Consider the following 72,089-nt stretch of genomic DNA (forward strand, 5'->3'; position numbering starts at 1 on the left):
TCCTCAGTGATGCCGAGGGCAGGAGTGCTCACTTCCCCCTGCGGCTGAGGTTCACCGGGTGTCTTCTAAAATTTGCTTTGTAGAATTAATTCATTTCTGAATTTAACCATGTAGTATGTGTCTTTCCTACTGCCTTTCTGCCTTTTTCCCTCCCACATTGGCTTGTAGATTTTGTAAAAGATAGACATTTTAGGCAAAATGGTAGCAGTTTGATTAAGAGTTATGGCTATAATCAGAGAACTTTGCTTCCTTCCTCTGTCCTGGAGCTCTCTCTGACCCTCATCCAGCTATTAGGGATCTGCAGGCATCACCCCGGGGGTGCCCTGTGGCTCATTTTCTAAGAAAGAGGGAAGCTGAATCTAGCCTTTAGGGAAATTGATTTGAGAAGTTTGCATGTGAAGCTTCCCTAAACAGCACTGCCAAAGCTTTGAAATTGTCACATGAGGCTGCCCAGACTCCCCAGCCTGAGTTCACATTGCCAATAGCCCCACGGTGCCAAATTTTGGGATGGTTTTACAGTCTTTTAGAAATGAACTTGGGAATGAATGACCGTCCACATGCTTGCGAACCCCCAGCAAGATGCCAAGCCCAGATCCTCATTAATGCACTGCTCTGCTGCTGCCCCACTGGTCATTTGTACTCTTAACAATGGGTTGGGATTGGGGGTGGGGGGTAGGACAAGATAGGGAAAATTTTTAAAAAATTCATTGTATCTGCAGTTCTCTAATCAAAGGAATAAATACTTACATTGAAAACTCCAAAGCAGTTCCCAAGACCTGCATTCATTTTATGTGACCAACTTGCCCAAGACACTGAACTCTAAAGTCACTATTCTAATATAACTTGACTGTGCACATGTGTACACATTACTTGTAATCAGTGGCTACATTCTATTCCTTTCCTTAGACAGAAGGTATTGGCCTCTTGTCTATGTAATAAGAGCGTAACAGAGAGTGTTTTATGGAGTGAAGGAGCATATGCAATCTAGGTCGTTTAAAACAGGGCTTATTTCATACAACTGTAATGATTTGAACCCACATACATTCTGTGCAAACAGGACTGCATGAGAATGATGGCATCATTTCAATCCTATGTGAAGTAATTCTGGGATATTGATTACATTATTTGCTTGGATCACTGGGATATCCAGCAATACATGAAGGATACACAAGGGAGTGATCACTTTTTCCTTTACCAGGTATATCTTGATTTTCCAGATCTTTTCCCCTGAGTTATGCCATACCTAATATTCTTAGAACCTCGTCAAGGAAGAAGGGTTAGAAAGGGCAACATTTCACTGTACATTTGAAAATATAAGAATACATGCTCTGGATGAAGTTTTATTCTTCAATGATTCAGAAATGATATTTTCTCCTTTGACCCATCATCATTAGACTGATCTTCCCTTAATATTCTCCTAAAATTGCCTTAGCTGGTCACACCAACATTCCTGAATCAGCTTTGCAGAAATGACTTGACTGTTAGATACCATGCTGGGGCCTACTTAATTGCCTCTAGATTAAATCATTGGTATCTAGACTTCTGGGCTACTTAGTGGAACACTGCAGGAGTAAAAGAATCTGCTGTTCCCCAAAGTGTGTTCCAAGAACACAAGTTTCAAAGATGATCTAACTATAGGGTTCCATGGTTAAGTGAGTTTGGGAAAATATCTTAAAAGTTAGTGCATATAAGCACATAGAAGGTTTTAATATAAATTTCCTATGGGGGAGTGGCAAGGGGGGTGCGGCGGGGGGACATGACAAACCACAACTGTAATTTCAGGTAGCTTATTGTTTGTTTTCCAGATTAATTTGGCCAGAGAAACTTTTCTGAGTGACACCTAATAACATTCCAAGGAGCTCATGTTCCATAGGGCCCACATTGGGAAATTCTGGTGTATGGAAATATTAGTATCTTCTCATTCACTGTGACTCTTAGCAGCACAATTTGCAATTTTGAAACACTAGTCCTTTCCGTATGAGGCTGATTTGTTAATGAAAGCAGTGTTAAACAGTATGACCTAATAAGACCCTTAGCAGCCTCCCATTGATAACAGAAGCCCAGCAATGCTACCTGAAGCTCTAAACTTCTCTCTTCTTGTCTATGAATAATAAGCAGGAGCCTTGCCCTATAGCTAGGAATTTCTCAAATTCATTCCAAGAACTTTCAGTTGGGTTTTTGAAGTTATCTTTGCTTTCCAGATTGAATCAAAATAAATATTTTTACATTTTATCACCATGTGAAAGTTTTAAAATACATATTTAATAGAAAAGGAGGGAAAGGGGCAGCCTAGGTGGCTCAGCGGTTTAGCGCCGCCTTCAGCCCAGAGCATGATCCTGGAGACCCGGGATCAAGTCCAGCATCGGGCTCCCTGCATGAAGCCTGCTTCTCCCCTGACCTGTGTCTCTGCCTCTGTGTGTGTGTGTGTGTCTCTCATGAATAAATAAATAAAATATTAAAAAAAAAAAAGAAAACGGGGGAAAGACATTTAGTTATATAATTCATTTTAAAATTTTAACTAGATTTTTAAATTATTTATCCATTGTATAATAATGGAAATGTAAACTATTAACACTTAATTTACTCTTTCCTCCATCATTCTTTCCAGATTCAGTGAAATAATCAAAAATCAATCAAAGCTCATTCATTCTAAAATCCCTATTCCATGTTGTCCCACCTTTCACATTTTATGTGTAGGATTAAGTTTGGTGAGTTATCTTTTGCCTAAAATGTAGGGCTTGACTATAGCTCCATACTCATCACTCTTAGCCTGGGCAAGGCTGGGAAGCTCTGGGTAATCCCAAAATAATGGATGAAATCAATTTTGTCCAAAACACAGTGCACAGTGAGTTTAGGGTAAAGTCATTAACTCAGAATTACCTCCAGTGTGTAGGAATATATCTATCCTGTGGACATTATCCAAAATAGTAAGCAACCCAAAGTAAAATTGATTAAGCTGGGTGGCAGATTTCCGAGGACAAGTGACAGTTGACACTATAAGGCTTCCCATGAGATATGTGCTTCTAAACATGTTTGGTAGTATGTAAATTTTTTGCTAATTCTCAATGCTTTATTATTTTTTCTTTTTACCACTGTTCAGCTCAGGCTGTTTAAGTAATGGTGGATTATGATAATTTTGATGTGTTTAGTAATGACCACACCCTCATTTGTACAAACACTCTAATAAATTCCAGTTAAGGACTTTGAAGAAAGCACATAGTAGCTGTTCATTTTAACAAATCATCATAGGTAGGCATTTTCACAGTTTGAAACTCTGCCAATAAGCAAGCAAACAGCAAAGGTGTAGTTTATATTTAGAGATGTGGTTCCATTAATTCTAGAAGTCCTATAATCTGGCATTATTTAAACACAAAATCCCCTCTGACATTTGCCAAATCCAAATTAATCTTAAAATCTCCAAGGACCTGAGTCCTTTGCTCTGAGCACAAGAGGATTGCTATGAAGGTTCTGGTGGCAGATTGTGATGGGGAGGGTGGGGGTAGGACAGTGTGCCTGGCTCACTCACTGTCTCTGTAGGAGAGGGACTATCAGCCACCCTCTCTCTTCACCTTTTGTCATGAGGAAATTCAGACGTTAAAGATGAATATCATGCATTATCTCAACATGGTTCTATATAAATCTGACAATGCATAATTTAAAACGTGTTTACACAGATGCAAAGGTAGAAGTAATAATCAAGGAATTGGAGAAGAAAACCTTTAGCGGGGATCCCTGGGTGGCTCAGCGGTTTAGCGCCTGCCTTTGGCCCAGGGCGTGATGCTGGAGACCCGGGATCGAGTCCCACGTCAGGCTCCCCACATGGAGCCTGCTTCTCCCTCTGCCTGTGTCTCTGCCTCTCTCTCTCTCTATCATGAATAAATAAATAAATAAACTTAAACAAAATAAATAAATCTTTAAAAAAAAAAAAAAGAAAGAAAACCTTTAGGGCACCCAGATATTAAAAATGTAAAAAGTAGGTTTCCCAAAATTTGGATTATCAGACTTCTGTCATAGCAATTGCGAACACCTGCACACAGATCAGTAGAAGGCACTTGTCCCCACATGGTACCTATTCAAACAGGAGGCTTCCTACTTAGCATATTGGCTAATGCCTTTTTTACATGTTAATAAAGACAGAATTCTAAAGCTTTTATAGGACTGTTAGTACAGACAGTCACATCTAAGAAAAATAGTTTGGAACATTTTTTAATTTGAAAAAAGGCAAAATTAATTTCAGTATGTTCCAAGTTGGAACGTAAAGAAAAGCATTTTAAAGAAAATATAAAAGACAAAAGTAAAAGAGTGATATAAAAGGAAATATTTTAAATTAAGAAAAGGAGGCATATTTTATGACTTTATGAATCATGCTTTCTGATATTTATGTTTTTTTCTGAAGTTAAGGACACAACACTGAAATAAGAAAATGAACATTGAGTTATTTGTAAAGTTAGTAAAATTAGAGCCCCTATTCCATTCTTTCCCTGTGAAAATGAAAATGTGTGGTCTTATTTATTGCTGTCCTAAACCACCTTCATTGTCCCAGGTCTCTTTGCAAATCTTAGACTTAGACGTAGTTTTACTCTGCATCCTTAGAATTTTTCCATTTTGCAGGAGGAAATACCCCTTTTTTAGAATTTTTTAAATAGTGAGCTAGAGTAATAAGCCTTTCATTTTAGAGTGCTCAGATAAAACTGAAGTCAGATCAATGCAGTGAGCTACAAGTGCGAGTTGTAGACATAATTTTCTACATAAATTATGTAGACATAATTTTCAAATGCCAACATGAATACCAGTGAGTATTCAATTTATTTACTTTTTTTAGAAGATCTTATTTATTTATTTGAAAGAGAACACAAACAGGGGGAGGGGCAGAAGGAGAGGGAAAAGCAGACCCCCGACTGAGCAGGGAGCTTGATATGGGGCTCCATCCCAGGACCCCTAGATCACCACCCCAGCCTAAGGTAGACGCCTAACCGACTGAGCCAGAGTACTAATTTAAAACAGACAAACTACAAAAACAACAGGAAGATTCAATGTTCTTGCTCCGGGGGGTTTTCTAACCCATATAACACAAAGGATCATATTTACTCATATAATTTTTTAAAATGCCAATCACAGAGAAATGATGCCCAACAGAATGTTATCTCTTGTGCAAATTTTAAATTTCTGTCCTTATCAGTACATGTAAGAACAATGCTTAGTGTACTAATGAAGAGATAGATCTACATCCCGATGTTTGAGAAAAAACTAAAGCCATGGGATGTTAAGTGAGACTACTGCCCCACCATTTAGGCTTTAAGACTACAACCAAACAGTCTTCATGTGTTGATAATTTTGATTGTCTTTTTACCTCAGATATACATTCAGAAAATAGAGTAATAAATATAAAAATGGAGAAAATCCACTAACTTTTCCTTCTCTTTTAGAAAGCAGGGGCACCTGGCTGGCTCAGTCTGGGGAGCATGCAACTCTTGATCTTGGGGTCATGAGTTCAAGCTTCATGTTGAGCATAGAGATTAAAAAAAATTAGAAAGCAGTGTTAGCCCTCTTTAATTTGTCTGAAATACCTGTTCATATTGAAACATTAACACCTCCAACTTTGTCTTCAGTTTACCCTTTAATTACTAATGCAAATAGATTTGATTTATAGCACTTATGCACTTCAATTCAGGCTGTCTAGTTAAAATCTATTTTGCAATGCCTCAGTGTTCCTATGGCGAGCCAGGAAAAAGAAAACAAAGACAAAAAGAAAACATTTTAGTAAGGTCAGAGAATGGTTATTCTGACAAACCTGGAAAATAGTAAAGTTAATTCCAAAACACTTCAAGATGAACTATGTTCATGTACATAATTTCTATTTTTAACTATAAGCGTCACTGCATTTATAACAGATTGATCTACCTTGTGATCAGATTTAATTAGAAAAGTCATTATTGGGACCCCTGGGTGGCTCAGCAGTTGAGTGAGTTGAGTGCCTGCCTACAGCCCAGGGCGTGATCCTGGAGTCCCAGGATCAAGTCCTATGTCGGGCTCCCTGCATGGAGCCTGCTTCTCCCTCTGCCTGTGTCTCTGTCTCTCTCTGTGTGTGTCTCTTGTGAATAAATAAAATCTTAAAAAAAAAAGTTATTATTTTTGCTGTAAGTATATCTGCTTGTATGTTTTGTTCTTCCCTTTCCTTTTTTTTTTTTTTTTTCTGAGCATCTGCCATGTGCCAAGCAGAGACAGTCTGAGTAGATCTAGGGGTGAGCACTCAGGCATCATCTCTGCCTTCTTGGCGTTTACAGCCCAGCAGAGGCTTCATAGATATTATAACACTCATTATCGGCTGAATGGGGTGAAAATTGGCATCTTTCATGATTTCTTCCAATAGCCTTGGGTTTGTGAGAACAGTGCAGAATTAGACATTCTTTCCTACGCATAGGAGAGTGCATGACTCTTTCCCCAAAAGACTAGGGATATCTTGCAAATTCCATCAGATAATTACTCCATGTTAGATCACCTAAGTTTCCCAAGGATACAGTGAGAAAGTGAGACAGGGAGCCCCTGGGGACCAGGGAAGGGGTAAGGCTGTCCCAGCGGGAGGCCATCACTGAGGCCTCCACCCAAGTAGGATAGGTGCTATACAAGGACTCAGCAATAGCATGGTCGAAGCCAAGGTGTCCCTCCTTCCAGGATCCTTTCCTGGAGGAAAAAGAGAATTATTGGAAAAGAGAATAGGGAATAATAAGAACATCTCTCCATGGCCCATCTTAATTTTTGTTCCCAAGAAGCTATGTAGCGTAACAACCTTATACCCCCAAAACAGAACCGAGAACTGTGTTTATCAGCAGTGTTCCTGAATCTATAAATTAGCGAATTCATTACACAGAAAATTGACGTGTCTCAGGAAGATAATAATTTCTTGGTTTTAAATATGAACAGAAAACTAAATGCCAGATTTTTAAAAAAAATCATAAAGTTGGTATCCATAGTAACTTTAGACATTCCAGAGTCTAGGCATGGAATTTAAGTTTTATATTTTGAAGAAAATTGCAACATCTATTTTCAGTATGGCAAAGCAAAACTAAATACCAGACTTTTATTTTTAACCACATAGGGCACCACTTCTCTCTAAGTTCTTTGCCTGGTCATTCTCCCTGGACATCTCTTTCTGTTTATGCCAACTGCTTCTTTATCCAAGTAATAGTAGCTACTGCCAAATTACATTAGAATCATATTGAATTAGAATAATAGAAAGTGAAAGATAAGAGACTGGGAATATCTCATAGTGATTAGAAGTGGGAGGATTTTGTTGCCATTTTGTTTTTAAGCATGAGAACATATAAAAGAAAATTCAAATTAAGTCAAAACAAATTGTGATTTGGTAAGATTAAAACCAGAGATGGAGCCCCATTATTCAGGGAGGGAAAGAAGGAAAGGAGAGTTGGAGAGCGGAAGAGAAAAAAACCCCACATAATTGAGAGGTGTTTTTTTATGAATGGTATATCCCCCAAGTTCTGATCTCATCCCCCCCCCGCTGGATTTTGAAACAGTGACTTTGTATATAAGCTTTTACTAAGCAATTTTACCACCATGAAAGTTTTTCCATCAGCTTTTTCTTGATATTTTAAAAATTATAAGAGGTTGTATATAAAAAGATTCTAGGATCCATAATTTATTAGATAATGGTTTCTTTTAGGAATCTTCAGATTGTATTTAATAATTAAGTTGCAGGTCAAAATGACTGCTCAAATCAATCAGGCTTTCCGATAAGTTGGTCCCTGGAAACTATCCATAATAAATACAACAAAACCTTGGCAAAACCTCATTACTCTTGGTACTCCTCAAAGGTTTTTATACCTACAATTCTATATTTGTCTCTAAGAGACATTTGAAACAATGTTAAAATGTCAGTTTGGTGTAGAGCTCAGAGGATATGGCGGTGCAGTCCCTCAAGATGCATGGCGTGTCATTCAGGTCCTTTGATGTGTGCTAGGGGTAGATTTAGCCTTGTAGAGACTAATGTGTTCATGCAATCACTGATTCTGTGTTGTTGTATACAAAATGAACAGCTAAAAATTCACCCTTGATGACAAGATTAAAGCAAAAATAAACACATTAAAGTTATTGGACTTTATACATGGGATTGCTGCTCTTCTTTTCCTTTGGTTCAACTCATTTTCCACTCTAATATCTGCTCTGGAGTTTTTCCATTTCCCAGTGCTTTTCAGTGAGAGTAGCTGTGGAGTTGAGATGCCAGGTAGAAAACAGAAGAACAATTCACGAGCCAAGACCAAAGCACAACAGAAGCAAGAGACAGGAGATGTTGAAACTTTGGGTGTTTTCCTTTAGAACAGGAATAAGCCTGGCTCTGGCTCAAAACAAGGTAACTTTTAAAAGCGAATGCAACTAAAATGGTTTGTTGTTGACACAACACAACTTTTACCCAGCTTTATGCCCCGTCAACCAAGTTTGTATAGTATATAATCAGCATTAGGTGATAAGGGTTAGAGAAGCTGTACATACATGCCAACTCTCGCAACATGATATTACACACCTCTGAGAAGAGTGTTCAGAAGAGAACGACCATCTGCAAAGTTTCTCACAGATGCAGAAATGAACACTGTGGAGTCTGGACACAGAGAAAGAGCTATACATCTATACACGTGCACACATGTAAGATACTACTTTTAAGTATTCTAAAGGCAAAATGCTCAAGTGTGAATAGTACCTGGAACCTAGATGAAGAACAATAAAAGTGACTCTGCAGATTGCTGAATTTGGAATTGTGTGTAACAAAGCAGAAAAATATGGCTTTGGATTATTTTTCTCCTTTTCATTAAAATAATATATGATAGCCAGAGTAGAAGACGCCGCCCACAAATTCTAGTCTTCTATTCCTTTCTCTAGGTAGAAAATTTCTTTTCTTCTTTAAATATTTTTTAGAGGGGTGGAGTGGGGGGAGAAGGAAAGAGAGAATCTCAAGCAGGCTCCACACAGGGCCCAATACAGAGTTCAACTCCACCTCCAAGATCATGACTCAAGCTGAAATCAAGAGTCTGATGCTCAAGCAACTGAGTCACCCAGGTGCTCCAGAAAATCTCTAATATAGAATGAGGGATATGATTCAAAATTTCAAGATGAATATTTGTCATCTGGGGTAGAATAAGAAGTATAGACTTTTCCTTTTTTTTTTTTTTTTCCAAGACTTTTCCAATATCAGCCACAGACCAAAGAAACAGGAATCAAAAGCCACAAACACTCCAATTTCACTTACAGAGATGGGTTATATTCTCTCTTTCTTTCCCTCCTTTTGTTTTGTTTTAAAAATATAGTAGTGGCAATCTCTATAGTTTTTTGAGGTAACAACAAAAGATTCTGGTAGCTTAAGCAGAAAGAGGACTTTAAGGATTTTAATATAAGTGGTGCCTTGTGCAATTCAAGGTCCGTCAGTATTTAAGGGTAGTCTTGGGAACAATTCACACCTAAGACTCAAAAGCTGTGAAGGAGTCTACAGGGCTTCCTCTTCCAGCTCGAACAGATTAACTGGTATTGAACTAGGCCACCTACCATAAACAACTCTAAAACTGGACACTCTATATTAAGCAACTGTTTTCAGGCTTTAGACAACAGACAGTGCAAGACAGCAATCCTTTAGAGAAGGGATCACAAATTGTTCCATGATCAACTCAGCTGTGTAAGGGGACAGGTTTCTTTTTTTTTAAGATTTTTATTTATTTGAGAGAGAGAGAGAGAAAGAGAGAGTGCACAAGCAGCGGGGGAGGGGCAGAGGGAGAGGGAGAAGCAGACTCTCCGCTGAGCAGGGAGCCCAGTGGCCAGGCTTGACCCCAGGACCTGAGACGAAGGCAGAAACTTAACCAACTGAGCTACCCAGGTGCCCCAAGAGGACAGTTTTCTGATTGTAGCACAGCAAGCTAAAGTCCAAGCTGGACTGAAATGAAGATACAGAAATCAGAGTTTGGGGCAAGTGATGTGACTGGAATCTGTGGGGAGCTGTACAGAGGGGGAGCTTCAGGAGTTATGGGTGGGCCCCTTGGGAGCCCTTAGCTGAGGGATTTTACTGAGTGTGCCCAGGATGAAACACTGAAGCTTAACAGAAAGTGGCCACTGCTACATTGAGACTGGGAGAGAAATACTGGATACTGAGCATTGCTGGGGAATACCAAGTTCTGGCCCAAGAAGAGTGGAGACCTCCTTAACACTGTGAACAACCCTGGGGTGCCTGGGTGGCTCAGTCGGTTAGGCATATGCCTTTGGCTCAGGTCATGATCTTAGGGCCCTGGGACCAAATCCCCATGCCAGGGCTCCCTGCACAGTGGGGAGTCTGCTCCTCCCTCTGCCCCTCCCCCACACTCATGTGCTCTTGCTCACTCTCTTAAATAAACAAAACAAAAATCTTAAAAACAAAACAACAACAAAACAAAACAAAACAAAAAACCCCTACTATTAACAATCCTCACATCCAACCTGAGACACTTAGAGTATGCCTTAAGAGTAAAAACTACTATCTAGATTAAGGCTTACATCGGATCTAACCTAACTGAGCCTAAAACCAAGTTCTGGCAAGATCTACAAGGGAGGCTGAGGTAGGAAGTTGAGTTCCAACAAGTTAGAGGGGCTTGAGAACACCTTACGGTTTTATAGACTGGCTGAAACAGACCCTAACATGTACTCCCTTCCTTCGTCCAACCCTCCCCAAGCCTACCCCCAAAACAAAATCAAGATGATCAGCTAATAACTGAACTACTTATTAGAACAAAACACAAAAGTTAAAACTCTTTAGAGGAAGATAATAGAATCCAGAATATTTATATATTTATAATGTATCACTCACATTGTCTAGTATAATATAAAACCAAGAATCACCAGACAACAAAGCAACAGGAAGATGTGACCAATAGTCATGGCGAAACAGCAGTCAATAGCAACCACCTCTGAGAGGCCTAGTTACTTGATCTTAGCATATTGTACAGCAGTCATAATAAGTATATTCAAGGAACTAAAGGCAACTATGGTCTTAATGGAAAAAAAAAGGTAAGGAATATCAACAGAGAAATGGAATATTACAAGTGAAAATTCTATAACAGAAAGTAACTGGAATGAAAAATTCACTAGATTGGCATCATAGAACTTGGAGATGACAAAAGGAGTCAGTGAACTCGATTAATACAAATTATCCAATTTGAAGAAAAGGTGAAAAAAAAGTTGAAGGAAAAGTAATGGAAACTCAGGGATTCATAGGACATTGTAAAACAGTGTAAGATACATGTTACTCAAATGTCAGAAAAAGACAAGAGTGAGAATGGGGCAAAAGAATATTTGAAGAAACAATGGCCATGAATTTCTCAAATAGCAGGAAAAATATCGATATATGGAGCCAGGAAGATGAGCAAACCATAGGGAAGTTAAATACAAAGAAAGCACACCTCACAAAGAATGATCCAACCTAAAGTTCCTATGGTTGAAAGGTCCTGCTCTGAAACAATCAATTCAAAAAATAATTTTAAATAAGAGAAGTAGCTAAGAAGGCAATTGAGGAAATTACATGGAATATTTGTGCTTAATTAACTCAAAAGAGGGGAGGGAAGGAGACACAGAGGTACAAAATGAAAAGTAGATAATGGGATGGTATACATAAATCCAATCATATCAATAATTACATTAAATATTAATGGACTAAGCACTTCTTAATGAGGCAAGTCTCTCTCTCTCTCTCTCTCTCTCTCTCTCTCTCTCTCTCTCTTTTTGGATGTTGCTGAGACAACTGGGTATTTGTATGGGAAAAATGAACTTCAATCCCTTTCTCACTCTGATTAAAAATTTAAATTAGAGATGGATTATAGACCTAAATCTAAAACTTAAAACTCATAAAACTTCTAGAAGAAAATATAAGAGAAAATCTCACTGACCTTGGTGTAGGTAAAGATTTCCTAGGTGGGGCACAAAAAGCATGAACTATAAAAGAAAAAATGTGTAGGAATGTACAGTGATACAGTTTTGAGAACTATTTGGCATTTTATTTTTTTTCTTATTCTTATTCTTTTTTTATTTTTTATGATAAATTTATTTTTTATTGGTGTTCAATTTGCCAATATATAGAATAACATCCAGTGTTCATCCCATCAAGTGCCCCCCTCAGTGCCCATCACTCAGTCACCCCCACCCCCCGCCCACCTCCCCTTCCACCACCCCTAGTTCGTTTCCCTTAGTTAGGAGTCTCTCATGTTCTGTCTCCCTTTCTGATATTTCCCACTCATTTTTTCTCCTTTCCCCTTTATTCCCTTTCACTATTTTTTATATTCCCCAAATGAATGAGACCATATAATGTTTGTCCTTCTCTGATTGACTTATTTCTCTCAGCATAATACCCTCCAGTTCCAACCACATCGAAGCAAATGGTGGGTATTTGTCGTTTCTAATGGCTGAGGAATATTCCATGGTATACATAGACCACAGCTTCTTTATCCATTCATCTTTCGATGGACACCGAAGCTCCTTCCACAGTTTGGCTATCGTGGCCATTGCTGCTATAAACATCGGGGTGCAGGTGTCCCGGCGTTTCATTGCATCTGTATCTTTGGGGTAAATGCCCAGCAGTGCAATTGCTGGGTCGTAGGGCAGGTCTATTTTTCACTCTTTGAGGAACCTCCACACAGTTTTCCAGAGTGGCTGCACCAGTTCACATTCCCAGCAACAGTGCAAGAGGGTTCCCCTTTTCTCCACATCCTCTCCAACATTTGTGGTTTCCTGTCATGTTAATTTCCCCCATTCTCACTGGTGTGAGGTGGTATCTCATTGGGGTTTTGATTTGTATTTCCCTGATGGCAAGTGATGCGGAGCATTTTCTCATGTGCATGTTGGCCATGTCTATGTCTTCCTCTGTGAGATTTCTGTTCATGTCTTTTGCCCATTTCATGATTGGATTGTTTGTTTCTTTGGTGTTGAGTTTGATAAGTTCTTTATAGATCTTGGATACTAGCCCTCTATCTGATACGTCATTTGCAAATATCTTCTCCCATTCTGTAGGTTGTCTTTGAGTTTTGTTGACTGTATCCTTTGCTGTGCAAAAGCTTCTTATCTTGAGGAAGTCCCAATAGTTCATTTTTGCTTTTGTTTCTCTTGCCTTCATAGATGTATCTTGCAAGAAGTTACTGTGGCCAAGTTCAAAAAGGGTGTTGCCTGTGTTCTCCTCTAGGATTTTGATGGACTCTTGTCTCACATTTAGATCTTTCATCCATTTTGAGTTTATCTTTGTGTATGGTGAAAGAGAGTGGTCTAGTTTCATTCTTCTGCATGTGGATGTCCAATTTTCCCAGCACCATTTATTGAAGAGACTGTCTTTCTCCCAGTGGATAGTCTTTCCTCCTTTATTGAATATTAGTTGACCATAAAGTTGAGGGTCCACTTCTGGGTTCTCTATTCTGTTCCATTGATCTATGTGTCTGTTTTTGTGTATTTGGCATTTTATAATAAAGTCATACACACACCTACTCAACACCCCAGGATTCTGTTCCTCCGTGTTTACACAAGAGAAACAAAAACTAGCAACACACAGAAAAAAATGGTACAAGGCTTCTTGTCGCAGACTTATTCATGGTAGCCCCAAACTGGAAACCACCAAAATGGCTATGTTGCTTACTCATATAACAGAATAATTTTCAGCAATAAGAAGAATAACACATTTGTGATCTGGAACCAGAAACCTCCTGAAGCGCTAGATCCCCCTGAAGACCTTTTGACCCCAGATGTCAACCCTTTATCTGCTTGGCCTCTATCTGGCCTGCCCAGTGGGAGGCCAATCTGGGGTTGGCATCCCTGGTAATCCTTGCTGGGTCTTGCAAGATCCGAATGGCGGAGAAGCCTATAGAGTCTTGGGTCTACCAGCCAGGCTGCAGACCAGCCATGGAGAAAAGGTACTGGCCCTGGTTAAGGGTCTGTCTGAATGTGGGCATTTCTCTGCCCTTCCATGAGTTCTGGACTCAATTTCTGAAACTCTCCCCAGAGATTACAATGTTAGCCTCACTGAGGGTCCACCAAGAGTCCAATGTGTTCGAACTATGAACTTTGGGGGATCGTGTTGTGTCCCTGTGGTGTTGGCCACCCTAATAAATGCAACACGCAGGTGAGGAAGGCGTGTTGGTAGTAGGACAGGCTGTGCACGTGCGGGGGTCAAGGAACCATAGGGAAAGTTGCTATACCTTCCTCTTCACGTTGCTGTGAATTTAAAACTTCTCTAAAAAATGAAATCTAATTTTAGAAGAAAAAAAAAGCTAACACCAAAATTTGCCAGATTCACATCTCCTTAGTTGGAGACAATGCTTAGACGTAGCTTGGGTTGCTTAGCTCTCATTGTAAACCTGAGAGCGGCTGCTGTCGCCCAGAGAGTGTCAAGTAGACCAACCGACTGCCTCCGGGGGCTGGGGTCTTAGGAGGCGCGAATCCTCATGGCTCGGGTGTTCGAAAGTGGTGACTTGCATGACCCTGTAGGCGGAGTTAGCTGAGGACACATTTCTCAGAAAGTTCTACAAGTTTCTAGAAAAGAGGTTATCTGGCCGGGAAAGCAACAATGCCCACTCTGTTTTCATATTTAAGGCTGAGAAATATGAAACAAACATCCTTTCGAACAAGGATGAATTACTTCCCTAAATGTTTTAACAAATTTAGGTAAACAGCAGGGACAGACACTGTCCTGGGGAGGCCGGTGGGTGATAGGATCTAGTGCGGTGCTCGCACTGGGTGCCCTCCCACCCCTGCCCACATGGAGGCCTGGTGTGCAAGCCAGTCCCCGCCGGCAGGGCGGGAGTGTCTGCTGGTGCTCTTCTGGGAGGGTCCTCCCTAATAAAATAATAATAATAATAATAATAATAATAATAATAATAATAATAAGGCAGCCTCTGTGCAAACCAGTCCCTGCCAGCGGGGCCGGGAGTGTCTGCTGGTGCTCTTCTGGGAGGTCTCCATCATCATCATCATCATCATCATCATCATCATCATCATCGGACAGCCCCGGTGGACCAGCAGTTTAGTGCCGCCTTCAGCCCGGGCGTGATCCTGGAGACCCAGGATCGAGTCCCACGTCGGGCTCCCTGCATGGAGCCTGCTTCTCCCTCTGCCTGTGTCTCTGCCTCTCTCTGTGTGTCATGAATGAATAAAAAAAGTCTTTAAAACTAATAATAATAAAATAATAAAATGACATGGGAGAAAAGCTCTCTTCTTTGCTCAGGTGTTCTGTCTGTGATGCTGGCATCCCGGCTGCGCCCAAGGACAAACAAGCCTCCATATCAGGGCAGCGGACTGAGGTATGAGCCTGGGCCACCCCGAAACTGCTTCCTTCTAGAAACCTTTCTGTTTGTTTTGGTTTAAGATTTTATTTATTTATTCGTAAGAGACAACAGGCAGAGACAGGGGCAGGGGGGAAGCAGGCGCCCTGCGGGGGCCCATGCGGGACTCGAACCCGGGAGCCGGGATGGGGAGGCGGCCGCTCAGGCGCTGAGCCCCCGGGGGTGTGGTCGTCCCGGCCGCGGGGCCCTGGGACGTGCCCCCGGGCAGCCCGAGGTGGGGGGGGGTGGCCCAGGGCAACCGCGGAGAGGCCCGGAGGAAGCCGGCCTGGGTCCGGGAGCCTCGGGCGGGGGCGGCCGCGGGGGGCGGGGGCGGGGGCTGCTCCGGGGCCACCTGCGGGCCCGTCAGGCTCGCCCGGACTACGGGCAGCGAAGGGCTGTGCCAGGAGCTGGGCACCTGGGCACCTGGGCACCAAGGCGGCTGTGCGCGGGGCCAGCTGCGCAACCTCCGGCAGGTGCGGACTTGGCGGTGAAAGGTCGGGCCCAGGCCCCAGGCCTCCGTGCTTCCCGCCGCGGGGCTGCTGCAACCCCAAGGTTTAGGGTAGTGGAAACCTAGGAACAGTGATGAGTCTGAGGGCCTGGGTCAAGGGATAATCAACCCCATCTCTCCACTTTTTTTTTTTAAATATTCCACTTATTTATGAGAGACACAGAGAAACAGAGACACAGAGAGAGAGGCAAAGACCCAGGCAGAGGGAGAAGCAGGCCCCATGCAGGGAGCCGGACGTGGGACTGGATCCCGGGTCTCCAGGATCACGCCCTGGGCTGAAGGCAGGTGCTAAACCGCTGAGCCCCCCGGGCCGCCCTATCTCTTCCCTTAATGAGTAGCAGGAAAGTAACTGAATCTCACTTTTGTTATCGGAACTCCTTTGGTATGTACCCAAAGTAAAAATTTAAAAAGCATTGTATTTGTGGAAATTAAATTTCGTATTTCTCAGCCTTAAATATGAAAACAGAGTGGGCATTGTTGCTTTCCCGGCCAGATAACCTCTTTTCTAGAAACTTGTAGAACTTTCTGAGAAATGTGTCCTCAGCTAACTCAGCCTACAGGGTCATACAAGTCACCACTTTCGAACAAGTGAAGTAATAAAAGGTACTTTAAACAGGAAAAAGTCGTTGAGGGGCAATTCTTGTTAACATTTCAGTACATCCTCATCCTGCCTGTTTCCGTACAATTCCTACATCTGTAGCTGTAGCTGGGGAGGCGGCATTTAAAAATCGTCCCTGCAGCTGCTGCAAACTTTCAAGAGAATGCCATAATTTATCTTGAGGGAAGTTGATTTCTTAACTGGGAAATGTGTTGAAAGGCCTTCCTCGAGGGGGAAACAAGTGGCACTCATCTGCACCCTGCCTGCCACCCAGTCTAAAAGGCAACAGTGAGACATAAAGAGGACTAAATTGAAAGACATTTTTAGGGGGCACCTGGGTGGCTCAGTGGTTGAGCATCTGCCTTCCGCTCAGGTCCCGATCGCGGGATCCTGGGATCAAGTCCTGTATTAGGATCCCTGCAGGGAGCCTGCTTCTCTCTCTGCTTGTGTCTCTGCCTCTGTGTCTCTCATTAACAAAGTCTTTAAAAAAAAAAAAAAAAAAAAAAAGACATCTTAAAAATCATTCGTTGATGACCTATAAACAGGCTTGAGGGCTGGTGACTATAGCGAAAGGGCCGGATGCGGGGAGAGAAGGCTTGGCCCGGGCCCAGGGAGGGGCTGCGAGGGCCGCTCTGACGAAGTCCCACAGACTGGGTGGCTGAGGAACCGCAGGAAGGTATTTGTCACCGCTGGGGAGGCTGCAAGTCCGAGCTGAGGGCAGCCGCACGGGGGTCTGTGGGGCCCCCTCCCGGGTTCAGATGGCGAAGCTGTTGCATCCTCCGATGGTGGAAAAAAGAGAGGCCAGCCCCCCGCCCCCCGACCGCTCCTTCTAGGGCGCTACTGGCATTCAGGAAGGCTCTACCCTCATGACCCGGTCACCGCCCCAACTCCGCCTCCTAACACACCACCGTGGGGATTAGACTCCCACATGGGAATTTGGGGGGGACACAGTCCGTACCCGGGGGGCACCGGGCCTGACTGCAAATCCGAGTCCCCGCGCCGGCGTGGTCCTCCCTCCCGGGGACCCAGGCCTCTTCCCTGCACTTGTAAGAAAGCGGCGGAAGCCTGTGGCACAAAGCCCCGGGTCCCCTGTAACCACCTCCCTGGTCGCGGCCCTCGCCCGCCTCTCCTGCTACCCAGCCCAAGGCGTGGGACACGTACTTACTTGGAAACGCCCGAGCGGCAAGCTCTGCGTGATGTTATCAGGGACCCGGGCTCCCCTCCTGCGGCCCGCGACAGGCACCTGCCACAGTGCCGGGGCAGCGGGCGCTGCGCCCCTCCGGCCACCCCCGCTGGCCTCTGCCCGGCAGCCCGCATACCTTCCCAGGACGCCTGGCGGCCACACGGGTCCATAATTCCTTTGGAGGCCGTGGCCCGGCTCCTCCAGGTTCCCCTCACCCCCGAGTCAGGGGTATTCATATAAATTTCTCCACTTCCACTGTGGGGTGTGCCCGAACCCAGCTCGCTGTTAGCACGGGAAGAGCAGGGGAGCAGGGCCTGGAACATCCTAGTTCTGGCTTGACAATGGCCTTGGACAAGTTACAAGCCTTCCTATCCGAGAACAAGAGTTCGGAAGTCTTTTTGGCAAAGGCCCCCTTGCCCTCGATGAGCTGCACATCCATGACTCTGCGCTTACTAAATTATAGTTTCTCTATTTTATTAAACAAACCAACCAACCTCCAATTACTTTCTGTGTAGTATAAGCTGATCATGGCTGTCTGTTGTCTTAGCGGAGTAGATTCTAGCCAACGGAGACGTTTTCCTTAGCTTGGGCAACCTTATCTTACTTAAATGTATGCATTCCCTTCAGCTTTTGGAATTTTGAGAATTGTGCAGACTCCACTAACCACCACCCCTGGCTGTGTGGACCATACCGGGGACTCAAAGACGAAGCCCAAGTTTGGTGCCTCCATCACTTATCTTAAATACGGAGTGAGGTTTCTGTCCTTTTGGGCCCTTTGTCCTTACAAGACCCATCACGTGGCCCTTCCCTTGGGCACAAACTCTGTCAAGGGAGTGACCACTCAAACCTCCCCTTTGCTTTCAGGGTCTTGCTCACTTTCATCGCCTACCAACACCATCAACATGTGCCATCGATTTTGATGGCTTCCTGGAGGGCTTACTCCCATATCAACCACACTGGGACAATCAGGGAGCTGGTGGAGAGTGTGAGGAGATGCCCAATTAGTGTTAGTTCAGCTCACACAAGATCCAGAGGAGTTGGCTTAATATTGATTAATTCCCAGCGGATTAAAGGATGGAACAACCCCAAAGATGGCAGGATGGACCTGGCACATATTCACCCTCCCTGCCACTTAAGTCTGGACCCCCCTTCCGATGCCTCCTGCTCTCCCTCCATCCTGCAGTAACTGCCTGCGGTAATTGCAAGGGAGCAGGCCTTTGTCCTGAACCTAATGCTCAGAAAATACTATTGTCATAAATAGCTCAGCTCTGACCATTCTGCATTTACCGAGTTGTTCCGAACACGGTAATGCCCAGCATATTAGGGTGGAGCTAGGGAAAGATTAACAGGGGTGCAAGGGTAGCCAGCTCGGGGAAGGGATCAAAGCACCAGCTCCAAGTGAGCCAGAAAACTTCTGATCCACTCAGGCCAGCCGCAGACCTGCAGATCCCTGGGCTTCCTCTCTCTTCCACATACCAGGTGTGGCAGATTGTAGGACTGTACCCTGTCCTATACAACACATGCCTTCTGCCACCACATGACTTGCACTATTTCCTGTGAGAATACACCACCCCCACCCGCACTGGCCCTGGACTTGGCATGAGATTTGCCTTGAGTATCCTGAGATGAGATGATTCAAGCCAATGCCCGCCACCAGTGGCATGCCATGTGGGTGAAAAGAAAACGTGACTATGTCACCCTGAGACTTGAGAGTTATTCCTGCAGCATAATCTGGCAAAAGTTAATGTGCTGGGGTCAAACTCAATGCAATGGAGAAGCAAAGCAAACGAGTGAGGGAGAGTGCGCAAGGCCATGGTGGTGGCGGGGCTGTGGCAGATGGGAGAGGATCAGCTTAAGGTCAGCCTCCAGCATTAAGCTGTGTTAAGAGAATAAAAAATGCTATTTGGTTAAACATCTGAGGCTAAGATTTTAATAACGCTGCTGACTGGTATTTACTACTAAAAGTTTAGACTATTAAGAAGCATGTAATTAAAAACAAAAAGCATAAAAAAAAACAAAAAAAACAAAAAGCATAATGACCCAACCTCTTGTTTTTCATAATCATTTAACTTCTTAGAGATCTTTTTTTTTTTTTCTTCTTAGAGATCTTTTAGGCACCAATTTCTAGTTGAAAGAAACAACCTTCTGAAATTGGTAATTATTTGCATTTCATTGTGATTTCTTTTGTTTTAAAGGGAAATTATTTTTTTATTTTAAAAGTTTTAAGAAATTCTTTGATGTAGCTCCCCCAACATCAATATAAACTTCTACAAAACCAAACTAATCATAACACAAAAATAACCACCATCTGTCTTAAAGAAAGTGACTCTTATATGAATGGGGATTAGCAAGGGCATAGATTGATTCCACAGGATATTTCATTTAATTGATTTTATTATAAGTGATCTCAGACCAGGAAAATGGAAATAACTGTCTTATAGAGAATCACACATTAAAATAGTTCTATTTGGGTGGTTCAGTCAGTTAAGCATCCAACTCTTAAATTCAGTTCAGATCATGATCTCAGTCCTTGGGATCAAGCCCCGAGTCAGGCCTCTGAGCTCAGTGGGGAGTCTCTGCTTAAGATTCTTTCTTCCAGGGGCAGCCCCGGTGGCTCAGTGGTTTACCACCACCTTTGGCCCAGGGCGTGATCCTGGAGACCTGGGATCGAGTCCCACGTCGGGCTCCCTGCATGGAGCCTGCTTCTCCCTCTGCCTGGGTCTCTGCCTCTCTCTCTCTCGCTGTCTCTCTCTCTCTGTGTCTCATGAATAAATAAAATCTTGAAAAAAAAAAAGTTTAAAAAAAAAGATTCTTTCTTCCCCTCTGCCCCACCCCCTCCCTCTCTCTAAATCTTTAAGAAATTAAAATAGGTCTAATTGAAATTAAGCACATCTTATAGGAGAATTATAAATACTTGAGTATTACTAGAGCTAACTACATATTTTCAAGTTTGTATTTTTTGCCAATGGATTTGATCTTTTGCCAACCTGTCATCCAGAAAAAAGCAATCACTTGTCCCATATGGGCCACAATGGGAAACTGCACAATCTCAAGGTTATGGACAAGGAGTCTTCCTCTTTGACCTACCAGTAGTCAGAGGTGACCTCCATCGCCACTCCTATGAAGAAACATGCTTCTACATCACATGGAACTCAGTTATGATCTTTGACCGCAGATTAGGGTTTTCCTTTTGATGTGAAACTAGTAATAATAGCAGCACCATTTCCCCCCCTCTTTATTCTCAAACTGATTGTTAATGAGAACACACAGATCAATAATATTCATAATACTCTGGCCAAGGGGTTTTCTCTTTCCTTTTCTGTCTTCAGAGTCCTTTCCAAAAGGAAAAGGTGCTGCCTGGCATTGTTTTATTCCTAATTTCTCAGTGAAAAAAATGAGACAGATGGAGTGACATAAAAACACTGGGAATATATTTTTAAAAACAAGACAATAGGGATCCCTGGGTGGCACAGCGGTTTGGCGCCTGCCTTTGGCCCAGAGCGCGATCCTGGAGACCTGGGATCAAATCCCACATTGGGCTCCCGGTGCATGGAGCCTGCTTCTCCCTCTGCCTGTGTCTCTGCCTCTCTCTCTCTGTGTGACTATCATAAATAAATAAATAATTTAAAAAAATAAAAAATAAATAAAAACAAGACAATAATTCAGATCTTGTTTTAATTCTTCTCTACATTACCATGGTAAAACATTTATCAAAGTCCAAGAGATTACCGATATGCTATAATGACCAATGACTTTACATTAAATAAACTCATCAGTGAAGTAACTGGAAAAAAGTTCAAATGTAAAGGGTGATTTACTATTATCTTTATACAGTATTGAAATGACCATAACACTCAAACACCAGAAAGTCCTAAGTAATATTAAACAGTAATTCATAACAGTTCATAACTGTGAAATGCTGTAACATCTTAAAGTACTTTCTGAATGACCAGAATGGATGAAATTTTGCTTAGTATAATTTTAGTTTTTTTACACAGAACTATATATTTTGAAAAACTGGTAATCCACGTAAGATATACACAAAACCCTTACCTGACTAGACTGTTCGATGAATAGAACTCCACGTTGCTCTTTGTTATGGACTAATGAGCTTATAATTCAATGAAACCCTTTTCACAAGTTCTAGTTTCTAGAATGGCATGTTCAGATAGTTTGGTCCTATTAATTTTATTAACAAAAATCTCCGCTTCCTTTATAAGACATGTAATTCCTCTTATTATCACCTTCTAAGGGCCAGACTTGATTTCTGTCTAAATAAACCACGAGTGTAACCCTCCAGTCCCTAGTCCGTGGGCACTTCATGAGCCTCAGTTCAGTGTTAAGTCAACACAGTGACCTTCCCATGAGTTTGCCATTGGAGATTTTAGTCATTTTAATACTTTCCACAGAATACCCTGTCTTTCTCTAGGCTTTAGTCAAATTAATAATGGCATGTGGTATTCCTTAGCATAACCTGCCAAAATGTGATAATTTCCTTCGAAGAAAAGCCATGGGCTGCAATCACACGTCTGAGTTGACAGACATCCAAATGGATCCTATACAAAAAGAAAAGGTTGGTGTCTTCTGGAATATGGATGTCTACTTTTAATAAGTTCAAACAGATCCCAACATAAACATCTTCAAACTTGATGGGTTTTACATGACTCATCATTTCATAGATTCTTGGCACCAAATCTATGGACATTATATAACCCAACCCACTGCAGTATGGAGGAAACACCTTGAAGGGATACTCCTGGTATGAAATATGGGCTTTTTGATAAAATCCTCTATAGGAATAGTTATCAATCAAAGGATAACCTGTGAAAAACTTCTCTGAGTGGTTTACATTTAAAAGATACTTCACTAAATTGCCAGTATTGATGAAAACATCAGTGTCTGTCTTCATGATGTACTTGGCATTGGGGCAAAACTCAGTTACCCACCTGAATGCCATAATTGTTTTCAAGGTCAGATTATTATATGTGTCTAAAAAATCCTGTCGTATTATGTCACCATAAAGAAGGTGTTCATCCTCTAAGGACAATGCTAACATTTTGTCTTCCTTTTCAGCCTGTTGGCCTAATAAGAAAAATGTAAGAACTTCATATCCCCACCAAGACTTTTTTTCACCCCAAGTAACTCTAATGGCCTGTCTGGCTTTCACATCTGAAGGGTGTGAGGTCACCAGGATGACAAGAAATGGGTTCTGATGAGAGCAGTTTGAATGCTCTCGAAGTGTGAAGCGAAAGTCTTGTCTGTAAATTGGCTCATACTCATAGAAGTACATCCAGTTTACACGTTCTATTACATTGTAGTGGGGCAGGCTGAGGTACCACATCACAAGGAAACTCAGGAGTGACAGCAGGAGGAGGCTCCATTTGAGGGATCTCAGTGACATCCTACTCGGAAGGGTGGTCAAGAGAGAGAGGGCCATCCACAGCAGCTCAGAAGCACGTGAGCCTCAGGTCCTGCAAGATTTATCAGAGAGCTGGTTAGTACTCCAGTACCCAAGATTCATTATTAAATGATAATTGATTCATCTACTTAAAGTGAAAGAGTTGGGACGAAAGCTCCCAAACAAAACCCAGCATCCTGATCTGAACCTACTTAATTTCATTTAACTCTAAGCAAATGTATACCAACAACCAAGAGTGCATTTTAGCTTTTTACATTAAGACCGAGGTTAAAAACATATCCTTCTTTGCTTTGGGAAAATAATTTTTGTTTGGTTTAAATAACTGTTGAAATAGGATTTTGTCCTGAATGTCCAGAGGGACAGGGAGAGATGTGTAATGGAGGTTAAAAAATAAACCTGCAACAAAAACAAAAGCAAAAAAAGCCACATTTCTTCTTCACTGCTATGGAAAAGAAGTAAAGAAATTAATGCAAAGAGCTATTACCAGCAACATGTCCCATTAAACCAAAGGTCTTTCTCCTATGTGTGATCTGATGTGCATTCTAGCAAATCTGGAATAAGGAAAACCCAGTAGCTACAATTAATTATTCATGTGAAATGAGATGAAAGCAGAGACTCTTCACCTGAGAGGCAAAGCCCTCTAGACATAAGCAGGATAACCATCTCCATAGCTTTTTAAATGCTCAAGACTGAAATAGCTTTTATTTGCCCAAAACACATCCCAGCTCCCCTTTTACCTCACTGGCTGAACTCAGTGCTCAGTCTGAATAGCAAGGGCTTAATATTAAAGGCCTGTCCCTAGTACTGAGTGTTCATGTGTTTCCCATTCTAGTCTATTTCAGAAACCCTGTGCCAGATCAGAATCATGGGATGGAACCTCCAAGAACACGTGCTTTTATACTCAATCCCCCCCACCTAGCTGAGATGAGAACAGAGTTAGGAGACACAGAGCACTCAGCCCGCAGTGACAGTGCAGCCCCTGCTCTGCGCTAGATCCCAAGGACAAGGCTGGTTTACAATTCAGGACCTTGCACAGCTTTCCTGGGATCAAGATATAAAGACAAACACATACTAAGTGGTTCCTAGATCTTCACAGACTATACGAGGCACCAAGACCAAAGGAAGATGGGAGAAGAAGAAAATCCCAAGGCAACAGAGGAAACATGGCAGGACGGTGTAGCACAACCTGCTTATATCAAATGTTATGGGACCTCAAAATAAGGGACAAATCAACAACATGAGGGGCAGGCGGAGTAGGCTCTGACAGTGTCCTTTCATCCACAATCAGCTGTGGGGAGGGCTCCTCGGAAGCCAGAATTTGTTATGGAAAGTATACATTAATGTCATTATATGGAATGGCTGGCCTCCCAAGGGTTCCACCCTGGGTCAATCTTAGGTCTTTGGACACACAGCTCTTCTTACTCTTAATACTATGAAGATGACAGGATCCCAAGACTCCGTGTCCTCTCTATCTGGCCATATCTTACCTGCCCTGATTAGTTCTGGCCACAGTAATCTTTCCTTTCTATGGTGCATGATACAATGGAATGTTCTGACAAACTCTCCAGTTTCACATATATGCGTCTTGCCTCTTGGTTTATAGTCTATGACTTTGTTGGCAAAGTTTTTCTCACATAATGAAAGTGCAAGACAGAGAAAGACCTACAGCAGGAGTGCAATGAACACAGACTTTTGTGTTATGCTATTTCTAGTTGTATATGAATAAAAGGTAGGTCTGTGTATTCCACTTCATTTTCCTTTCTCCACCTTACTAGGCTACACAGCCAGCTCGGAAAAACATGAAACAGAGAGACCTAGAGAAAGGATTAGAGAAATAATTAACCTCTTACATTTTCTCCTCATCTGGCTACTAGACACTGCACAGCCTTACGATGCTCAATTTACACCTTAGCCAACGACGATTTGTAAATTTATGACAATAGTTGTCAGATGACAGTTTTACGTCTTATCTAACAAATCAGCCCATTATAATACACTTCAGACAAACAGGAAGAAAGTATCCTGTTGAGGAGCAGCATTTATAATTGCACATAGGCAACGAAGGCCCTGTTCCCCTTCAGTAATGGGAAGAACTCAAAACAGCAAATCTTTTTTTTTTTTTAATTTTTTATTTATTTATGATAGTCACACACAGAGAGAGAGGCAGAGACATAGGCAGAGGGAGAAGCAGGCTCCATGCACCGGGAGCCCGACGTGGGATTCGATCCTGGGTCTCCAGGATCACGTCCCAGGCCAAAGGCAGGCGCTAAACCGCTGCGCCACTCAGGGATCCCTAAAACAGCAAATCTTATGACAAAAGTTATCTTACGTGCATCCTATAAGCCACAGTTTCTAAATGTGAAAATGGGACTATGGTTGTGACATCTACTCCTTGTGGGTCCACAAAGATAATAAAGTGCCAGCGAGGAGAAGAGGAGCTTTCTGGTCCAAAAAAGGGGAAAGGTCTTTAAAGGACTGGCCAGACAGACTGTAGATTACCCACAGCACAGGTGGTTCTAAAGGGAGAGACCAGAGTCACTCCCCAGCTCTGTCCCTCAACAAACAAGGTGAGCAGGCGGGTTCTTATTCTCTTATAACCTCAGTTTCTGTATCTCTACACTAAAGATGTCAGGACAGTGTAAATGGGGGATAACGTGTACAAAACACATCGCTGGCCGTTAAGTGTTCAATAAATAGAGTCTGTCATCACCAGCTGTGTTCCTCTCTTGGCAGCTATTCTATCCTGTTTGTGTTCTCTACATTGATATTTATTGTCAAAGGAGTTATCCTACAAAAATAATCTTTATGAACTCTTACTACTTTAAGAAAAATGTTTCAGAGCCATGAATATATTTCCATTTCTTACCTACTTCTTGATTTATTTCTTCTGGGTAAAAGACCTTCAATTTCATCAACTGGATATTCAGTAGTCTGCAGCAGTCAAAAATAATGTTTGAAATTTCTGTAAGATAGATAAGAAACTTAACAGCATTTACTTATGAGTCAGGAGATCAGAGGTCAAAGAGGAGAAAAGAAGCCAGCCCACCTCCTCTAATTTCTTTCTGAACTAGCAACAGATACTGAAATAAAAAGTTAAGTCACTACCAGTCCACAGAACTCAGAGAGTTCATGGCTTCATCATGGGAAAAGAGCACTTGGTATTCAAGGCTTAAAACATACATCCAAGTTCTTACCTTAACCACTGTCCTAGGGCACGCTACCAGTTTCATTTCCCTGATTAAGAACTTGAGGGTCACTAAAATAAGTGATACACAAAACTTCTAAGAGATACTGTCTGGTATCCTCTCTTTAATTGTCTGTTCCACAGATGCATTCACAGGAGGCAACCCCGACATGCGACTGTCAACTACTACTTCCCAACCCACCCTTCTCCTTTGAACCTACATCTCTATTCACAAATACCCCAGGAGCATTAATAAACTGTGAGAAGAGAAACAGTGAGGCAAATCCCACTTCCTCCCATGATTCAGTATGTTCGTATCTTGGTTTCTACTAGTCAGTTTGAAAACCAGAGCAAGACACAAAAAGCAGGGAGGCACTGACATATATCAGATACCTCTCATACAAAAAATTTTCCCAATGGATTAAAGATTCAAGCGAGAAAAAAATGAACCTTTCATAGCACTAAAAGAAAATATGAATATTTTAATAGTTTTGAAGTTGGGAAGATCTTTTAATTACTCAACTGTAAGGAAACAGCATAGAACCCATAAATGAAATTTTGATCAAAATTTCAAAAATTTCTTAACAAGACTGAAAAGCAAAAATATAAAAACAAAAAACTGAAAAAATAAACAACAATATAAAGCACAAACAAGGTTAAAGATAAAAAGCCACCTGGGGGGAAAAAAAAACACCTGAAATTTCATGACAAAGATTTGTAAGCCCAATAAAAATAGAGACTTAACATAAATTAAGAACAAGATGAATTATACTATAAGAGAATAAATGGTCAAAAGAGAAGTTCTCAAAAGAACTACTGATCCCTCAAAAGTGATCAATAAAACAGGAAAAGATGTTCAAATGCACAAGTAGAAATATTGACAAAAATCGCAAACCAGCAAATTCAAGGAAAAAATATAACAATACTCAGTATGTGTGAGGAAAAAGACATTCTCGTGCACTTGGGGGGGGGGAATTTGAAAACATATAGAAAAATTTTAAATATGTACACCCTTTGACCAAGCAATACTACTGCTAGCAATTTATCCTACAGAAATAAACAGGTGACTATGCCCAATTTATAATACGAAAAATATCTGATTTAAATGCCTCCCACTAGGGAACTGGTTCAACAAAATTATGATACATCCATACAGGAACATATGTTTATTCATTATATAAAATGAAGCTTACTTATATTCCCTTGATATGTTACTAAATGAAAAATGCAGTTGCAAAACTGCTTATGGGCTATGAGTCCTTTTGAAATATGAAAAGATAATGATCTATAAACACACAGAGTCACATATGCTGAGCAAGATTTCTAGAATCATGTGTTCCAATATGTCAATGGTTTTTATTCTGTGGGATTTCTGGCAGATTTCTTCTTTCTTTCATTTTTCTTTCTGTATCATATGGATTTTTCCATGCTATGATGCATAGTCTTCGTAAATACATAAAAACAAAGCCAAAAAATTTAATTTTATCCTTGTGTATCTCAAAGTTCCACTGAGCATCAGCAACCCTAAGCTTGTAGTCAGGATCTGAGTTTCATCTTATCCTAGTTCTTCTCTCAAAGTGTGACCAATTCATGATATTTCTATTTGGTATTATTCTCTCTTATTCCAGTGAATATTATCTCAATATAGTAAGGAATGATTTTAAAAATCTACTCAAGGGATGCCTGGGCGGCTCAGTGGTTAAGTGTCTGACTTCGGCTCAGGGTGTGATCCCAGAGTCCCAGGATCGAGTCCCACATCAGGCTCCCTGAGTGGAGCCTGCTTCTCCCTCTGCTTGTGTCTCTGCCTCTCTCTCTCTCTCTCTCTCTGCGTCTCTCAAATAAATAAATAAAATCTTTAAAATAAAAAATAAAAAAATAAAAAATAAAAATCTCAAAACATAGTAATTGGATTTATATTAGGTTATATTTATATAATTATAATATAATATTATAATTATGTAATTATAATATTTATATGTAATTATATTATATAATTTTTATGTGATTATATTAAATTATATTTATATATTAATATAAATATATTTATATTAATATAAATCTAATAGAATTTATATTAGCTAATAATATTAGCACTTTATATATGTGTATATACACACACACACACTCACATATATCTAAAATAGTTTATGAAGTATTCACAACAAATATTATTAGTTCCCCTCAATAACTCTATATACTAGGTCAGTTGATTTTACTGTACCTTTTTTATAGCTAAATTTTAGAGATTTCAAGTGAAATAAAGACACTTTCAAACAGAGCAGGACTTATAAAGTCCACAAACTCTAGCTGAAAGTACCAAAGGACTATACTTCAGAATGTAGAAAAATGAACTCAGGAGGATGGAATGGCATCAAAGAAACAAACAGAAGCAAGGAGATAATTAAAAGATAGTAAAAACTAATACAGATAGTAAAACAAAGAGAGAGAGAATAATAAGAACAAAAATGATTTTTTTTAATGTGGTCAGAAAAAGTGAAACTAAAATAACATATAAAAATGACAGCGTTGCTGTAAATAGATTTTTACAAAATTAAAATGTTAATATTCTTACCTAATTCAGAAGGCACAAGGAAAGAGTGATAAACTTTAACACTATACAAAAAAATTCATTTAAGAATATATATTAACCTTCAGAAGGACCATTGATATAACAGATAGGTGGAATATATATCTTCCACACTGAGAAATAAAAGGAACAAAGCAAGCTATCAATTCAATAGAGAGTAGAAGAAGAGAGAAAAAAAAAAAAAAAAAGGCAGAGAAAATGCATGGCAAATAGAAAACACAAAATATGTCAGAACTAAATACAAATGGTGGCCCCAGGTGGCTTAGTTGGTTGGGCATTCATGGTTTAAGCTCAGGTCATGATTTCAGGGTCACAAGATCAAGTCCCATGTCTGGCTCTGCCCTGGGCATGGAGTCTGCTCAAGATTCTCTCTCCCTCTCCCTCTGCCCCACCCCTTCTAAAAAAAAGTAAAATGAGAAGTTTAAAAAAATAAAAGAAGTAAATATAAATATATTGTCAGAGTGAATATAAACTCACCTACTAAAAGATAAGAGACTCTCAAATTGGCTTAAAATTCTGCCATTATACTGCTTATAAGACACATGCCTAAAACAACAAAAATTTTAAAATTAGTAAATAAGAAAACATATCAGGAAAATGCCAATCAGAAGGCTGCTACAATTAAATATTAATGTCACATATTTTAAATAAACAGCAATTAAAAGGGACAAGAAAATTGTGCTACCAATAAAGGAGCCATCCAATAAGATAATTTAACAATCATGAAGCTACATAAACATAAAAACAAAGCCTCAAAAATATATAAAGCAAACTCTGAAAAGTATCAGTACAAATGGAAAAATCTATAATCCTAATGGGAGGTTTTTAACAAATCCCTCTAAATAACTAATACATCAAGCAGGCCAAAAATAAGGATATGAGTATTTCAAATAATATTAACAAATGTAATTTAATAGAATAGTAATATTTGTTTCAAAATCACATGAGACATTTATTTAAAAATTGATGTTAGGTTATATAAGCCATTTTAAGAATCTTTAAAATTCAATTTAACAAGGATGCCTGGCTGGCTCAGCTGATAGAGCATGTGACTCCTGATCCCAGGGTCAGGAGTTCAAGCCCCATGTTAGATGTAGAGATTACTTAAATAAAACAAAAACAAACCTTAATTTAACAGAGACCACATTATTTGACCGCAATAGAACAAAAATGTAACTTGAAAAACTCTTAACAAAAGAAACTTGTTTGGAAACTCAACATCCTTATACACACACAATTTCTGTTTAATCCATAAATTTAAAGAGAATACCATACTGGAAAGTGTAAAATATGTGCAACTGAATAAGATGAATTTATTACATTTCAGTGAAGGCATTATTACATCAACTCCTTAATTTAAAACTATTGGTTTGGGGCAAGGGGTTGGAAAGAAGACAAGGCTTTGTGGGGTTTGTTTTTGTTTTTTGTTTTAAAGAATGCTCTGTAGTTCAGGGAAGACAAACAGCTCTAACCAAAGAGGAAAAACTCCTCTCTAAAGAAAAATGCCAATTATAAATGTAGGTAGAATGACAAAACAAGAAAAGTATCATTTTGCAACCTCTCGTGAAATTATGGATTCAGGCAATGATTTTTTATTTTACTTTATTTATTTTTCATGAGAGACACAGAGCAAGAGGTAGAGACACAGGCAGAAGGAGAAGCAGGCTCCCTTTGGGGGGTGTGATGTGGGACTTGATCCCAGGACTCCGGGATCACGACCTGAGCCAAAAGCAGATGCTCAACCACTGAGCCACGTAGATGCTTCCAGGCAATGATTATTAATCAGTGTTTTAGTCATCAAAGTAAAGATTAATAAGGAATCGGACATCTGTGTGGTGCTAAAGTAACACCACAAAGATGACCCTTTACCTACAAGGACTGAAACAATATAAATTTTATACTGGCAGAATTAGAGTGCTAATAATCACAGTTAGCATTATAAATGGTAGAACAAACACATACTATTTATCTCCCACCGAGATACAGTATGGAATGACAATATTATCTCTGATGAATCCTAGCCAAAACTGTTCAATTGGAACCAAATCAAAATTTATACAAAATACCGAGAACACAACAAGCTAAGGAACACCATAGGCAACATTCAAAGAAATCTAAGAGCTGGGATTGTCAATTAGCATGAAATCTTCAGCTAGTTATTACCAAGAGGAAAAAGGGATAGCTATAGATTTAAAATGATTTAAGGACACACAAATTGCTATGTATGGTCCTGGACTGGGTCCTGGAGAAATATGAATACAATCTATGTATTAGCTGATGCCAAAAAGATTATTAATCTATTTATGTGCAAAAATGTTAACCAGCTACAAAAGAAAATGTTCCAGTAAATAAATGTGGTATATCTATACAACAGAATACTATACAGTTACAAAAAGAAACAAAGTACTAATACAAGCTATAATAAATATCAGTTTTAAGAACTCAGAACATGGGGGCACCTGGATGGCTCAGTTGGATGAGTGTCTGATTCTTGATTTCAGCTCTGGTCATGATCTTGGGGTTTTGGGATCAAGCCTTGCATTGAGCTCTGTGCTCGGTGTGGAGTCTGACTGGAATTCTCTCTCCCTCTGACTCTGCCCCTCCACTGTTTGCATGCACCCTCTCTCTCTTTCAAAATAAATAAAAACAAACACCTTTAAAAAAAAAAACTCAAAACATGGATGAATCTAAAAAACATTAAGCTAAGTAAAAGAGGCCTGAAACAAAAGACCGTGTGTGTGTGTGTGTGTGTGTGTGTGTGTGTGTGTGTATGACTCCAGAAAAGGCAAATTTATGGACAGGTTAGTGGTTGCTTAGGGGTAGCATCAACAACTGGCTGCAAATGGAGATAAAGAATCATTTTGGAGTAATGGAAATATTTAAAATTTGATTTAGTGATGGCTGCAGAACTGTAAATTTAGTAAAAGTCACTGAATTGTATGATTAAGATGAAATAATTTTATGGTATGTAAGTCATACCTCAATAAAGCTGTTAAAAATAAAATTCAAAAAATTTGTCCTATTATTAAGAGTATATAATAGAAAGTCAAGATATCTGTATTTATTTTTAAAAATTTCAGTAATAAAAACTAAAGAGAATTAAGGAAACAAATTCCCTCTCTCATTCGTTTATGGTGGAATAGAAAATGGTTAACACTTCTCTGGAGGGTAATAAATTTGTACAAATTACTTATACATTTACTCTTTTCTCAGTAATTTTGTTCCTGAATTTACTTTAGGCACAGTCATTTATGTCTAAAATGATAAGACATTTTATTGTTATTAGATACAACATTATAATAGCAAGTAATTAGAAATAACCCAAGGAATCATTAACAAGGTATTACTTACATAAACAATGATACATCCAAAACAATGGAATACTATACAGATGTTTTAAAAAAAAGAATGAAGATATTTTCTAAGTACTGACATGAAAGATTTTTGGAAAGTATTAAGTGGAGAAGGAAGATGTAGAACAATGTTTACAATGTGCTAACTTTCGTATTAAAAGAAAGAGAAATAGGGCACCTGGGTGACTGAGTCTGTTAAGCATCCAACTCTTGATTTTGGCTCAGGTCATGATTTCAGGGTTGTGAGACAGAGTTCCATGTTGGGAATCCTCGCTCAGCAGGGAGTCTGTCTGAAATCTTGAAATTCTCTCCCTCTGCCCCTCCACCTGCCCCCCACCTCTAAAATAAATAAATCTTTTTTTAAAAAAGGAAAAGAAAAAAAATATATATTTGTATGTGTATGAGAAAAACAATGGAAAGACACATACAATGGGCTGGGAAGAATAGAGGAGATCAGAAAAGGAGTAGGAACATTCTTTTTTTTTTTTTTTTTTAAGATTTTATTTATTTGAGATGGAGCAAGAGAGAGAGCACAAGCCAGAGGACAGAGGGAGAAGCAGGCTCCCTACTAAGCAGACAGCCTGATGCAGAGCTCATGATCTGAGCCAAAGGCGGATACTTAACCAGCTGAGCCACCCAGCCACCCCAAGAGCATCCCTTTCTTATATTACTTTATATTTCCCTGTTATATTACTTAATACTATTATTTGGTTATATTACTTTGTAAGTTATATAGTTTTTATAATATCTTGATTCTTAAAACACTTGAATACATCAAAATTCAAAACAATGAAAATAAAAATTTTTCCCTTTTCATTTTAAAGTGGTACATATAAAAACATACTGGATATAACTAAAGCAGTCCTTTACAGAAAACTAACTTTTTTAAGAAAACTAATTTTTTAAAGATGGTGTATAATTTATATACAATAAAATTCACCCTTTTAATTTTACTGTTCTGTACAAGTAGATACCAGCACAATCAAGATATGAAGCAATTGTGATCACAACAAAAATTCTACAAATGTCTCCTTTTTTTTAAGAAGATTTTATTTATTCATTCATTCATTCATTCATTCATTCATTCATTCGAGACAGAGAGAGGCAGAGACACAGGCAGAGGGAGAAGCAGGCTCCATGCAGGAGCCCGATGTGGGACTCAATCCCAGGACCCCAGGATAACAACCTGAGCTGAAGGCAGGAGCTAAACCGCTAAGCCCCCAGGGGTCCCCCTACTAATGTCTCCTAATCAATTCTTCCCTGACCTCCATTTTCATCCCTTTAGTTTTGCCAAACCAGAAAATGTCATGTAAATAGAATGACACAGTATGCAGACTTTCAAGCATAATAATAGATTTTTTAAAAGACTGAAAATAAATGAGCTGAGTACTTAACTCAAGAAGTTAAAAAGATAATTCTAATATTATTACAGAAACAAGAAAACAGAAGGGATAACATAAAGCAGAAAACAATGAAAAACAAAAAAGACGATTATTAAAAAACAAATATTAGGAACAGAAGGGAAGTGTCTAACCTGTCAGAGAAACTGTAGCAAATTTAATGATGAAACTTTAGAAATATTTCTATTAAAAAGTCAGGAAAAAGACAAGGATGCCCATTATTGCCTGTACTGTTCAGTGTTGTTCTAGAAAGTGTTACTGTCCACTAAAACAAGAAGAGGAGATAAGATGAAAAAACTGTTAAGGAAGAAAAGAAAACCTGCTATTATTTTTATATTATGTAATCACCTACATCGAAAACTCAAAGGGAGAAAGACAACATACAAGAACGAACAGGTTTACCAAGATGCTGGATATGAGCTCACATATGTATCTAAAACATAAAAAACCCAAAAATTTAAGGAAAAATACAGCACCAACAAAAACTACAGAGTTCAAATAAAGCTAACAAAAAGTGTGCAGGAACCTGGTGCAGAACAGTAAAAATCTTTTCTGAAGAATCAAAAAAAAAAAAAAAAAGTGAATAAACAAGAGAGAGCATTCTCAGGTATAAGATAACTCAAAAGTAAAGATTCCACTTTCCCAAATTAATAAATTCATAGGATTAATGAAAGGAACTTAATGATCTAGGAATAACCAACACAATTTTGAACACAAAGAATGAAGTTGGGGTGAGGTGTTATGAAGTCATCTCGCAGAGCTATAGTAATTAAAACAGAGCAGCAGAAAAACAGATTAAACAGTTGAATAGCACTAAGACCCGGAAGCAGATCTACACCTACGCTGGGACTTGAAAAATGGCAGAGTGCATCACAAACCAATGGGGAAAAAAGATTCAATAAAATGGTTTTGGAATAAATGTGGCAAAAGTAAATCCATATTCATATTTATTTTCAAAATAAAATTCCAAGTAGATATAAGAAATTTAAAAAGGAAAGCTCAAACTATTATAGAAAATACAGCAGAATATCTTTGTGAACCTATGTGTCGGGAAAGCCTTTATAAACAAGTTACAAAAAGCATATCCCATCAAAGAGATGAGAAATACATTGGGTAACATTAAAATATAAAGCTTACAAAAAAAATACATAAAGCTTACAGAACAAGTTAAAAGGAGAGCCACAGACTCAGAGAAGATACATACGAGTAAAACAAAGGGCTGGCATCCAGAATCTTTTCATTATATTTTATATACAGTATATATTTGTAATCATATGTTGTTTGTATAAAGTTTATAAATCAAAATAATGGGTGACACGTAAGTAAAAAGTTCACAGAAAAGGAAATCAGAAAGGCCGATAAACATGAAAAGAGGGTCAGCGTCACTAGTGATCATGGAAATTCAAATTAAAGTCAGATACCAAATTTTTAACCCATCAGGAAATATCAAAAAGTTTATTATTAATAAGGTGTTAGAGTAAATGCTATTTGTCATACACAGTCAAAGTACACACCATTACTGGCCCTTTGGTAGGTAAGCAATATGGTTGCATCTAGCAAAATAAAAAATAGACTTTCCTTTCCTAGGACTATATCCTAGAAAAGCTTTCATTTGTGTACACATATGGAGACATGCGCAAGCATGCTCACTATGGGGCTATGAAAACAGATAATCTGAGGCAAATGAAATATCTATCCATAAGATAATAAATAAAATCTAGTACTGTCTTCCAATGGACTCCTACAAAACAACAGTTAAAAGGAATGAACTGGATTTATACACAGAGTACCAATTTGGATAGTACTAAAAAATAAAATATTTTTTTGTTTTGTTTTAAATATTTTATTTATTTATTCATGAGAGACAGAGAGAGAGAGAGGCAGAGACACAGGCAGAGGGAGAAGCAGGATCCATGCAGGGAGCCTGATGCAGGGACTCGATCCCGGGACTCCAGGATCTTGCCCTGGGCCGAAGGCAGGCACTAAACCGCTGAGCCACTCAGTAATCCCCCCAAAATAAAATGGTGAGTAAAATATAGAAGTTGAAAAATTAAATAAATATGTCATACCATTTATATAAGTAGTTTTAAACTGCACACAAGAAACAGTGAGCTTTCAGAAGCAGTACACACACAAAACTATTTTTCTCTCCAAAGATTTTATTTACTAGAGAGAGAGAGAGAGAGAGAGAAAGAGAGAATGTGAGCACATGCACATGAGCTGAGGGAGGGGGAGGGACAGAGGGAAAGAGAGAAGCAGGCTACCCACCCACCACAGCCAGTTAGCTACTCAACCAACTGAGCCACCCAGGTGCCCCCACACAAAACTTTTTTTTTTTTTAAGATTTTGTTTATTCATGAAAGACACAGAGAGGCAGAGACATAGGGAGAGGGAGAAGCAGGCTCCATGCAGGAAGCCTGATGCGGGACCGTGGGGCTCATCCCAGGACCTGGAGATCACCACCTGATCCAAAGGCAGACATCCAACCACTGAGCCATCCAGGTACCCCCACAACACTATTTTTTAAAGAAACTGCTGGACTATCTTCCACACTCAGCAGTGTGGGTGTCGCTGTGGAAGAATGAATGGGGCATGTGGTGAAAAGGGGAAAGAGAAGACTAGCCACAAATACTATGAAGTATTAGCATTTGTTAATTCAGGGTGATGGAAATATAGGCTTTCTCTTATATTTTCAGTTTTCTCTGTATTTTAAATTTATCAAAACAGGGAAAAAAAACTATAATAAAAATGCGTGGGTATCAGAGTTAAATGGCTCACCTAAATCTTGTATTTAATACTTAATGGTTGTGTGACTTTGGGGAAGTTACTTAACTTCTCAAAAATATCTTTTCCAGCTATAAACCTAGCACCGCAATACCAATTCAGTTACTGAGGTTTATGTGGAGAACACAGACTATTCAGTGAGTACACTAAGTAGTTTCTGGAGTTAAAGTGACACTCAGTATCTGCACATTATGTAGATATATGTGGACACGCTATGCTGTCACAGGACTCAAGCTGGTCTGACCTAAGAATTGGGATTGGCTCATACCCTGACAGTGGGAGCACAGGGCAGCTGCTCTCCTAGCACAAGCTTTCTCAGGAAGGTTGAGCTTTGCGAACTCTGATATTGTTCTAAATCACACGTCCAAGAGAGGGGTAGAAAGAATCTAAAACATCAATGAATAGAAAAATATAAAAAGGCCCAACAGGAAAATGCGCCATTATTTTGTTACTGACTTTTTAAATAATAATGCCATTTATCACTGTGAAGAAATTATATTTATAATTTAAAAATAATTTCTATTTTATAAAAGTTAAACTTGTGATTATATTAACTAAACATGTATGCACCAAGTAGATTCTATATCATTTAAACAAAAAAATCTCTATCCCACAAGCCTAGCACGATGCTAATGCACAGGAGGCCACCAGTAACCACTTGTCCATATGGTCGTTGATCCACAATACCTGAAGAAACATCTCAAATAATAGAAAAGCCCAGAAAACTTCCAGGGACAAAACAGGATGGCGCTTCCAATGCTTTAATCATCAAATAAAACCTCCATCCTCAGAGAAGAAATCTGCATCTCATTTATTAACACCAGAACTTTCTGGCAGCAAAGATAGCTGCATCTATCTCTTATCCATAAGTGTTATAGAGCCTTCAAATGGGTTCCAGAGACCAAAAAAACATGAAAATCATTAAAATAAACTTAAATTAGTATTTCTTATGGAGGGCTTCTCAGTTTTTAATATGCTATTGTATATTGTCTGAGAAGAGGATATATTATGCAGTGTTTCTCAAATTTATCTGAAGAACCAATTTTAGGGATGCTTGGTTGACTCAGTGGTTGAGCATCTGCCTTCAGCTCAGGGCTTGATCCTGCAGTCCCGGGATGGAGTCCCACATTGGGCTGTCTGCATGGAGCCTGCTTCTCCCTCTAGGTCTCTGTCTCTGTGTCTCTCATGAATAAATAAATAAAATCTTAAAAAAAAAAAAAAAAACCTATTTTAATCTTCAGTGCTTCTGGCAGGACTGAACTCACACTTTGGAAACTCTTGTTCTAGATCATCTTTGTATTCACTGAATTAATAAACTAATTTTGGTGAATAAATAAAAATTTAAGTAGTAGTTTGGAGTCAAAAAATTATACAAACTGGTTCATTTTTTTTGGAAAACTTTTTGGTATTATTCACTAAACCTGAACAAACATGTACCCTACGATAGAGCGACTCCAGTCCTACGTAGAACACTCACCAATATGCAAATAGGAACACCAAAAAATGTTCAAGAACATTCACAACAGCACACTATCCATGATTACTATAACATGGAAACCACCACGGTACAAGAGAGAAACAAATTCATATAACAGGCCGTTATACAAAATGGAAATGAACAAACTACCTCACTTGACATTCTAGAGAGCCTCTCAGACACAACAATGTTGAGCTAAAGAAGCCACAAGACACATAAAGAACAGACGCTATAATTCCATTTACACAAAGATGAAAAGCAGGCAAAAATAATCTCTAGTGTCAGAGATTACCAAGGACACTGGTAATCCCTGGAGACAGGAAAAATAACTGGTAGGAGCATGAAGGGGCTTTCCGGCATTCTGGCCATATTCTATTTCTTGACCTAGATGGTGCTTACAAGTGTGTTCACTATGATAATTAATTTTCTAATCTGTACTTTTTCTTTTGCATGTTATACTTTAAAAAAAAGTTAGAACAGCTTGGCAATCCAATCAGCCATTCTGTTTATTTGGTTACTGTGCACAATCAATGTTGGAAGGCACCTACATGATATCCTGGCCCTAGGTGCCCAGCTGTGGTGAGAGCACCAGGAACTGCTACCAGACACTAACTCACCTAATCTTCAAGACAGCCCACCAAAAAAAAAAAAAAAAAAAAAGTGCTTTGGTTAACATTTTTTGAGGGAGATCTATCTATCCTGTCTGTCTCTCTATACTGTCTCTCAGGGAAACACAAGTCCCCCCACCTCATCTTGCTGCCATGCCTCCTCCCATCCCTATTTCAGCCATAATGGCTTCGTTTCTGAGCTGCAAATGTGTCAAACTTTCCCTCAGGAAGTCTGCACTTACTGTCCCCAAACCCAAAAGCTGGTTCCTGAAAAGGATGGCTCCTTCTCCTGCCTCAGATCCCAGCAAAATGCCACTTAGGAGAGTCCTTCCCTGACCTCTTTTCTCAAGTTGTTTCCCAATCTATACTTTCTAGCACACCCCTCGCTATTCTCCTCTAGGCAATGAACCCACTTGGATTTTCTATTTGCCTACTGTCTGTTCCCTTTGTAAGAATCTGAGGTTTGTAAAGGAAAAGGTCTTACATGTCTTGTTCACTGCCATGTCCCTGGAACCTACAACACAGTGGGTGCTAGGTGGATATCTCAATGCCGTACAAATGGCCTGGTAGTGTGCTTTTATCCATTTAATATATTAAGAAAATATCCCCAAGAATAATTTGAATCCAAAAGCAAACTCCAGAATCTGTTAGATATGCTTATTTGTCTTCAGCTCTCTTGTGATACAAAGCCTTCTTCTAATAGGCTACACTAATTCTGATCATGTTCATATTAAAGATCCAGACATGAAAATGCAAAAACCAACCAAAAAACCCCATTTCAATAAAATTCTAAGCCAGGGCATACTAGATTTAGAGTCATCCAAGGTGAAAAATGTGTGCCATCACTAAAGAATAATCACAAAACTACTGCCAGTTGTGCAATATTATGACTCCTCTTCCACATAAAAAACAGTCCTGCAAAGGGCGGAAATCCTAATAGTCCAAACAAGGTCCTGTGCACACTGAGTTTAATACAAATCATAATTACACACATCAGTCGTGTCCTATTTCATATAAAGAGGGAGAACTACGTATCAATACACATCATGAAGAAAATTTCCCTACCAGCACCCTTTCAAATTGAACATGTTAATTCATAAACAAAGCAATATAAAGCTTACCATTCTGACCTCCTCTCATTATACTAGAAACAAACAAAACCAGTGATGCCTGACAGCTACCTCTCTCTTCCCTTTCTTTCCAAACCCAGTGGTTCTTAAATTTGGCTACAGTATTTTGTATTACAGTATCTTAGAGAACCTGAAAAACTGGAAGCCAGTTTATACTGGGGACTAACTAAATGAGAGTTGCAGAGAGAGGTTAGGCTCAGATGGCAGGATTTTTAAAGCTTTCCTGGTGATTCCAATGTGCTGTTCTAGATCTCACCATTCAAAGTACAGTGCATGAGCACTACCTGGGAGCTTGCTAGAAATGCAGAGCCTCAGGCCCAACCCCATCTGATCCCAGCGAATCAGAACTCTGTAGATGGTACTCCTATCATTATTAGAGTCCACTACATATTCCTCTAACTTACTACTATTTGCTTACATTTGTTCCATTTATAGAGCCTGCAGCTAACTCCCAATGTCTCTTATATGATACCATACTGTCTACAGTATATGTAAACTTGCAAATAAATTCTAGTTTATCTACAGTCTCCCTCCAAATCAGTGAGCTTTCCTTTTTTTTTTTTTCCAGTAAGCTCTACACTCAATGTGGGGCTTGAACTCACGACCCTGAGATCAAGAGTTACACGCTCTAATTGAGCCAGCTAGGCACTCCAATAAGCTTCCTTTTAGAGTCCAAAGATGGGGTTTCCTCTAGCTCTTAAGGTTCCTAAAGTTTTACTACCCTGAACATATAAGCCCACAGGAACTACTAGTAGAGGTTCACATGCCAAATGTGAACTTCTTCAGTTCCTCTTCTGTACAAGCTCCCCTCTCCCATGATCTTCCTCCTGCCTATGATCTTCCCATAACTGAGAATGATTTGAACTGTCAAAAGTCCTACAATAGGTACTTCTGGCAACTGGAGGAGAACTACAAAATACATTAACCTTTTCAAACCAAGGTGTGAAATATTCAAGTGGCATCAATCTATTTTAAGGATTATGCACATTTAATAAGTTTACGTCCCTCCTTACTTTCAAGCACAGCTGGACATATAACAGAAAATCAAATTTTATTTACTGAGTGGACGAACTGTAACCACTATCCTAGCTGAATTTAATAACACTCAAAAATGAAGTATGCTTTACTCTGTCAGGGCAAACAAAATTAACGTCAAAAAGAACTTGCTTTCTACTTTATCCAATTTCTTCACATTGTCCTCTCTCCAAAATTTTAGCCAAAGCCCTGGCTTGGTCCTGGCACTGCAGTAAGAACTTCCTGCACTTCCACTATATGTTGATTAAAACAATCTATGAGGTAGGCACTACTACTACGCATTTATTTTCCAGTTGAGGAGACTGAGATGTGGAGACCTGATCATTAGTTAGGGTCTCACAACTAAAAGCAAGGCTGGGGATCCAGGGGTCATCATCCAGAGAGGACTCCACAACCACTGTACCACAATGCATCCTTCCTAATTTGTGTTAATTGCACTGGCCTGCCATCTTCCATGTGGCTCTCTTCCACGTAGAGCAATACCTCTGATCTTCCTCAGGGATGCAGAACTGTCAAAGCTAACCCAGAATCTTAAAAAAAGGGGGGGAATTCTATGTGCAAACACTGTTCAATTCCAAGCAAATCATGCTCTTTTTAATTCTCACCCAATTTCCAACTAGTGTTTCAAGTCCACTTTTCAGAAATGGAGGAATTACTGAGAAGAATAATGTTAATAATGAGTTTATATTCCAAATAACCCTGAATAAATTACTGAGCTTTGGTAAACACTAGCAAATACTCAGATACAAAAGCAATGACCATCAGGAGCTAGAAGAGATTCAGAGCACTTGTCTAACTTATCTCCATATTCAAAAGGGTTCCTCCACCTGAGGATCAAGGAAAGCCTTAGATAACACACAAGAGTTAAGCTTCTCTGAAGAGGGCAGGGCACCAAATGGTCTTCCTGGAAAAGTGAGCCCCAAAACACTGTCTCACTGGTTTCAAAATCGGCTGATTAATCACAGCCAGCGTGCTTTCCATAGCTAGTCGTGTGTTCAACATATACTTCTTGGGCTCTTGCTGGACTGTGAGGATATAATACTGACCTAAACACCCAAACAGAACAAAAGTGTACCTCTGCACTCAGGGGCGAGAGGCACCCCTGAACAGCCACGTGAACGGAACAGCCTGAGGGAAGAGGTAACAAGATGACTGGGTCTGGAGAGAATCTAGGAAAACTGGAGCAGAGCAGAGATCGTACAAGTCAGGCCGAACAGCAGGAAGGCTGGCTTGAAAGCTGGGCTTCCTGTCTCTGTTTTGTTATAAACAGCTTTACCCATTGGAGGAAAAGGACAGGGGAAACTGCTCTAGTTAATATTTCTTCTCATTGTTGACCTAGGTTAGGAATATTACATATCTTTGTCATTCTTGTTTGTCAGGCTAAGTCACTGATTACCTTTCCCTTGGATATCTGAGTGTATGTCCTTCATTTATTCATTTGATATGCCAGACCTGTGTTAGAGGCTTTCCTGCAATGGGGAAAAAGATACCTGCCTTGCCTTCAAGTTGCTGACACTAGGCAGAGCAGGGAGGAAGGTTTAGGACTCTAAGGGCCAGACTGAACATTATGAGTAAAGCCCACCTAGAGAGGATGGGAGGGAGACCTCCCAGATCAAATGTCTCTAAATGTGTGGTCAGGGTACATGGCAGGGAGCCAACTTTGCACTCTAAGAATATAGAGATGCTTGATAAAAACGCAAATTATAGAACCTACTATCAGTTTAGAGAAAAGAAAGAAAGAAGAGTTGATAATACTTTTTTTTGGTCTTAGAAAATGGGTATCTCCATCCTTAAAAACAAAGTCTGTTACCAAAAATAGAAGCCAAATATAGTGCTTCTTTATGCTAAGTTTAAAGAGCCTGTTCCAAATGCACAGCTTGGAGTTTAGCGGAAATCTATGTTCCAGCCACAGAATGGAAAAAAATAAATTTTTAAGCAAAAGGGCAGGGAGCAAATTTTCTTTATGGGCCACACAGTCTCTGTCTCAGACACATGATTCTGTTTGTAGCAAAAATGGAGCCATAGACAATATTAAACAAATAGGTGTGGCTGTGCTCTAATAAACCTTATTTACCAAACAGGCTACTGGTCTGGAAGAGTTCTAAGCCCCGTGAAATGGCATACCTTAGAACATCAAGAAAATCTCAATCTCCTGGGAAGCCTGGCTGTTTCAGTTGGTAGAGCATGTGACTCCTGATCTCAGGGTCCTGAGTTCAAGCCCTACAGTGGGTATGGAGCTGAAAGAAGAAAAAGAAAAAGAAAAAGAAAAAGAAAAAGGAAAGAAAAGAGAAAGAAAGAGAGAGAGAGAAAGAAAGAAAAGAAAATCTCAATCTTCTAAGATCTTTCTTCTCTGTGTTTCCTCATTACTGAAGAGGGGATCCTAGTGGTGGTGGTAACATGTTCCCCATATAACACGGTTCCTGGAGGGTAGACAGGGCTGATAAGTATTAACCTAGGCTACGGATACTCTAAGGGGACAACAAAAGGCCTGGCTTCCTGACTAACTCAGGGTCAGAAACACATAGAATGAAAAGTTAATAATCTATTCTAGCTTTCTGGCTCCTATCTGTATACCTCATTTCTCAGAGCTTCAAGGGGTACAGGTTATCTCCCTAGCCAAATCTTCCATTCTGCAGCATCTCAGGGCCTCACCCTAGGGATGTTCCGTAGCTTCATCTCCCCCTCATCTAGACAAACCTCCTACAAACCACACTTCCTGCACATACCCTCATTTTCCCCTCTCATCTAATTCACAATGCACCAAAAGCTCTGGTGCCAAAAGCAAATCAATATTTATAATAGGCAACTTTTTACTGAAACAAAACCATCGTTTGTGGTCCCAAAAAGAGATATTTGCAAAAGACAAGCTCTCAAATGAACTGCAACTTCCGAATGCATCTGCTGTACAAGGCCATTTAAGGGCATCCTATCTGATCCCCCACATTTGACCCCATTCATCAAGTTGTACAGTGTGGTTACCATGCAGTGAGCAGGGATGAGCAATGACAACTGTCAGAACTGTAAGAAAAAAAGCATATTTGGCCTGCACATTATATAGTTGTGAATGCAATAAAGGCACTTCCTCAAATGGGACTACCCCTGTATCATCCAATGGTGGAAAGAACAGAGCTGCAGACAGGGCACAGAGAGAAGGCAAGCCATTTCAAGGGGAAAGAATAGGAGAAAAAATATTCACTTGAGTATCTTTTTAGGAATAAAAAGGTGAATATGAAGGTGAATGTGAATATGACAACCAAATTAAGTTTATATAATTAATTTCTCCTGAGATACCACAGTAGTTTAACAGTAACCGAACTTTTAGAAACATATGTATCATCCAAAATGGTTTAATAAAGCTTAATACTGGGATGCCTGGGTGGCTCAGTGGTTGAGTGTCTGCCTTTGGCTGAGGGCGTGATCCTGGGGTCCTGGGATCGAGTCCCACATCGGGTTCCCTGCATGGAGCCTGCTTCTTCCTCTGCTTGTATCTCTGCCTCTCTCTCTCTCTCTCTCTCTCTGTGTGTGTGTGTCTCTCATGAATAAATAAAGTTTTTAAGAAAATAAAATAAAGCTTAACACTTACAACTCCTTAAATCCTTCAGGGGAAAAAAAACATATATATATATTAGAATATACAACAGAATTTGTGGTTGTGTAAATGGTCCTTAAAACCGTGTAAAGGAGATTATTACAGTCCATTTTAACCAGTCAGAAGAATTTCTTAATTAAAATAAGATGAACTTACCTACAGAATTTCAGATGAGACTAAATCAGATGAGATGTTTTTCTGCTGTTTTCCATATTCCATGCTTTAATTAAGCGATTTGCTGTGAACTACCGAGCAAAAGGACAGAAAAAGAATACATCTAAGTCACAACTCAACAACATTGAGCAACATGACATCTAAAATCAATGTTCTCTATACCCAGCAAGCTGCTACAGAAGTAAGTTATTATACCTCAGCATCTCTTCATTTTTGGGAAAGCCTTGGTCCTCCCTTCTTCCTCCCTGCTCTCAAACCACCTTAGGTATCCAATCTGGAATTTATAATTTGGCCACTGTTGTGATAACAGGCTTTATTTTCGTGGCTGGAATTTACAACGACCGATTGACTTGAGTGAACCTTCTAGTCTAGGAGAAAGAAACGTTTTAGACTCTTATCTCTCAATAAATAGCTCCCTCCTCCAGACTGATACCAGCTCAGATGTGCTTTTCATCAGGCATCAACACTTTCTGGGAGCACAAAATCACCTCCCTACATCCTAAGACACCTGGGGAAGGCGGAAACACAAACTTACTCCCAGTTGTTGAAGACTGCAAACTCGGCTCTCACTTCACCTCTGAGCACAGAAAAAAAAAAAAGATACGGTTTGGTCATCTGTTCCTTGCTACTAGCTTTTCCTGACCAAGGAGCCAGGTCCTTAAACGCTGGCATTATGCGCACAATACGGGCGGGGGGGGGGGGAGGGGGGACAAAAAAACCAAAAACCCATCTCTGCCCTGCAAATCTCCCTCCCAGGCCAACAGTGAGGAGTGGAAGAGAAGGAAACACGGAATGCAACGCGTGCTTGTCACTGCTGGCATCATTCCTCGCTGCTTGGAAAAGTGAGGCTCCACTGCACCTTTCGGATTTCTCTTAAAATGCCTGTATGCCCGTTAAGTCCGCCTCCTCCAAATCGTGCAGCCCTAGCTCCTCGGGGTTCCCTTTCCCTCCGCCTAATTCCCCGTTCTCCTCCTCGGGCGCATATTGCTCACGGTCCCTCCCCTACGAGAAGAGCCCTCCCCCAGGGGCCTCCCAGGCCCTCTCCCCACCGCCTCGGGGCTGCGTCCCCGCCCGGGCCTGCTGGGAAAGCCGCGGAACCCGAGCCCCTGCCCCCGGCCTCCCCCCGTGTCGCGGCCAACGCGCCCCGGAGCGGGTCCCCGGGCGGGTCCCCGGGCGGGTCCCGGAGCGGGAGCGGGGGCGGCCCGGGGCGACGGGGCTCCGGGGCCGCGCCCTCCGGCCGAGCGCGCAGCAGGACAGCGAGCTCCCCGCAGCCGCGCCCGGGCCCCCCCGCGGCCCCGCGCCCCTCCGCGCCGCCCGGGGCCCCGCCGAGCCCCTCCCGGCGCGCTCACCGCGGGGCCGGAGCCCCGGGCGCGGCTGCTCCGGGAGAGGGCCCGCCCGCCCCGGCCTCGCCGGCCTCGCCGGCCTCGCCGCGCCGCCAGCGGAGGAGCGAGCCCCGGGGCCACGCCCGCCAGCGCGCCCCGCGGTCTCCGGGGCTATCGGGCCGCCCCCGGCCGCCCGGCCTCGCTCACCTCCCGCGCGCCGCACGGAGCCGCCCCCACGCCCCGGGCTGGCGGCCGCCGCTGCCGCCCCGCGCGCGCTCGCGGCCTCCCGCAGCCGCACGCACGGCCGGGCGCGCGCAGACCACGCGGGAGCCCCTCGCACGCTCGCTCGCTCGCTCGCACGCACGCACGCACGCACGCGCGGGCCCCGAGCGCCGAGGGCGCGACCCCCCCGCCGCCCGCCCGCCCGCCGCCCGCCGTCGGGGCGCGCCCGCGCCGCCTCCTCGCCGCCGCCCCGCGTTCCCGCCGCGGGGCCCTCAGGTACGCGTTTCACCTCAGAGGCCCGCGGGGCTGCGGCCAGGATTCTGCCCGGTTTACCAGCGGCGGGGACGCCTGGCGTCGAGGCGGCCCCGAGGGGACTCGCTGGTTCCAGGCCGCCAGGAGCTGTGAGGTGGAGAAGAAACCTCGGCAAGTTCTTCAATCGCAGAAGGAAGGTGCGTTCTCCTAGAATCCACGGAGGACGAGGGGGGTGGGGCGAGGTGGGACGCGGCAGGTTTCCGTGGACTGGTGTCCGGCCAGGAATCTCCCGGAAGGCGCCTGCTTTCGGGGAATCCATCTGGAAACTCTTAAAAAATATATATATATATATATTTTTAAAGATTTTATTCATCCATTCACACACACACACACACACACACAGAGGCAGAGACACAAGCAGGCTCCACGCAGGGAGCCCCGCGCGGGACTCGATCCCAGGGCCCCAGGATCACGCCCTGGGCCGAAGGCGGCGCTAAACCGCTGGGCCACCCGGAAACTCTTCTTTGGAGAATTCACAGAAAGTCTGTCCTACCCGGAGTCGGTCACTAAGTGGGAGAAGCGGTGAGGCTTCTTTAGGCGTAGGGAGCTGGGTGTTGCTGTATGGGTTCTGGTCCCGCTGGTCTTTGGGTGGAGGAGGTTGAATTAATCCAGAAATAATATTTCCTCTCCTCCCCCAGCACCGCTGGCACAGTGCCATCTGAAAACAGCTGCCCATTCTGGCCCCTCCGCTGTGGGACTGCGAACAGCTTGGCTCCAGCATCACCACGTGGGAAGTTGGAAGAATAGTTCAGGGAGCACCCAAGTACTCAACTCCCAGGTTGAGTAAGTGTTAACAGTTTGCCATACTTGCCTGGTCTCTCTCCGAAATATTTCAGCCTGCATTTGCTACTAATAGACACACATCCCTCTGTGCAACCACATAAGGAGCCTAATCATGTCTAAGAAACTTAGTGATGCGATAACCTGATCTAGCCCATTTACAAATTTCTCTCAATTGTCAAAAGGCGTCTTATATATTGCTTTTGTTGAAAGGTATTCCAATGAAGATGCATGCATTGCGTTTGTTATGCTCATCTCTCTCTCTCTCTCTCTTTCTCTCTCTTTTTATTTACTTATTCATGAAAGACAGATAGAGAGGCAGAGACACAGGCAGAGGGAGAAGCAGGATCCATGCAGGGAGCGCAATGTGGGACTCAATCCCAGAACTCCAGGATCACACCCTGGGCTGAAGGCAGCACTAGACTGCTGAGCCACCCAGGCTGCCCCATCCTTTTTTTTTTTTAGATTTTATTTATTTATTCATGAGAGACACAGAGAGGGAGAGAGAGAGGCACAGACACAGGCAGAGGGAGAAGCAGGCTCCATGCAGGGAGCATGATGTGGGACTCTCTCCGGGTCTCCAGGATCAGGCCCTGTGCTGAAGGCAGTGCTAAACCGCTGAGCCACCCAGGCTGCCCTGCTCATCTCTTATATGCAGAATAACCCCCCCCCACACACACACACATCGTGTATTTTGTTTTCATGGCATTAACTTTTTGGAGAGTCTAAGCCAGTTACCTGGCAGAGGTAACTGCTATCTCCATTTGACCTTTTTTTCCTCCTGATATCATTTGACCTTTTCTCTAGTTCCCACATTTACTATAAGTTAGAAGGAAGATCAAGAGGTCTGACAGATGTCAAAAATCCTTCAAACTTTAGGAGGTGGCCTTCCTATTGTTTCCCATCAGGAAGAACATAGTATTAAATAGTAAACATAAAATATTAATTTTTAAAGATATGATATTAGGTTGCCCCAGCGTCAATAACTGAAATCTGAATTGTCCTCCAGATTTCTCTATATAGTTTATTAGAAAGTCTACTTTCCCTTTTGTGGCTAATAAGTCATCTAGAGGGTGGAGACTTTGGAACTCTTTGTAGGAGAAAATCTTAGATTCCTGCAAGGAGAACACAGGTTAAAAAATCCATTCACTTGGATGGGTAAAGTAATCCCCTGGTTCATTCTAGTACCTACTACCTCAGATCACCTTGTGATAGATGCTTCATTGAATTAAATGGACCACCTTAGGGTTCCCATGGTTAATTCTGTAAAAGCAGTGATGCTTTCTACAGGTCTTGTGATGTAAGCTTTAAGAAGATTTCATAAAATCCAGGAGTGTCCTATATTTAGTATCCTACCAGCTTCGTTCTAATAACAGAAACAAATCAAGAGTGTGTAATGCTGTGTGTAATCTCTGCCTGTGGTCTTCTGGTCTCTGCCTCATGTACACATCTATGGATGTGAGCTCATTGGTTTTAAGCTCATAAACTGTGCTGGGCAGGGGCTATGTCAAGTTTACTCTATATAACAATGACTACCTCAACTTCCACAAGAGAACTCTCAAAAGGCATCATCTAATGCACAGACAAATGGAAAGTTCTAAACAGATAGCCTGTATCCCCATTTCTCAAAAGAGGACAGTTTTTAGTAAGTTAGTCTAAGTCAGTGGGTTGTATCAGTGACTTTCTTTTTCTTTTTTTTTTTTTAAGATTTTATTTATTTATTCATGGGAGATACAGAGAGAGAGAGAAGCAGAGACACAGGCAGAGGGAGAAGCAGGCTCCATGCAGGGAGCCTGACGTGGGACTCGATCCTGGGTCTACCAGGATCAGGCCCTGGGCTGAAGGCGGCGCTAAACCGCTGAGCCGCCCGGGCTGCCCTGTATCAGTGACTTTCATTTGCATCAGCAAATGAGTGTCTGCTCTTGCCCCTAACAGCTGATCTGAATTTCATTAGAGTCCGCATACTGAGAGTCCCAAGACCAGAAGCTGCGAGGCGGAAGCAAGCCTTGCAAGTTATGTAGCATCACTTTTGTCACATTCTGTTGGTCAAAACAAGTGTAAGACTATTCAAGATACAAGTGAAGGGGATCAGACAAGGGGGATCGCCCGGAGCAGAGACCCACTGTGGGAGAGGAGGGAAATACTGGGGAAGGAGCTACAACACTGCTCTAGGCCAAATGCAAATTCAGATGTGTAGTATTGATTGTATTAGTCCTTTGCTCAAAATCTTGTGGGTCTGGGTCATTTATTTAACTTTGAGCCTAGCCATAACTGCCTGTCCCCAATTGTGACCCACACATTTGCATCGACTGTAAATATGGCCTACTGTTTCTTTTTGTTTACAGGTTCCTTGGTTCAACTGTTGCTTCCTTATCTAACTGCTGCTTTCCTTTGTCTGCAAAAGGGAAAGAATAGAATGAAATATGCATTTAAAAATCATTTGTATACTCTGGTTTCTCTTCAGACCGCATAAATCTTTCGCCCTTAAAAATCATTTGTAGAGCACCTGGGTGGCTCAATTAAAAGTCCGCCATTAGCTCAGGTCATGATCCCAGGGTCCTGGAATTGAGCCCCAAGTAGGGTGCTCTGCTCAGCTCTGCCTGCTTGTGCACGTACATGCACTCGCTCTCTGTCAAATAAATAAAATCGTAAAAAAAAAAAATCACTTGTGATAATTTGAAGGTTCTCTGAAAACAATATAGGTGAGTATAGGTGTTAAAATGGATGTACAACAAAACTATAATAGTTAATAAACTATAATAGAAACTATAATAGAGGGCAGCCTGGGTGGCTCAGCGGCTTAGCACTGCCTTCAGCCCAGGGACCCGGGATTGAGTCCCATGTCGGGCTGCCTGCATGGAGACTGCTTCTTCCTCTGCCTGTGTCTCTGCCTCTCTCTCTCTCTCTGTATCTCTCATGAATAAATAAATAAAATCTTAAAAAAAAAAAAAGAAAGAAACTGTAATAGATAATAGTGGACGTTCAGGCTGAGTGAATATTCATGTCCAAATCATTGTTGTGATTCTTTCCTGATTCCAGCCTTGGCAGGTAGCTGTGCCCTTTGCAAAGGCTAAACTGATAGCTGCTGGCTAATGCCTTTATCACAGCCATTCTTCACCCCACCTTTGGCTGACAGTTTACCTCACTGAGTAAAGGAAATCCATTGATAACATAACTCAGCAGGCCCCATTGCAAATAGGTTAATCTATGGGAGGGAAAAAAAGACTTCTGTATTTGGAAGGATGCTTTAGGACATTGATATAATATCCTACAAATTCTGTATTTTTATTTTAGAAAGTTACAGTCCAATACTTTTTTAAAGGTTTTTTATTTTTTTTAAAGATTTTATTTATTTATTCATGAGAGACACAGAGAGAGAGAGAGAGGCAGAGACACAGGCAGAGGGAGAAGCAGGGTCCATGCAGGAAGCCCAATGCAGACCTCAATCCCCGGACCCCAGAATCACGCCCTGGGCCGAAGGCAGGTGCTCAACCGCTGAGCCACCCAGGCATCCCAAGATTTTTGATTTTTAAGTAATCTTTACACCCAACATGGGTATAGATCCCTGAGATCAAGAGTCACATGCTTTACTGAGCAACCAGGCACGCCCCCCCATACTTGTTTTTAAAATGTTTTGAATATCCCATGAATAACTAGTATGTACGCATGCTTGTAGCTGCCAAAATCTCTCTAGAGTGCAAAGCAGAGCCATGGACAGCCAGATTGGGATAAGAAATCCTCCTAAATTAAGTGAGTGAGAAGAAAAGGTCTTAAACTTTTAAGAGATATTTCCTCTGAGGCAGTCTCTTTGTTCATTGCGTAGCATTTAGCAACTTGTGATTCAGTTATCCATTGCAGTAGAGCAAACTGTCCCCTGTATTAAAAGTATACCTTTAATATTCTTCACAATTCTGAGAATTGGCTGGATGGTTCCTTTGTGGTTTTGTTTGGGCTTGCATAGTTATGTTCAGCCATAGTAGCAGGGATCAGCAAATTTTCTGTGAAGATCCAGATAATGCATATTTTAGGCTTTGTCTCTGTTGCATATTATTCTTTGTTAATTTTTATTTCATTTTTTTATAAACCTTTGAAAACCAAAAGCTATTCTTAGCTCAAGGGCCCACCATTAAAAACCGGCTAAAGGCCAGATTTGGCCCTTAAACTATAGACTTCCAAACCATGAATTGGAGAATCAGCTGAGCTGAAGGTCCAAAGTGGCCGCACGTGTCTGGCAGTTGGTGATGCTATCCACTGAGAGCCACGATTCTTCTGGAGAATCTTCCAGGAGGATTTTCTCATAGACAGGAGGATGTGGCCCCTCATCCTTCATAGGCTACATTCTCCATCCGTGGGCAGCATCTAAGCAAGTGCATGTGGAAGCTGTCAGATTTGTTAAAGCATAGGTTGGGGAACCAACAAGGTCACATAGGCCACGTTCTGTGGATCAGAGGAAACCCAGAGGCCAACTTGGATTCAAGAGCTGGGCAAATAGTCTCTCACTGTCTATGGTTGTTGCTGTAAATACTATGGCCACAGCTAGCTGAACTAAATGACCAACTTTTCCTGTGTGACCCACCAAGGGAGATGAAGGTCTGGTGGTGACCTTGACGCTAGACTGGCTCTGAGAACCTTATTCAGATCATTTCAAACTGAGTCATAAAGCTTTGAGTTAATGATCTCTGATGCTAGCTTATTGTCTTACTCTCTCCTTTGTCCATGCTGCATTTCTCTAGCTACTGTGTTTCCTGTAAGGTAGCAGGAAAGTCGAGAGATTTGATGAGATAGAAAGAATTCTTCACACTTTATAATGCCTATATATTTACCAGCCTGTTTCTGGTTCCTTGAACACTCACTCACTCTCCTCAGTTCTTGTTTAGAAGTGTCCCTGCCTTGAGATTACCTCTCTCCCTGAGAAGTGACCATTCCCTCCCACCTTGCCTGGCTGTGCTATATCTTCAAAAGATAAGTATTGAATTTAGTAGAATAGTTTTATGAAGTTTCAAGTCAGATTACTGTCTTATTTCACAAAAGCAAAACAAATTTAGGAATCTAACATTACTATAAATTCTAAAACGAACAGCATGTATCAAAGAATTACATTTCTTACCCAGATATTGTCTAACCAATCAGATGGTTAAACTTCCTAGACGTTTTCCAAACATATAATCAAGAGTTAGGAAGCAGTCTACGTAATGATAAGTTTGAACTAGCAATCACCTTTAAAAACTTACTACATTTTAGCTTTAAATTTGTCTGCAGATGAAAATCGAAATGTAACAGTTTGTAATATATGCTGTGTGTGTTCCAAGGCAGAAGTGATTCTGGAGAGGGTTTCTAATCTACAGTAAATGCTGCTACTAATTGCTCAGTTGAATTTTTTAATATGTGTTTTCTCCCAAATCTCATTGTAACTCTGTCTTCTTCTACTTGATGGAAAGCTTTGACAATTTATTATGTTTAGAAGCAGCTGGGGTGTATTTCTAATTGATGATTTGTTATCTTATATTTCTTACTTGCCTGTCCACATTTTTCATTCTCTTCAGCATTTTCCTCCAGTGTCTCTTGTCTTACTGAACTAGATGGATGGTACTGCTTTTGTGCAAAGGCAGGCAGTATTTCAGTCTTTCCTCTATGTCCTTCCATCAGACTGTGGATACATGCGGGGCTGATACTAGATGACATGTATATGACACTTGAACATAAACAAAGTGTATTCACATATACTGTATCAGCTGATTGTTAATGCATTGGTCCTGTGGGATGGATGTTATCACTGCCTTTATTTGGCAGGTGAGGAAACTGGTGAATGGATGTCCCAGAGTATCTCAAATTTAACATGTCCAAGTCAACTTTATACAATCTTTCTATTCTCCAGATACCTGATTTGGTTAAAAGCAGCCCCATTTATCAGTCACCCAAGTTCGGCCTTCAGTTCTTCCTTTTTCTTCCTTAACTTTACAGGCCCAGTCAGTCACCAAGATCCTGTGGATTCTCTCTCTCTCAGATCCCTGCCCTTCTGACCCATTACCTGCTCCCTAGAAAGCTTCATCTCGCACCTGGGTTTGTGTCTGACTCTCTATTGGCTCCTCTGACTTTCAGGTTGCCTATCTGGTCTTTCACATTACCACAAGAGTGGTCTTCCTCAAACTCAAATCTTTTGACGCACTCTTCTTTTCAATTGGTCAGTGCTTCCCTACAGGTCCTAATCCAAAGGAGTACAAAGCTCTTCACAGTCAACATCAGCCTACCAGTTCCTGCTGTTCTGGTTTCTACTCTGGGTGCATTCTCATGCATTTGTCTTTCCACCCACTGTACCCTCAGAATGTAGTTTCAGTCTCTGATTCCCTCCGCCCTATAAACTTACCTACCTAACTCACCCAAGACCTGTGTCTCCTATAATAGTGCTTCTCAAACTTGAAGGTACATGAGAATCACTGAGGGGTTGGGGGTATCATGTTAAAAGCAAATTCTGATTCAGTAGGCCCTTGGTTAAAGCATGAGGTTCTACATCTTAACAGACTGATTGGTGATAGGGCACTCCTAGTATGCTCAAGCAGAAGAGTCTAGAGCTGTAATGTCCAGTAGAACTTTCTGTAAAGATAAACATACTCTCTACTTTCTAATAGAGAAAGTACTATTGAGCACTTGAAATATAACTAATGAGACTGAAGAATTGAATTTTTAATTTTACTTAAATAACCACATGTAGCTAAGTGGCCACCATATTGAACAGTACAGATCTATATGAATCCCTTTTCATCCTTCAAAACTCATTTCAAACATGATTCAACCCCAGGACCACCTATTTTGTGGAGCCCAGTGCAAAATGAATATGTAGGGACCCTTGTTAAAAATTATTAAGAGTTTCAGGATAGCAACAGTAGAGCATTAACAAAGCTCGGTTCTAAGTGTGTGAATCCCATGCCCGTGAAGACTACCTTCCATGGACCAGGAAAAAACTAACAAAGGATGTGAACAGGTAATTTACTAAAAAGGAAATCTTCATGGTCAATAAATATTTGAAAAGATACATATTTTCATAGGAATAAAAAACAGTTCAAATTAAAGCCACAATGAGATAAACTTCCATACCTCCTCATTGGCAGAAATTTTGAAGTCTGGTAGTACCATATAATCACTGCTGATGAGGGTATAAACTGGTACAACCACTTGTCTAGCAAAGTTGAAGATGAATATGTCCTGCAAACCAGCAGCTCCACTCTTAGGTGTTCCTAGAGAAACTCTTGCACATGTGTACAAGAAGATATCTGCAAGAATGGTTATGACAGCTGTCTTTTAATGAAAGGAATTTGAAACAAACTAAAAATACACAAATGGGAGACTGATAAATAAATGCAGTATTTTCTTAGGAAGAATTTTATGTAATAGCTAAAGTAGATGAATTAGAGCTAAATTTTTTATCTTGGATAAATTTTAAAAATATAATATTGATCAAAGAAAGCAAGTTCCAGAAAGGTGCTATTTATGAATATGTTTTACAGATAATGAATTATGAACATTATGAATATGTTTTACAGAAAGCCATAGCTATATATTGTTTGTAAATATACATATATGGTGAACATATATAACCAAAGCACAAAAGTAATAAATGCCAAAATCAGCTCAGTGATTACTTCTTGGGATAGGATAAAGGGGCAGAGACTAGGGTTCCCAGAGCACTTCACTGGATCCACAATGATTTATTTCTTAAAAAAATAATGATTAAAAAAAAATGATTTCACTGAGACACACACACACACACACACACAAAGGAAACAATGCAAGTACTAGAAGAAAGTAATGGATGAATTGTTTTATAAGAGAAGGAAAACTGCACAGTGTGACTCCAAGTTAAGCAATAAAACATTGACAAGTGCATCTATATAAACAATTTCAAAAACATTTTTTCATGAGAAAAAGCCTCAAGAAAAGTTTAAAAAGATTACAACTTGGAGAAAATACTTGTATATGATTAAAGGGCTAATTTTTTTTCTCAGTATTTCATTCTGAACATTGTCAAACATACAGCAAATTTGAAAAAAATATATAGGGAGCATCCATATATCCAGTCATTTTTTTACTTTTCTTTTTTTTTCTTAAAGATTTTATTCATCTATTCATGAGAGACACAGAGAGAGAATGGCAGCTGGAGAAGCAGGCTCCATGCAGGGAGCCCAATGTAGAACTTGATCCCAGGACTCCAGGATCACGCCCTGAGCTGAATGCAAATGCTCAACTGCTGAGCCACCCAGGCGTCCCTCCACTCATTTTCTTCCATGCATTTCAGAGTAAATTGCAAACATCAGTATACTGCTTTTAAGTACCTGTGCCTGTTTATCATTAATCAGAGTTCAGTATTTGTTTACAGGTGTCTCCAGATATAAAATTTTAATGCAATGAATGCACAAAACTTAAGTGTATATTCACTGATTTTTGACGTGCATACACCTGTGTAATTCAATCTCCTATCCAGAAAGCTAATAATAGTAATATATAAAGAGCTCCTAAAAGTTGAGAAGACAAATACCAACAGCACAATGAGGAAGTGATTAAAAATGCGAACAGACAGTTCCACGAAAAAAAGAAAAACAGCCAGCCTTTCCGTAATAAGGGAAATATTTGGCAATAAACAATCAGAAAAGGAAATTAACAGTTCCATTTACAACAGCATCAAAAAGAATAAAGTACTTATGAATTAGCCAAGGAGGTGAAAGACTCCTACAGTGGAAACTATAAAACATTGCTCAAAGAAATGAAAGAATACATAAATGGAAAGATATTCTGGGGGTGCCTGGGTGGCTCAGTCAGTTAAGTGTCCAATCTTGGTTTCAGCTCAGGTCATGATCTCAGGGTCCCGAAATCAAGCCCCATGCCAGCCTCCATACTTAGCTCAGAGTCTGTTTGTCCCTCTTCCCTCTGCTCCTCACCACCCCCCAACCCTCTCAAAAATAAATAAAATCTGAAAAAAGAAAAAAAGATATTCTGTATTCATGGAATGAAAGACTTATTATTGATAAGATGTCAGTATTACCCAAAGTGATCTACAGATTCAGTGCAATCCCTATCAGAATTCAAACAGCATTTTTTTCAGAAATAGAAATATCCATTTTAAAATTTCATGGGACCCCCAAATAGCCAAAATAATCTTGAAAAAGGGGAACAAGGTTGTAGATCTCATGTTTCCTGATTTAAAAATTTATTACAAAGCTATAGTAATTAAAACAGTGTGGTATTGGCAGTAAGGCCAATGGAACAGACCAGAAAGCCCAGAAATAACCTGTTATATATATGTTTGAATGACTTCTTCAAGGGTACCAGTATCATTCATGATAAAAGTACAGTCTTTTCAGCAAATGGTGCTGAGGAAAACTGATATCCATGTCCAAAAGAATGAAGTTGGATGCTGACCTAACATCATACACAAAAGTTAACTAAAAATGGACCAAAGACTTAACACATAGAAGCTAAAACCATGAAACTCATAGAAGAAAACATAGAGGAAAATCTTCATGACATTGAGGTCGTGCTCCAAAATTCATTGCTTATAGAAAGGCAAAATGTATAACCACAAGGGGGTGGGGAGATTTGACAATGTTACCTTTGACCCAATAATCTCACTTCTAGGAATGTCTCCCAAAAATATACTGGCAAAAATATGAAATTATAGACACAAACCTGTTAAACTGTAAACCACACAAATCCCAATGATAGGGAACTGGTTTAATAAATTTTGGTGCATCTAAGTGGTAGAGAACTATGCAGCTCTAGAAAGGAATGAGAAATATCTTGATATATTGGTATACAACAATCTCCAGGCTATATTGTTAAGTGAAATAAAGCAAAATGCAAGAGAGTGTTTGTACATTACTTTTTGTATGAGAAATGGTGAGAAAATATTGGTATGGTGGGAAAACATTTTTCCAAAATAACAATGAAACAATATATCAATAAATAAAAATGGTTTCCTATATTGGGAGAGACAGTGCAGGATAAAAGGGTAAAGATAAAAGAAAAAGTTCTGTGGGTACATCTTGTTATATAGTTTTGGCTTCTGAACCATAGAAATGGTTTATATAGTTAGAAAATGGGAAAAATAAATCCTTAAAGTTGAAAACGAATGGAAAAAAATGAACATAACCATATATAAATTTGGTATGATACCTATGTAGATAAATAATTACTTCACATTAAAATATAGTATACCTTTAATAGGATGTATTCTAAAGAAAAAAGAACTGAAGTAATTTTATACTCCATTTGGTTGTCTTACTTGTAGTAAAAATAGTGACATGGGATCCCTGGGTGGCGCAGCGGTTTAGCGCCTGTCTTTGGCCCAGGGCACGATCCTGGAGACCCGGGATCGAATCCCACATCGGGCTCCCGGTGCATGGAGCCTGCTCCTCCCTCTGCCTGTGTCTCTGCCTCTCTCTCTCTCTCTCTCTCTCTCTCTCTCTCTCTGTGTGACTATCGTAAATAAATAAAAAATTAAAAAAAAATAGTGACACGACATAGGAGGAAAAGGTAGATAAATAATTGTGTTAATACCATGCAAATTTGAGATTTTCACTATAAGAGAAAAGATACAAGTATAAAATTTTAGAAGAAAAAACAGTAGTGACTGTGATGAACTGAAACATCAAATATGTATAAATCTGTTCATTATGATTTTTAAAGGACACATTAGTTACCATTGAAGGTTGCCAGATTGCTATGTAATCTCATTTTTTTTTTAAAGTTTTCTTTTTTAAAAGATTGACCCTTAAGTAATCTCTACACCCAATGTGCGGCTCAAACTCACACCCTGAGATCAAGAGTCACACATCCCACTGACTGAGCCCTCCAGGTACCCTGAGAAAAGTTTTTTTGTAGATGAGTGCCAGCTAATGAATTAAAGAAGAAATGATAGGATATATCATCACTATTTTGCAACCTATAATTATGTTAACTATCACCTAAGGTTACTAAAAATATTAGATAAAATGTTGATAGGGAACATTACAATGGAGAAAACTGGTTGATACCACCAGAGCCCAATGATCAATTTTAGCAACAATAAAACTAGGACAATAATGTGTGCTTTGTGTTGTGATGTAATTGGAAGTATACAAAACCATCAGTTAAGTATTCTTGCGTAAAACTAATTAGGCTTCTAACTTATTTTTAGGAAATGGCGGGGGGGTAGAGGGATAATTAGAGCAGTGACAGAAGGAACACCAATAGCTTAAAATACTTTTATCAGTAAAAGTAGAATGGAAATAAATGAATGTAATTTTCAATTCCAAACCTAGAAAGCAAACAGTAAAAGAAACCAAAGAAAGCAGGAAGAAGAAAATAATAAAGATCAAGAAGTAGAAATTAATATTGGAATAGGAAAAAATAACAGAAGTAGTAAATAAATCTTCAGGAAAATGAAACTAAATAGTTCTTAAGCAAAAAATAAATAGACACCCTACCAGCTAACTTAGGTTCAAGAGAAGAAACAAAGGGAGAAAATACACAAAACAAGAAATGACAAGGAAGATCTAAGCTTTGTAACAGTAGAAATTTTTTAAAGTTTAAGATTATGTGCAGCTTCATGCAAATGCACTTGGAAATCTAGTTATTGAAATAAATAATATCCTAGGAAATTTAAAATTTCTAGAACTGTCCCTAATAGAGATAAAAGTTTAAACAAATCAGTTTTCATGGCAGGTGCTCACTTCGGCAGCACATATACAGTTTTCATGGCAGGAACAGAGAACAGCCTATGCAGCAGAAATTTCTGAAACCAACATGGAGTATATTCAATGAATATTGTTAACTTTTCAAAAAGGAAGTTTAAAAATTTTTAAATTCCTACATTTTTGTAGGAATGGGAGAAATAAGATGACATATATGTTCGCATATTATTGTTTTTTTAGAGAGAGCACACATGGGCGGTGGGGGGCGGGAGGCAGGAAAGGAAAAGGGAAAGAGAATCCAGGCAGGGGAGCCCAGCATGGGGCTTGATCTCATGAGCCTAAGATCATGACCTGAGCCAAAATTAACATCAAATGCTTAACCAACTGAGCCATCCAGGCACCCCTGTATGTGCATATTATCTTAAAAAGAAATAAAAGGATAAACCAGAAACTATTGAAAATGTTGAAATAGTATGACTTCTCTAAGCTTACTTCTTTATATAGTTTTGACTTTTGAACCATGTAAATGTTTTGCATATTAAATCAATAAAAATTTTAAAAAACGCTAATATTGAACACAGCTACAAACTAACCTCACTACTGAAACTATCACACTGATACTATAATCACTCAGAAAAAAAGAATTAATTCAATTTACTTTTGAGAATAGTACTCCCTTAACAGAATGTATTTTAAGTACAAAAAAGAATTGCAAATAATGACATTTTCTTCATAGGTTTGTTTTTTATAATGCTATCTATCAGTAAAGAAATTCTGAAGTTATTTTGTATATGTTGAGAAAATTATTGGAAACCAGGAGGTTTTTCCTCACTACAGGGGAAGAGAGATACCAACTGGAATAAGAGGAGGTTAGAAAGGATCATGTTATTTTGAAATTAGATTTGATTTAAATTGGAGGTATCAGTATTAACTCATCCTTCTTTAAAATTTATTTCTTAGAAGCCTAGAAACAATAACATTCTAATAACACTGGGCATACCTTGTACACAGATGCTGATTTCTAAAGATGTTATTTATTTATTCATGAGAGACACAGAAAGAGAGGAAGAGACATAGGCAGAGGGAGAAGCAGGCTCCCTGGGGGGAGCCTGATGTGAGACTCCTGGGATCACGACCTGATCCAAAGGCAGACGCACAACCACTGAGCCACCCAGGCATCCCCAGATGCTGATTTCTAAATACTATTTTCCACTGAAAGGAACCCAGGTTCTTTGGGGAAATGGCTTATTTTAAGCCTGGAATACAGGAAATGCACAGTAAGTTGGAAACATCTTGTGCACAAAACTGAGGAAGTGCTCAAAATTAATGGGGACATATCAAAAAGATACAGGAATTAGCCTAAAGTTTTTCTTGCTGCCCAAATTTGTGATAAATTTAACATCAAAAAGAACAATGGTGATAATGGATTATATCATTTTGAGTCAGAAAAGAGCCCATTAATCCATAGTGACACTCAAAATAAAGGGGGTGGTGGAGGTGAGTTTTCTTCTTTCAAAGCTGCCAGCTAATAAAGGTAGAAAAAAATTACAGAATTAGAAAAATCACCATTTGTAAACACTATTGTAATAATTCAGGCAAAGATCATCAAAGGATGCTAAAATAGATGGGTGGAAAACTTTTGAGGATTATTGGGCAGTGGGATGTGCACACATTAGCATGTTATCACCCTGCAGATTGCAATATAATACACACCCACAATGTATTGAAATTGTACCCCCATGTTTGTAAACTTTCAGTGGCTCAGGAATAGGGGAAGCTCTTTTATAAGATCTTCAACAGTAATCCTCAGGAATAGGAGACTTTCCTGTGTGTGTTGTTTTGGAATGCTCCTCACGTCTAGAGACACAAAAGTATTGTTCCCGAGAGAAACTGAGCCTACCAGGATGGAGATGTTTAGGTTGAGAAGCCAAGACAAATATTTTACTTTGTAATGTAAAACTGGTTTGTCTTGCCAAAGAGTGGTATTTTAGCAAAGCCAAGATCATGCAGACTTGTGTCTTCCACAGGAGAAAGGATCATTTTCCATATTTGGATTTATTCTGTTTGGTTTTTATTGCTGGAAATATGTATGTATGTGTTCTTCTTTGTGGACTAACAGGGAATTAGGAGCAGAACCTCTACAGCTGCCGGAAAGATAAGCATACCTAATCTACCTCTGGGACTTTGAAGAAGTGACCTGGACTGAGTCCAGTTTAGCACAGACTAGATTGTGGATATGCCCCCTCAGATTCTATAACCTGGAATGTCCTGATGTTGGCTGCCATCGTGTCACAATTAATCCTGAGGGATATGAGAGGTGGAGCTTAGAATAACCATAGCCCTGTTTGAGTGGTGATTCTTTTGACGGGAAACAATTGTACTGGCAATCATCCACATAACTAATCATTGTAAATTATTGGGGTGCAAAATTTAAGGATGACAGGAACTAGAGAGAATTTTTTCTCTTTTGAGTCCTTGCTGGGAATATGATGTGGACCTTGAGATATCAAAATAGATGGGGGCCAAACAAAGAGACTGTTAACACAGGGTCCTGTTGAGGGTGGCATCTTTGACAGAAGCCATTTCTAACGGCATTGAGAAGTTACTGCCTGCCCTAAATTTCCCTGCCAATGTATCCCAGCTATGAGGGCGGGGGGTGGGGGTGGCTTAGGAAAGGGCTTGTCCCATCTAGTAGTCAGTGGTAAAGGCCAAAATGCTGCCTGTCTTCTGTAGGACTAAGGAATGATAATAAGGATGTCCCAAGTTAGCAAAGATACACAATGCTTTCCAAAGGGGGCATAACTTCTGTTTAAATCATCAATTAATGGAGTGTGTACCCATTATTCATTGGTTCTTTCTTTTCCTTATAATAAATTCACAATCTCCTATCAATAGGGGAAATCCCAATGATTTTGAAAAATCAATGTTTTTTGGTAAGTTTGCCAAATGAAGATCTTGGACTCCTCAGCCTCCATATTTGCATCAGCCAATTCTTATGATAAATCTCTGTCTCTATAAATATATGTATACAAGTAGGTAAGTAGGTAGATTTTTTTTTAAGTAAGACTACTTTTTTAAAAGATTTTATTTATTCGTTCATGAGAGACACAGAGAGAGCAGAGACACAGGCAGAGAGAGAAGCAAGCTCCATGCAGGGAGCTCGATGTGGGACTCGATCCTGGGACTCCAGGATCACGTCCTGGACCAAAGGCAGGTACTCAACCGCTGAGCCACCCTTGCATCCCAGTAAATAGATTTACAGTATATACATTTATTGTTTCCCTTTCTCTGGAGATCTCAAACTAAAACACTAGATAATGAATACATAAGATACTTGGTCAAGGAGAACATTAGATGGCATACATTTACATCAGCCTCATTCTTTTAAATGCTCTATTATATCCCTTGTTCTATGGTATGTTTAACCATTTCCTTTTTGATAGGTACATAAGTTCTTACTGTGTTCTATTCTCAGAATAATTGTATGCAACATTCTGGCAAAGTAGGTTGCTTCCATTATAGATTGAGTATTGCTGAGTCAGTCGTGGCCAAAGGGTGAAACACATGAGAAGAAAATGGAAGTACTTTCCACAGTGAGGATTTGTTCATCCTGTATCACAGACCTTAGGACAATTGCTCCCCTTCTTATGGCTTTGTGACCTATTTTTCCAAGTAAGGACATTTTTTAAAAAGCAAAACAAAACAACTTTCTATTACCATCATCATTTTAAAAAACAGGCTATTTTAGGGGTGCTGGGTAGCTCAGCCAGTTGAGCATCCAACTCCTCATTTTGGCTCAGGTCATTATCTGAGTCATGAGATCGAGCCCTGAGTCAGGCTCCATGTTCAGCATGGAGTCTGCTTGAGATTCTTTCTCCCTCTGCTGTACCGCCAGATAAATAAATAAATCTTAAAGAAATAATTAAAAAACAAACACCCCAGGATATTTTAACTTGAAAGCATAGAGACAACCTCAATTTAATGGATGGGTGAATTGAATCAATTCAATTTTATTCAAAATTCACTGCAGTGTCTTTATTCTCTCTTTGTAGTCAGCAGGTGAATACTTTGTCACTCACCTGTTTCGGTCTCCATATGCATCAGAAGCAACTGCCTTAATATTATTCTGACTTCTAGATTAATGAAGAATTTGGAAGATAAAGTGAGAAAGTTCCTGCCTTCAGACAAATGGAGAGATTGCAACCTAAGAAAAGATGGTTAAGGATGTTTCCTTGGACTCTGACCTAGGCAGTGCTTCTAGGATGAGTTGGAGAGAATTCAAACTGGGTTCTTGAGGTCTCAACCAAAAGGAGGCATGGCATGGAAAGATGAGCGTGAAGTTGCCCAAAGAGATTGAAACCCATTGGGAAAATGCTGTGACCCAGTATGCTGTGCAATGGTACCACAATTATAGAGACCAAAACAAGTTATTTAGAGATAATACCTGAATCTATTATGTCATCTTTATGCTGCTTTCTTTAACACATTTCCCTTCTATATGAAAAAATTGTGAGAATATAAAGTTCATATGAAGTGAAAAGACTGGTTGTCTTTTGAAATAAAAAAAACCCATTTTTGGTAGTCATAGCAGCTGTCCAATTTCAAAGACAAGGAGAAGAAGAGGGAGAAATGTTGGCCCAGCAGAAAAGTGAGTGTGAAGAACAGAAGGATGGAGAGTACTTTCCATGGTTAGAAAGGCCCTGGAGATGGGGCACCTGGCCAGTTCAGTAGGTAGTGCATGCGGTTCTTGATCTTGGGGGTGTGAGTTTGAGCCCCACATTGGGCATAGAGATTACTTAAACTCATTAAGAAAGAAGGAAAGGAAGCCTCTGGAGCATTCTAAGTCAGGAACATCAGTTCAACCAGTACTGTGGTTCTCCCCGCCACAATAATCATACTTGAAGCCGTGAGGTATAGAGTGAGATCCCAGCTGAAGATCTGTGACTTACGATCAATTCTTCCACTCTCAGGGAAAAACCTTGGACGAACCAAATGGTCTTGCTGGTCTTTCATTTACTCTATAAAATCCATATGAAAAAAAAAAAAAAGAAAAGAAAATCCATATGAGAAGATTGCCTTGTGTGACAAGAGGCTAAGTTTAAAGCCCATGGAAATTAGAAGGTATTATACAAACAAATTATAAGAGTTACAAAAACCAGAAAGATGAGGGGAGTAGTTGGAATGGGCCAAAGCTAGGTCACATGGGGACTTTGTGCAGATTAGAAAAAGAGCCCCCTTTGGTAGACACAGCTCAGTGCCAGGACTCATAGCTGGGTTAGTGGAACTTGGGCTGGATTGTAGCCCTACTATTTATCCTGAGTTGCATGTGAACTATCTGCAAAACTGCATGTTGGCAGACCCAGTGTTCAGGACCATTTATTCTGGGCCTCAAGTTCAAGGGAGTCCAATTTTTTTTACTTCTATTTAGTGGAAATATGTGCAAAGAATTAGGATGAAGCTCTATCACAATGATGATTCTAAATGATATTCATCTAGCTAAATCCAAGGGGTAAGCAGTCTCAGTCTTAAGCTGCTTGGGCCTTCCTGAGACTTCTGTAAAGCCTAATTATTTAATAACCTTAAAAAAATTCAGTGACATTCAGTTTCAATTAAGATCATTGGTTAAGGGGCACCTGGTGGCTCAGTAGTTGAGCATCTGCCTTTGGCTTAGGTTGTGATCACAGGGTTCTGGGATTGAGTCCTGCATTGGGCTCTCTGTGGGGAGCCTAGCCCACTTCTCCCCCTAGGTCTCTGCCTTTCTGTGTCTCTCATGAACAAATAAATAAAATCTTTTAAAAAATTATCATTGGTTAATTGGTTAAGTAGCTGCATCAGCAATATTTAGATGTAGGATAAATAAAATAATAATTGCATGTAGACACATAACCAATATGTGGTCTTCACCTTTGGACAGCATCTCATTTTGCCCTGTTTGAAACGAGCCTCAAAACTGCTCAGTACTTCATCTGCCTTCTACCCTCTCCATTAATGGCTCATTTTATCCATTATGCTGGCCTGATTTCCTTCTGTTAAACACATCAAATTCACCCAAAGGATACAAAAATACTGATTCAAAGTGGTACGTGTACCTTAATGTTTATAGCAGCATTATTAACAATAGCCAAATTATGGAAAGAGCCCAAATAAATGTCCATCAACTGATGAATGGATAAAAGACATATGGTATTATATATATAAAATGAAATATTAACCATCAGAAGGGATGAAATCTTGCCATTTGCAACAATGTGTATGGAGCTAGAGTGTATTATGCTAATTGAAGTAAATCAGAGAAAAGACAAGTACCATATAATTTCACTCATATGTGGAATTTAAGAAACAAAACAGATGAACCTAGAGAAAGGGGGAAAAAGAGAGAGGGAATCAAACCATAAAAGACTCTTAACTGTAGAACAAACTGAAGGTTGGTGGAGGGAAGTGGATGGAGGATGCACTAACTGGGTGATGGGTGTTAGGGAGAGCACTTTTGATGAACACTGGTTGTAATATGTAAGTGATGAATCATTAAATTCTACACCTGAAGTCAATTTTGCATATATGTTAACTAAGATTTAAATAAAAACTTGAAATAAACACACACACAACAAGTTCATCCTACCTTTGGATATTTGCACTTGGTGTTCCCTCTGCCTAGAATGCTTTTCTCCCAGATTTTTGCATGGCTCTGTTTTTTCAGCTCAAATGACCGCTCTCATCAGAGAAGCATCTGGATTAATCATGTTGCTTCTAAGCTGCACTTTTGTTTAATTTAACATCTCTGAACCTGAGATGCATTTAACTGTTGCTAGTGTCTTATGAATGTGATTAACTAGACATCAGGCATGGCTAAATTGTCATTGCTCGTCTGTACAGACGCAACTTTGGATGTTATTCTTGGAGGGCCTACCAGACATCAGTCTCTTCTTCACAATTTAGGCGATCAATCAGGGACACTAGATACCTACATATCTAAGGGGAAACTCAAATGCTATTCTGTAGATCAGGAAGATTTTTTTTTCTGAAGATTTATATTTTAGGTTCACAGCAAAATTGAAAGGAAAGTATAGAGACTTCCCATATATTTCCTGCCCCCACTGGTGCGCAGCCTTCCCCATTACCAATATCCCTTACCATCATGGTACATTTGTAGGAAGATTCTTTGTATTTGAAAATGGTTGAAGCAATGCCAACTTTCCTCACCAAAAATGACACAGCACAATTCATTCTCTGGAGGGCTTCTCCTTTTTTTTTTTTTTTTTTAATAAAACAAAAGTTCAATCATTTATTAAAAGTCGAATAAATAATGGTACTATTAACAGCTTGAGATTTAAATGATGACTTGTTTAATGTGGTGAATGTCATAGATGAAGTACATAATCCAGATTCCAACAGAAATGATTGTATAGGTTTTGAGGATGAAGAACGTAACATATCTGATAGCTTTAAAATTATTCCCTTCCATGTCATGTAGTTACGGTATTCATGGATGCCAGTTTCTATTAGAATTCATTTTTGTGGCTTGCTGTGCATATTGATCAGTGAACACTTGCTTTTTTTTACAAGCAAACATGACATTGGAAATCATTCACATGAGTTATTTTTTTTTAATTTATTTTTTATTGGTGTTCAATTTACCAACATACAGAATAACCCCCAGTGCCCATCACCCATTCACTCCCACCCCCCGCCCTCCTCCCCTTCTACCACCCCTAGTTCGTTTCCCAGAGTTAGCAGTCTTTACGTTCTGTCTCCCTTTCTGATATTTCCCACACATTTCTTCTTGGAGGGCTTCTCCTATGACAGAAGCCCACCTCAAGTAACTGTAACTGTATTTTTATACAATGTAAATTCATGCATGTATTTTAAGCTTCAAATTTGTTTTTAAAAATTATGTACCATAGATATTTATGAGTAATATGCATCTTCCCCAGAAGACTTTATCAAGACTATGATATGAAGAATTGAGATATTTATCTTCAAAATATTTGCTCTCCAAAGACAGAGAGGATTTATTGTTCTGTTCATCTTAAAAATGAAAAACTAGTACAACAATAAATTTTAAAAACTCAGTGACAGCTGACAGTAAATATTTTCTAGGATCTGCAACTTGTATTCTTCTGAAAATGAATCTCTTGGGGATTTAAACTTTCTCACTATTCACTATCCAAAGCTATTTCAAATAGCTGACCTTTCTCAAGTGGAGCCTGTAGCATAGTTTGTAAAGTATTTGCTTCTATTTTGTTTATATTGTTTATATTAAGTTCAGTAGCTAACCTCTCCATGTCCATTTAAACAAAATATTTCAGAAGCTCATACTACTCACATCTTCAGTTTACTGGAGAATCTAAATTTGCTTCTGAAAAAGTAACAGAACAGTGCTCAGCAAACATATCCTTTTTAAAACTCAGGATTCGGTTTGGGTTTTTGTTTTACATGGTTTTTATTGCTTCTAACCTCCCAGGTAGCAATTGTATGTCTCACAGTCTTGATTTTGTTTCAGAAAATAATGTTGAAGATGAAATAGAAAAGGTCTCTCTCTTCTTTCTTATTCTCAGGCTCAATCCATGCCAACATTTGATCACAATGGGAACACTCCTATTCTAACAACTTGCCCCCACTCTCTTTGCCCTTGTCATGCACTCAGAGCATCTGAATCAAAGCTAGGCCAATCAGAATCCTTCTGAGGACATTTGGAATGTAGACTAGAAATTCTAGGCTTATTTTGCCTCATTTTTGGAATATAAGAGATGGAATAGATATCAGGTATCGATGGATACTTTCCACCTTGGAACCAGGAAGTAGGCTAAACCAGTGTCTAATAAGGGAGGAGGAAAAAAGAACATATATAGATTGAAGCAGAGTTGAAGGGTGGCAGTGGCTCATCTTCCTGGCCTGGCTGTGTCTTACCCTTGGCCCATTTGAATCAGCTCTGCTTTTTTATGATAAATTATCTTTATAAAATTTCAGCTAGTAAGAAATGGTTCCTGCTACTTATAAGAGAAATGTTAACCAGTATGGTGCTTTCTACCTGAAACTTCAGAGGGAATTTCTCTTATTTTCTTGATTCTTTCTGTTAGACAGCTGTTGTAATAGCCACAAAAGGACTTTCCTCAGAGAATTTTTCTTACTTTTTAAAAAACCTCAGATTCACATAATTAATACCTTAATCTTTCTTCTTTCCTTGATAGAATAAATATTACATGTCTCTCTATGAAGGGAATGGAAACAGTTGCAGGAAAATCTGAAAAGGCCAGAATGATATGGTCCATATACATTCTCTAAAGCTCCCTTTAGGGATAAAACTCCTCAAAGAGGAGAAACACTTGGGAATAGAATCCAAATTTAGCAGGACACAGCAAAAACCAAAGAAAAAGAACATCCAGCTTAATACTGGAATGGAGGTAGGAGGGAACAGTTAAATTTCAAAATGTAAGCTTGCCATATTCTTGCCAGTTTTTCATTAGAAAAAACATTGAAACAAGAGAATCTAGAATTATAATGTTCTAATATAAGCTATCAATATTTAGGTAGAAAATTTTCTTCTAAAAAGTTATCAAAAACATCATTTTTTTTAAAGCTTAGGGAACCTACCTTAACATAAAAATTATGAAATAGAGATGGAGATCAAATTCCATCAAAGTTCAGGAATGAGAGGATAATATACCTATAGATGATGAAAACTTGCCCAGAAGACATTCTCATAAAGCAGATTAAAAAATATAATATCTCAAATCAACATAAAATAACATATTAAATGAAGGAACAAATCAATTTTATTTTATTTTTTTAATTTTTTTAAAATTTTTATTTGTTTATGATAGTCACACAGAGAGAGAGAGAGAGAGAGAGGCAGAGACACAGGCAGAGGGAGAAGCAGGCTCCATGCACCGGGAGCCCGACATGGGATTCGATCCCGGGCCTCCAGGATCGCGCCGTGGGCCAAAGGCGGGCGCCAAACCGCTGCGCCACCCAGGGATCCCACAAATCAACTTTATTGGAGTTGATAGAACTCAGAAAAGAATTAAAATTTTTAAGAAATGAACAAAATGAAAAGGCAACCTATTGAACAGGAGAGGATATTTGCAAATGACATATCCAATAAGGGATAAATATCCAAACTACATAAAGAATTGATACAACATATTTAACATAAAAAATCTGGTTAAAAAGTGAACAGAGAGCCTGAATAGTCATTTTTTCAAAGAAGACATACAGAGGGTGAACAGACACATGAAAAAATGCTCACCATCACTAATAATCAGGGAAATGCAAATCAAACCACAATCTGACCTCACACCAGTCAGCATGGCTAATATCAAAAAGACAAGGAATAACACGTATTGGCAAGGATGTGGAGAAAAAGGAACCCTTGTGGGGATCCCTGGGTGGCTCAGTGGTTTAGCACCTGCCTTTGGTGCTAAACCAGGGCCTGATCCTGGAGTCCTGGGATGGAGTCCCACATTGGGCTCCCTGCATGGAGCCTGCTTCTCCCTCTGCCTGTGTCTGTCTGTCTGTCTCTGTCTCTCTTTCTGTCTCTCATGAATAAATAAATAATAATAATAAAATTTAAAGGAACCCTTGTGCACTGTGGGTGGGAATGTAAATTGGTGCTGCTACTATGGAAAACTGTGGAATTTCCTCAAAGTTAAAAAGAAATACCACATAACTTAGTAATTTCACTGCTGGGTATTTACCAAAAGAAAACAAAACAGTAATTTAAATTACTGTAATTCAACAGTAATTCAATTATTGATATATTATTAATAATCGCCAGATACTAATAGATAATCTAAAAATAATCTAAAAAAGATTTAGAAACAACATTAAGTGTCCATTGATAGTTCAATGGATAAAGATATGGTTATGTATATACAACAGAATGTTGCTCAGCCATAAAAAAACAATGAAATCTTTCCATTTACAATAATATGGATGGACGTAGATAATATTATGCAAAGTGAAATAAGTCAGAAAAAGACAAATATCACATGATTTTACTTATTTGTGGAATCCAAAAAACAAACTACAAAGAAATAAAACAGAAACATTCAAATACAGAGAACAAATGGGTAAGCGGTGTAGGGGAGAGAGGAGAGGCAAAATGCGTGAAGAGGTACATTATTATTAAGAGGTACAAACTTCCAGTTATAAAATAAATAAGGAATGAAAAATATAGGCAATATAGTCAATAATACTATAATAACTGTGGTGACAAATGGCTAACTACACTTATTGTGGTGAGCACCGCAGAATACGTAGACTTGTCTACGCACTATATTGTACACCTGAAGCCAATATAACATTGTATGTCAACTATACTTCAATCGAAAATTTTTAATCTAAGCTATTAAAAGTATGTGCTGAAAAACAATATATACACAATGATTAAAAAATTAAGAGATTACCAAGATGTTATCATTTACTATCAAATTAATGCAATTTTTGGTGTAGACCTTATTATACAGTTTCTTCTGTATCCTCTATTTAATTTGAGAATATCTTGAGATTGCAAACTAGGAAGTAGTTGCAAATGGTGCCTATTTATTTATTTATTTTAAAGATTTTATTTATTTATTCATGAGAGACACAGAGAGAGAGAGCACAAAAGAGGCAGAGACAGAGGCAGAGGAAGAAGCAGGCTTCACACAGGGAGCCCGACATGGGACTTGATCCGGGTTTCCAGGATCAGGCCTTGGGCTAAGGGCGGCGTTATCATTTGGGGAATATAAATAATAGTGAAAGGGAATATAAGGGAAGGGAGAAGAAATGTGTGGGAAATACCAGAAAGGGAGACAGAACGTAAAGACTGCTAACTCTGGGAAACGAACTAGGGGTGGTAGAAGGGGAGGAGGGCGGGGGGGTGGGAGTGAATGGGTGACGGACACTGAGGGTTATTCTGTATGTTGGTAAATTGAACACCAATAAAAAATAAATTTAAAAAAAAATGCCAGAGCAACCCCGGGTGCCCAAATGGTGCCTTTTTAAACAAATCCTTGTTAACCAAAATTTTCTTGATATTTTGTAACTAAAAATACAGAAATAGTTTGGATGATAAGGTTGGTAAATTGCCACTGTTTTCCATATCTCCCTGTTAAAAATTTTATGTTCACTGGGATCCCTGGGTGGCTCAGCAGTTGGGTGTCTGCCTTCGGTTCAGGGCATGATCCCGGTATTCCGGGATCAGGTCCCACATCGGGCTCTTTGCGTGGAGCCTGCTTCTCCCTCTGCCTGTGTCTCTGCCTCTCTCTCTCTTTGTCATGAATAAACAAATAAAATATTTTTTAAAAAATTAAAAATAAAATAAATAAAAATTTTATGTTCACTAATTTTATGTTCACTTTTGTTTTTATTGACTTTGTACTAGGTACAAATGTCTATTAATAAACTACCACTTTTTATCACTTTCATGTGCTAAAAAAATAAGAATGAAGAATTGAAATAAAATAAAAACTAGAAATAATACAAGATAATGCCTCAATGGAAGATGAAAAGAAGGGAAATTTTAAAAAATCACAAAGAAAGAGATGAAAAGGATTCAAGAAGCATTGAGATAGGTGCCTGGATGGCTTAGTTGGGTAAGTGTCCAACACTTGATCTCAGATCAGATTTTTTTTTTTTTAAGATTGATTGATTTTAGAGAGAGCCCCTGCACAAGTGCAGGAAGGAGCAGAGGGAGAGAATCTTCAAACATTGTCCCTGCTGAGCATGGAGTCTGAGGTCAAGGCTTGATTTCATGATCTATGAGATGATGACCTGAGCCAAAACCAAAAGTCAGATGCCTAACCAACTGAGACACGCAGATGCCCCTCATCTTAGGTCTTGATCTCAGGGTCATGAGTTCAAGCCCACGTTGGGCTGCATGCTGGGTGTGGAGCTTACTTAAAAGAAAAGAAAGAAGCAATAAGACACAGAAGGTCCAACATAAATAGGAGTATCTGAAGAAAATCCTGACCAAAAAAAAATCCTGAAATCTGTAATTTGAGAAACTGAAATGAGAATTAAAATGAAATATTGAAAGGGCACTCAGTTTCTCTGAAAAAATTGACCCAGAGTGGCCATCACTGAGACATAGTCTAGTGAAATTATTGGAACTTTAAAGAGAAATAAAAAATCCTTTAGGCACTTAAGAGAAAAAGCCAAGTCATTTATACAGGGAAAAAAGTAATACTGTCTTTATACTTTTTTTTTTTTTTTAAGATTTCATTTATTTGAGAGAGAGCATGAGGAGGAGTGCAGAGGGAGAGGGAGAAGCAGCCTCCTTGCTGAGCAGAGAACCCTGATGCGGGGCTTGATCCCAGAACCTTAGGATCATGAACTGAGCCAAAGGCAGACACTTAATTGAGCTACCCAGGCACCTCTGTCTTTACACTTTTCAACATCAATACTTTATGCTTAAGGAAAATTAATATATTTAAGATATTTAAAGCAGGAAAATATGAAG

At 39.9% G+C, this 72,089-nt stretch overlaps 2 protein-coding genes across 19 annotated transcripts in view; one reads left to right on the plus strand and one right to left on the minus strand.

The window, feature by feature from the left end:
* The window catches only part of PPM1L (protein phosphatase, Mg2+/Mn2+ dependent 1L), a 326,371-nt gene extending 323,170 nt beyond the window's left edge, over positions 1 to 3,201 (plus strand). Inside the window, exon 4 of the mRNA XM_038583768.1 lies at positions 1 to 3,201. This exon is cut by the window's left edge and continues 2,606 nt beyond it. The gene's annotated coding sequence lies outside the window, so the exon portion shown is untranslated.
* An 18,065-nt stretch (positions 3,202 to 21,266) lies between these two features.
* Positions 21,267 to 46,830, minus strand: B3GALNT1 (beta-1,3-N-acetylgalactosaminyltransferase 1). Of its 18 annotated transcripts, XM_038583777.1 has the most exons (9): positions 46,699 to 46,830; positions 46,183 to 46,473; positions 44,885 to 44,926; positions 44,545 to 44,717; positions 44,332 to 44,420; positions 42,711 to 42,823; positions 29,277 to 29,345; positions 25,895 to 25,990; positions 21,267 to 23,080 (listed from the first exon to the last, which is right to left on the minus strand). In XM_038583777.1, exon 9 carries the CDS (start codon positions 23,044 to 23,046, stop codon positions 22,051 to 22,053), a length of 996 nt encoding a protein of 331 aa, XP_038439705.1. In that variant the 5' UTR covers positions 23,047 to 23,080; positions 25,895 to 25,990; positions 29,277 to 29,345; positions 42,711 to 42,823; positions 44,332 to 44,420; positions 44,545 to 44,717; positions 44,885 to 44,926; positions 46,183 to 46,473; positions 46,699 to 46,830; the 3' UTR covers positions 21,267 to 22,050. The 18 variants fall into 18 exon arrangements, with proteins under 18 accessions (XP_038439705.1, XP_038439699.1, XP_038439706.1 ...); XM_038583771.1 differs by lacking the exon at positions 42,711 to 42,823 and having other exon boundaries at positions 44,545 to 44,623; XM_038583778.1 differs by lacking the exon at positions 42,711 to 42,823 and having other exon boundaries at positions 44,336 to 44,420.
* Positions 46,831 to 72,089: the final 25,259 nt, after the last annotated feature.

Source organism: Canis lupus, chromosome 34 (genome assembly GCF_011100685.1).
Source record: "Canis lupus familiaris isolate Mischka breed German Shepherd chromosome 34, alternate assembly UU_Cfam_GSD_1.0, whole genome shotgun sequence".
NCBI lineage: Eukaryota > Metazoa > Chordata > Mammalia > Carnivora > Canidae > Canis > Canis lupus.

Excerpts from the sequence above, each read along its gene's own strand:
- B3GALNT1 (XM_038583780.1), bottom strand. The coding sequence starts at position 23,046 with ATGGCCCTCTCTCTCTTGACCACCCTTCCGAGTAGGATGTCACTGAGA.